Source organism: Drosophila innubila, chromosome X, assembly GCF_004354385.1.
Source record: "Drosophila innubila isolate TH190305 chromosome X, UK_Dinn_1.0, whole genome shotgun sequence".
Classification (NCBI taxonomy): Eukaryota; Metazoa; Arthropoda; class Insecta; order Diptera; family Drosophilidae; genus Drosophila; species Drosophila innubila.
Window position 1 is genome coordinate 32,795,289 of NC_047626.1, and position 72,089 is coordinate 32,867,377.

Genomic DNA, 72,089 nt, shown 5'->3' on the forward strand with positions numbered 1-72,089 from the left:
TCCCCTTCTGCACGTAGAAAAATCAACGATTTAGATTTTAATTTTTAACTATCCAATAACCAGCAACCACACGAACAGGTTCAAATTTAAATTTGAATTAACTGCCTGGCGCGAAAAAGATTAACCGTCGCCTCGACAAAGCTCGTTGCTATGGCACTTGCGTCGATCGAGATGCAGCTCTGCTATGCGGGTAGATCAGCTGACTGGTAGATGGTATTTACCAACACTGGCAGCATGAAATGCACAATTGTGCACAACAACTGCAGGGAAAGTGCGAAAAGGGCCGGAGAAAGCCAGGAACACCGTCTAGGGAAAGTCCAAGCGAGAGCGGGAAAACTACACTCACCAGATGTGAGTCCCTCCCCCACCAACGACTCGAAGCCCGCCCTGGGTGACGAGAATTGCGGAAATATCCAGCTGCTGCGTCCGCAAGGCACACCAAAAGGCGCGGATGAGCACTACCAATCCTCGAGAGCGACCAGCTACACTTTTCTATCAGCTTTTCAGGTCAGTTCACAGGTTGAAACCGCCGAAAAACAGATGAAAGTTCGGAAACCACGACAAACACGACCAGCGCAATTGCTGTTCAAACTCATTCCTCTTATGCATATATGTGTGTGAATGTGAGTGTACGTATGTATGTGTGTGTATGTATATGTTTGTGTCTGTGTGTGTGTGAAATTTAACCACGAATTTGACCCCCTTCCAGTGCGAATTTCGCAAAAAGCGTCTTATTGCACAATAAGATTTTCTCAGCTATGTTGTGCCCAAATTTCATCCTCCTGCGCCTTACCGCTTGGGCTTCATCAATCAGTCAGTCAGTCAGGACAAACAGTTTTATATATAGATATAACTTAGAAACTAGTAATGTCGGAAGCACACCGACATTCGTAAGCAGAATAAGGGAAGAAGTCTTAGACACCACCATGATCAGTAAGAGTCTCAAGCTGCACCTAAGAAACTGGCATGTCTCTTCGGATGAGTCTATGTCTGATCATAGAATCATTCTATTTTAGCTGCAAGTCAATATAGATAGCAGCCTACTAGCCCGTAATCCCAAGAAAACAAACTGGGAGAAGTACAAAAAGACCCTGCAACTGAATTTATCCAAAGAAAGAAGGGGCACACCCCGATCGCCACTGGAACTAGAGGGAGTTGTAGCCAACTTAAACAGTAGCGTAAGAAATGCTTCCGAAAAAAAGCTGTCCTTTTGGAAGGAAGCGGAGAGAAACAGATGCCCCATGGGGAAGCGACAGCCTCGAAAGGGCATTTTCGAAACGTTTACCGGAAGCGAACCTAGCTTTGAAAAGAAGGGATGGCACCTTCACGAACAGTAGCATAGCAAGACTAGAGCTTTTATTTGAGACGCACTTCCCACGGAGCATCCCCTTACATGAAGTTTCCGTCGAAATAAGGAACATCATCAGGACAACGTACACCGACTGGGAAATTGCCAAGTCAACGGTCACGACTGAACGGCTACAATGGGCAATTGGAGCTTTCTAACCATTTAAGTCCCCAGACCTAGATATGATATCACCATCCTTTCAACAGCAAGGGCAGGATATACTCCTCCCTTGATTAGCAGCCTCGCACTCGGTTACATACCAAGTGCATGGCTTAAAGCGAGGGTGGTCTTCATCCCTAATTTAGGGAAAAAAGATATCACCAGCCCCAAGTCCTTCGGACCCATCAATATAATATCGTTTTTGTTGAAAACGTGGAATGAGAAACACTCTTCTAATGCAAGCTTCGCTGCAATCAACACAGCACACATACGGACAGGTCGATCTACAGATACGGCACTATATCAACTACACCGCACTTAAAGCACAGCAGTTGACAATAAGGAGGTGACAGTATGCGCCTTCCTGGACATCGAAGGTGCCTTCGACAACACGTCCCATTACGCTGTCCAGCCCTGACCAGGAGAGGCCTAGACACAACCACAATAGATGGATTTCCACACGGCTTGCGTCTAGACAAGCCATGGCAACAGTTCCAGACAGTACTGTTACAGTCACAACCACAAAAGGATGTCTGGACCGTGCTGAAGTTAGCTGTAGGATTATTTTTGTTTACAATTCTAGGAAAAATCGAAAAAAATTTATTTTCATTTTATTTACATAGCTGCATTAATTACGCGTCGTTTAAGATATGATTCATTAAAATCGATGGAAAGCCGGCTCAGTAATTAGCATATAAGCAGTGAAACAAGTTTTACGCAAAGGTTGATTTTCGACTGTGTGGTCCCATGGAAGCTATATGTTATAGTGTTCCGATTCCAACCAATTTTGGACAGGTCGTTTAAGGCAATACGATGTTTATAATTTGTAAGTTTGGTACAGATAATTTAAAATATAAAAAAGTTTTTTTTATCGACCGTTCGTATTGATCGCTCCTATGGCAGCTATATGATATAGTCATCCGATTTCTACCAAATATGGTTAGGATGTAATGGGCAATTGAGATATCTCTAAAAACAAAATTTGGACAGGTTGTATAGGACGATACGAAATTCATAATTTGTAAGTTTGGCAAAGATAACATAAAAAATAAAAAAGTTTTTTGTATTAAAGGTTGCTTATCGACCGTTCGAATCGATCGTTCCCATGGCAGCTATATGATATAATTCTCCCAAAAAAGTTTTTCATACCAAAACTTGATCTTTTACCGATCGGTCCTATGATTTGAACCAACTTCGGTAGGGATGCATAAGATCAACTTAAATACATATTCTATCAGTTTAGTTAAGATATCTAAAAAAACAAAAATGTTTTTCATATTAAAACTTGATTTTAGACCGATCGGTCGTATGGCAGCTATATGATTTAGTGGACAGATTTGAACCAAAATTGGTGAAAATGTAAAGGACATTGTAGAACACAAAGTTTGTGAGTTTGGTTGAAATATCTTCAAAAATACAAAATTTTTTCATACTTAAGTTGGATTTTCGACTAATCGTTCCTATGGCAGCTATATTGAAAAGTCAACCGATTTTAATCAAATTCGGTAGGGATATATAAGACACTACTAGATACACAACCTGCTATATTGGATGATATATCTTCAAAAGTAGCAGAAGTTTTCAAACTAAAGGCTGATTCTGAACCGATCCCTCCTATGGCAGCTGTACCTTTAACCTTGTCGGGATGTTAGTCGCAACGTCGGAACTAGTATGTAAGCACGCTTGCCAATCCCTAAGTAAAAACACTCACGCGTTTGCTAAAGAACTGTGTCGTTTATTCGGTTTTTATGGGGTTTTATAGGTTATCTTATGTACTAAAGGATAGAGATCACTATTGTGTTATAATATTCTTTACTCTTTTCTTCTCATTGAGTAAATTAGTCTTATGTGACGGAGTTATTTCTTATCTATTATGTATTTAGTTTTGTTTATGTTGCCCTTGCCCATATATTTCTGAGCGCCAGGATCGCTGCCCATGTGGTAATCCAACGACTTGGTGACCTTTTCAAGTGGTTTGTCGCACATCTGGCAGCGCATTCCGAGGGTTGCTTAAAATTTTAAAATAACACCAAATTTATATTGTGTGAGATTGGTTAAGATATCTCAAAAATCACAAAAAAATGTCATACTAAAGATCATGCCGCTACACAAGGAAGTCATCAAAATTGACAAAAAACATCCGAAGATATAAAATAATATTATATCACCGTTTCTCTCAATCTCGAGTAATTATGACAGATGTAGGCGCACCTCTGCAAAAAAGTAATAAAAAAAAAACCAAATTTTCATAAAAAAAATTCCACCATAAAAAAAAATGTTTTTCGTCATATGGGGCCTCATATCTATAAAAAAAAAAGTAGGTTTGTAATATCCAAAAAGTTCAACATTTTTGACTTGTGTTACTGGTAAATTTATGTGTTTTCTTTAATACTAAAATATTGTTAGTTATTTGAATTTATTATATTTCCAGAACAAATGCATTGACACTTTGCATCTATTACCATGTTTATAAAGTAGCTTAAGCTGCTTTAAATGAAAGCGAGTTACCTTAAACCACCTTTATAAACACTTTTTTAATGCGCTTTAACGATAACAGTGATTTAGCGTAGCTTGCCTTTTAAACACGTCGCGACGCGTCGCTTTTTTTTCAAGCCGATGAACATATGAACACTTATGTACTATGTACTACAAAACCAGCTGTCTCTCATATACAACTATTAAAAGTCATAATATTTTGGGCACTCTCACTTTGAGAAAATCGTCAGATTTGGAAAAGGAAGAAAGCTGGGCTTGGCAGGAAAAAGCCAGATTTGACGGAGAAAGGCAAGATTTTCCGGTAAAAATGCTAGATTTTGCAGAAAAGTTTGGTTAAGATATTAAAAAATTCAAAAAAGTTTTTCATACGCTCTATTGCAGCTATATGATATAGTCATTTGATTTTGTCAAAATTTGGGGAGAATGCAACATATGGTAAAAATCTTTGAGTTTGGTAGAGAAAGCTTTAAAACTAACAAAGTTTTTCATACTAAGCTATTTTCTCAAAGTTTAAATTTTGACACCGAATTTAAACCCCCAGGAAATTCGAATTTCGCAAAGCGCCGTCTTACTGCATTACAAAATTGTCTCAGCTATGTTGTATGAACATTTCATCCTCACAGGTCTTATAGATCAGTCAGTCAGTAAATAAATGAGTTTATTGGTAAAGTTCTGACCTGCTCCGAAAATTTCCAAAAAAAAAAAAACCAAATAGAGCGCGATTATGAATTTAGCAGAATTTAGTTTGGGGACTCAACTAGCTTAATTGTAAAAACTCTTTAAAGTTTTCATACAAAATTGCCTATGTTCGTTGTTGCTTTGTCACTATTACAGCTCGTTTACCAACACTACTTCTGTGATATGATTTCGATTCGGAATTAATTGAATTGTATAATTTTTGAGTGTTTACCAACACTACTTCGTAGCTTCCCTGTGAATTTTTAACATTATTATGAAAATAATTAATAATAAATCCTGTGAAATTAAAACAATTTTATCAACATATAACATCGAACTGAACATCCTCAACAATAGTTGAGGATCTGATTCAGATTCAGATTTGATTTCGATTTGGTTTAGGCGTACCTTTAAACATTTTTTTAAAGTACTCAGGTAACATTTTACAGGTAAAATAAAGTTTTTTAGCTTACATTTTAGCAAATTTTGAAAAATTGAAACATAACATCTTTATTAAATTTCCATAGGTTATAGTCAATAAAATTCCGCGTTTTTTGTTATATCACACTTATCTGTAAAAATTCGTTTCGGCAAGATATTACCGATTAAGTGTATTTATATATAACCAGTGTTGCCAGAAAATTTTGTTTTGTGTTACAGAAAAATTCAGTACTGCCAGATAGTTAATTCGTTAATTAAGATAATTCGGGCTTAAGCTAGTTTAATTGACCTAAACTTGTTGTGTCTTTCTGCAACGCATATGAAATTTATTTATTCTTTTTATACCCTGAAAATGGGAAAAAGTTGTATAATGTGTTTGGCAGAATGTATGTAACAGGCAGAAGGAGGCGTGGCAGACCCCCCAAAGTATATATATTCTTGATCAGGATCAACAGCCGAGTCGATTGAGTCATGTCCGTCCGTCCGTCTGCTTGAACGCGTCGATTTCAGAGACCATAAGAGCTAGAGACTTCAAACTTGGTACGCAGGTTCCTGGATACCATAGGCAGATCAAGTTCTGTTTTTATTTTTGGATTGGACCACTTTATCATATAGCTGCCATAGGATCGATGAAGTTTTAGTATGAAAAAGTTTTGTTTGTTGAGATATCGGAACCAAACTGATAGAGTATGCAGCTGGGCTTGCACTGCGCAAAAAGAAATTATTATGTTCGTGGTAGCTCACCGTTTTTGCGCACAGTGCAGAATGACAATTTTCGTGTTTATTTTTTTTATAAATTTATATTATTATTCAAAATTTTTATATTAAACTTTATTTTTTTCGTCACAAAATTGGATATCAGAAGTTTTGGGGCTGGAATATGCTTTTATCACTAGACTTTTACCTCGTGTAGAGGTAGAGGTTTTTTTTGGAATTGGTACAAGCAGACCCATTCAGTTAGGGTTCCGGAATTCGAATAATTCGAGTCTGAATAAAAAAAAGTTAAATAAATATACGCCCGTAGTCAAAGTGTCATACATCTAGTTATAAATTCTAAAAAAAAAATATAAAAGCAAAAAAAAAACAATATAAAAAAAACAAAACAATTTTACAAACAAAACAAAATTAAATTTTTTTTTTTCTTTAATGCTTAGGGATTTCTTGGCAGATTTGCACGAGAAGTCCCTAATGTTCTATGTGAGGAAAACCCAAGGGAGGTTTCCTCTGTTATCGCTCCTAGGAACTCACAATGTTAAATTCCACAACGTTTGAGCAGTTTCATGAAATATTTTAATAACTTGTAAGCTTCGAAAGATATTCTGATATTGTTTTTTTTAGTATTATTATTATTTATTTTTGAAACCAATCGTTATGAATATTGAAACATTTCTGTTAAAAATAACAAAGCACTTTGGTTTTCCGCTGTTTTTTGGCACATTGTGTATTTAGTTAAATAATTTAAAATTTATTTCATCTTTAGTTTTTACACAGCTCGGGTGTAAGATAAAAAAAATTAAACTTCAACACCTGGAGCAGAATAGAAGAGGAACCATATCACCACATCATACCACCATATCACCAATCAACATAAATGCAGAAAATTTAAACATAATTTTATTTAGTAAAATGTTATTTTTCAAATATATTGTATTTTATATCCAATTTTGTGACGCACAAAATTCAGTTTAATCTAAAAATTTTAAATAAAAATATAAATTAATATAAAAAAGCGAAAATTGGCATCCTGCACTGTGAGCAAAAAGGGTGAGGTTCTTTGTACATAAAAATTACTTTTTGTGCAGTACCTACAGCCGAGCATACTCTATTGTCGGAGACTTCGTACTTACTATAAAAAAAAAGGTTTTTCATACTAAGACTTGGATTTCGCCTGATCGGTCCTATGACAGCTATATGATATAGTGGTTCGATTAGAACCAACTTTGGTCAGGATATATAAGTCTAACTTAAATGCATATTCTATTAGTTTGGTTACGATATCCAGTAAAACAAAAAAGTTTTATGAAATTGTACGTACTACAACATATTAAAATTTAACAGAAATCATTAGAGCCGTTGTGTCAGAAATCGCCAAAATCTAACGAAAAAAACTTTATTTCACCTGTAAAATGTTACCTTAGTACTTTAGACTTTATTTCTAAAGGTACGCATAAAAGCTCTCAATCACACCTTTCCAATGATATATAGAACATATCAGTAGCTTTTATGGTTGCTTTAGCGGGATAAAGCGTTTTCCCGCTAAACTAGTTGTTTTTTCAAAAAGTCGTAGAACAAACATTTCTAGATTTTCGAAAAGGAATAAATCCCCATCATTACATTTAAGCTTCTTTAGCGCTTGTAGCAAACAGACAAACAAACTGACTTTTCATTTCATTTTGAGAAGTCCACTAAAATTTTCAAATTTATTTATCTTTTGAACCAGTTATCGGATTTGGGTGAGAAGAATTGGTAAGAAGAATTTTTAAAACATAAAAAATTTTAGCAAAAATCCCCAACAGCCTCATTAGCTGCAATCATCTAAATTTTTCCCCTCCCACTTACACCCCCGTATCTCATGGCGCAGGTTGGTTAGAAAAAGTTTAGTACGCCATTTTGTAAGTTAGAAATAAACCTTTCGATCGGTATATAACTCGATCTGATCGGACAGTCGTAGCAAATTTTCCAACTTAGCTGTATATATTGTTAGTCGCCTTGCGCACCCTTCGTGATGCTTTCGTCACTAACGCGAACTGCCGTCCACAGATATAAAGCTTAAAATCACCTTTTTTTTGCTAAATGGCAGTTATATGAATCAGTGGCGTTTTCAACAACAAATAATAATAATACTAAAAAAAAAATATATCAGAATATCTTGCGCAGTTTACAAGTTATTAATTAATTTCATAAAACTGCTCAAAATCCCCATAGTGCTCTGTTGGCGCGCAAGCAGCGCGCGTGGAAAGTCATACAGAATGAGAATATTCATCTCTCTATGTAGCCAAACAGATAGAGATGTATTCGTGCGCTCAGATTCATCTCTATGTATTCGTGCATCTTACAATAAGGGTGTGCATATGTATGGGCTGCTGAGAGAATTGACAACATCGATTTGCTTATAAATTGCCTTCCTTTAAATTTTGTATGTAAACTCTTATATCCTGTACAAATAAATTTTGTAATAAATAAATTTTAAGCATAAATAAATATTTAAAATTATTAAAACAGCACATCGCATTTTTTTTATCATCTACATTTATAAATTTACTGGAGGGCTCCGCCACTTGCTCGCTTCGCTCGCGAAATTGAAATGTAAATAAGAGGAGCACTTCTAATATTTTTCTTGAATAAACTTAATTTACGCAAAAATAAATTACTGTTCTATTTCAATAATTCGGTCACTTATTAATTAGTACCACCTGAAATTTCTGACACTCAATTTTTATCTATAAAAAAATATTTTGTGTCCGGTCACCACACAAATTTATTGATTCTGAAATCCGATCATATTAACGCGTTTGTATGTAAGAAAAAGGTAAAAGTAGCGAAAATATGTGCAATAAAAGGCATTTAACCTGTAGTCTCTGTCATTCAAGAGCAAAGAGTCGTTATTTCTAAAATTGGGTTAATTCGACAGGCTTTTTAATCAGTTATGCCTTCTTTACTTCTGATGAAGATCAGTAATCAGTACCTGCTAAATGACATGATAGCTTCTTGTACAAATCAGACTACTACGTTTTTTCACCGTTCGTACAAAGCAATTATTATCAGTTATTTGAGAAGAATTTAACATTGTTTGTTGTTGGAAATTTCCTTCTGAATGTAATAAGTATCAACAAATTTATATATTACTATGGGGCTCCGCCCCCTGCTCGCTTCGCTCGCGGAATTGCTGTGTTGAAATGAGGAGCACTTCTTATATTTTTCTTGAATAAACTTCATTAACACAAAACTTTATTACTCTACTATTTCAATAATTTGGACAACGCTATAATTCGGACACTCAATTTTTATTTAACAAATATTCTGTAACCCGGGCACCACACACATTTGTTTATTTTGAAATTCAATCACATAAACGTGTTTGGAGGTAACAAAATAATATAAGTAACAAAAACATGTGCAAATAAAGGCATTTAAACTGCAGTTTCTTCCACTTAAGAACATAGGGTCGTTATTTCTAACATTGGGATTATTCGGCACGTTTTTTACCAGTTTATTATAATCTTTTACTTCTGATAGATCAATAATTAGTACCTGCTAAATGACATGACAAATCAGACTACTACGTTTTTCGCCTTTCGTACGATGCAATTATTATCAGTTATCAGTTATATGAATAAAATTTGAATTTTTTTGTCGTTGGAAATTTTATGCTGAATGCAATAAGTATCAAGAAATTTATATAATATAACATTTTTTTGTAAAAGAAACTAATAATTGTATGCACGCGGCTAGATTTGGAAGAAAACTTCAATATTTCGATAAAGTGAATCTGTGAATTCTGTTAAGAAATTACAAAAATAAAAAAAAGTTTTTCATATTAAAGGTTAATTTGAAACCGAAGTTCATATGGCTGCTATATTATATAGTCATCCGATTTAGACCAAATTGTAAAATATCCTAAAATTTAAAAATATGTTAATAAAATTAAATTAAAAAATAAAATAAAAATCCTGCCCGCGCCTTCCTGCATCTGGGTCTAACACACCATCCTCTGCACTACTTAGGTACTGAACTCGCCAGCTGACCAAACACTGCTATGTCTATGTTTTGTCAAATTGATTTTATAAAAAAATGCCATCATCAGAACACATTATAACACACCACCCTCTGCACCACTCTGCCACTGAATTCCTTGTTTGACCAAACTCTACTACATGTAAACTGAAAATACATGGGCAAAGTTGGACAAAGAGATTTTTATATATAGATAAATACTTTGAAACAGAAACGAATAATTATATTCACATTGCTAGCTGCCCCTGCAATTGGACTTTGGAAAAATCGCCAGATTTGACGGGAAAAAGCCGGATTTGGCAGGAAAATTACAGATTAAGCAGAAAAATAGGACACTTGGCGTGCAAAAGCGAATCCGTGAGTTTGGTTGGGATAACTTAAAAAACAGAAAAGTTTTTCATACTAAAGCTTAATATGATCCCGATTGTTCCAATGACAGCTGTTTTGACACAATTGTCAAATATCGTACAATTTATAAAAATGTTAAAAAAAAAATGAAATTAATATATAAAAATAAAATCTACGACACCATCCTCTTCACTACCTAAGTACTATGCCCGCTGCAAACAACAATAAAAATGCAGAATGTAGCAAAATGTTAGTTTTCATTATAAAATATACGAATAACAATAAATTTAAAACAAAAAAAATTAGTATGAGTCTAACAGACCATCCTCTGCACTACTTTGCCACTGAATACCGCGCTTGACCTAACTCTACTACATGTAAACTGAAAATACACGTGAACTTTGAATTCCATTTTGACGCACTTACAGACCGATTTTTGTAAAAAAAAAAAAAAAACAGCCTTATGTCCCGATGAAATTGTAATAACTTTGTTGTCCCAAAATTTCAAATTTGCATCTTGAGCGGTTTGGTCTGTACAAAAATACATGAGTGAGTGAATGAATGAATGAATGTACTGGATGAAGAATTTTATATATATAGATATTATATTTATTATATTTGCTGTGTCTTCGCTGCAATAACATGTTGAAATTCATATGCTGTCGTTATTTCCAAGCTACGTGTTCATTTTTCGATCCTCGTCTGTCGGTTTGTTTTTAATGTCAAAAAAACATACCTGTAAATAGAAAACATAAAGAATGTTAGAGATTAAGAATATTAGAGATATAGTGATGAGAATTATACTTACCTGATGATGAAAATGTCCGAGTAATTACTGCTGTAGGGAGAGGGAGAAGCACAATAGCCAACTCAAGTTGAAGAAGGGTCCATTCGGTGGCCAATATGAGCCGGAGTTGAGGTGACCGTCTCAGGCAGGGCGGGTTCGCCTGGATCCGGAACCGGGATCCTGTTTAGACGAGAGGTGGATCAGTGTTAGTTTTTGTGAATGTTTGTTTATTTACCTACCGTTTTGTCGTTAATTGCAGGCTTTGTCGTTTATGTTGTGGATTTAGTTCCGTTCGCCACAGCTGTTTGTGTATCGATGCTGTAATCGATTGTTCGGACTGCGGGCCAGGGATGGGACTCTACCCTGAGAGCCGAAGAGATAGCCGGCGCGGCTTCATGAAAAAAAAAGCAGTTCGTAAAGGTAGGTACTCACTAAAGTTTGTAAGGAGCGAAAAAAAAAGTGATATACTTGGACGCGTAGCGTCGCAAACTAGTGTGACCAACGCAACACCAACTAGTCGGCCAGTGCTACAGTCGAGCATACTCGACTGTCGGAGACCCCGTACTTACTATCCAAAAGCAGCCACTTCTAAAAATTAAATAATATATAAGATAAAATTAAATTCTTATATATAAGCCTACATAAACGTAAATCCTTAACAGAGATTTAATTACAAGTACATGTTCAACATGCAAAATGTTGTAATAAATAAACTAACCAACACTTAATTCATTTAGTTACATAATTGAAGTTCAAAATTTAATTAAATAATATATTTGAATCAAAAAAAGTTAACAGATAAATTTATTAGAAACATAAATTTGCATAGTAAATTTATAAAACATGAAGTTTACATAGAATTTTAACATAATATTTATATAAATGTCAATATAAAATAATTTAAATAAAATAATTAAACATGTATTCAATATAATATTTCAATATAACATTCATAAATAATAATTTAAAAAAAATTTTGAAATTAAATAACAATTTAAAAAAAAATTAAAAATAGCTAAAAAAATCAGCTCAAAAAAAGTTGTTTCCGACGGGAATCGAACCCGCAACAAAGCTCCAAAAAATTTTAAATGACAGAGGCTTAACATATTGAGCCACACTTGCACATATTCGTTTAGCCTCCCAAATTGCCAAATTATTTATTTTATAACTCAATAACAAAATTAAAAAATGTTATTTTAGCCTTTAATAATAAAAATAAATTTATACATAAACACTGAATTTTAAATGAAAAAGAATAAAAGTTTAATGACTTTCGCCCATGGCAGGATCGCACCCACGAACATTGTTTGACTTCCCGCCTTTTAGCACACTACGCCACAGAAGCACATGACATGATCGGTCGCCAATTTGTTATATAATAAGTTAACTCAATTTTCATGTTATCATATTATTCAAGATTTAATTACTTGCCAACACTCCCTTATCAAATCGAACAGTAAAATTTATTATTTTAGTACCTTGACTTTTTACTGTCTGATCGAAGTGAAATTTTCAGCAAAAATCTAGGATACTTTTCTCTTTGTCTATGCAAAATCTTAAGTCTCTAGCTATTAAATTGCTTTTATAATTTGGATATGAAATTTTCTATGTAGATTTGTAGGCGATTAAGTGGGCGTGGCCAAATTTTGTAGCATACTTAATCTGCCTGCAATATAGAGGAACCTACATACCAAGTTTGGTGTCTCTAGCTTTTAATTTGTATATGAAATTTTCTATGTCGATTTTTGGGCGGTAAAGGGGGCGTGGCCGAATTCTAAAACAAACTTGATCTGCTTGCAGTATAAAGGAGCCTACATTCCAAGTTTGGTGTCTCTAGCTCATATAGTCTCTGAGATCTAGGTGTTCATACAAACGTCAGGACGTCGGGACAGACGGACATTGCCATATCGACTCGGCAATTGATGCTGATCAAGAATATATATACTTTATAGGTTCTGCCTCGCCTCCTTCTGCCGGTTATGCACATGTTTTTAAAACAAACTTAATGGACCCCTGTACTTATTTTAAGTACGGGGTCTAAAAATTAGGGAAACAAATCAATTAGATTACTTTTATTGCGCTACAATTTAAATAAACAATTTTATAACGTTAAACTAAATGACCTCGAATGGCTCATTGAAGAGATCCGAATCACAACAGGAATATCGCTTTAACTATAACTTGAAGGATTTCGTGATGCTTAGGTAATATCAGTCGGGCGCCCATGGGGTTCCGCGACTTAACTTATATATACTTTGAGGGGTCTGCCACGCCCCCTTCTGCCTGTTACATACATTCTGCCAAACATATTATACCCTATTTTGCACATTTTCAATGGGCTTAGTGTATAGAAGCCCCAAACAGAGACCGATTTATCATGAATTTAGCCAAAAACAAGGAGGCTCCGCCCCTTGCTCGCCTCGCTCGCCAACCTCGGGCTCGCTTCGCTCGCGGTGCTACAATCGAGCATACTCGACTGTCGGAGACCCAGTACTTACTATGGAAAAAGCAAGTACTGCTAAGAATTCAAAAACATTTTGCTCACTTGACGCTGAGCGTTGTATTACATTTTCGACTACTTGTTTCAACGACAACTATATGATATGGTGAACCGGTCATGATATCTTATAAATCAATAAAGTTTTTCATACTTTGACTTGATTTTCGTCCGATTGCTTCTATGACAGCTATATTATATAAGGGTCCGTTTTGAACCAACTTCGGTAAGGAAGACTAGGTTATGATATCTCACAAAACAAAAAAGTTTTTCATACTAAGACTTGATTTTCGCACTTTCGGTCCTATGTGAGCTATATGATATGGGGGTCCAATTTTCACCAGCTTCGGTCATGAATTAAAAGAATAACCCAGATACATTTTCGAGATTTGTTAAGAACATACTATAGCGACTTGGCTATTGATGCTGATCAAGAATATATGTACTTTATAGGGTCTGCCACGCCTCCTTCTGCCTGTTGCGCACATATTCGTTAAAACAAACCCAATAAGCCCCTGTACTTTTTTTAAGTACGGGGTCTAAAAATTTGATTAGGGACTCAACTAGTTTTCTTTTCAAAAATGTTTGAAGTTTCCATAGAAAATGACCTATTTTTGTTGCTGCTTTTTGCAATTTGTCACAACTATGGACCGTTTACCAACACTAGTTTTGTTTGACTTGTCCATTTTATGGCCAGTTTATAAAGTTCATAATGGATTTGTGAGTTTTATTTTTAAAAAATCTTAATCGAAAAATAATATAATGAAAAAAGATAATAATTTTGAATATTTGGACAAGCTCCTATTCCAAAAAAAGTTCGAAGACCTCTGGAGAAGCATTTATAAGATTTTTATGGTCATGAAGTGTTTGTGCAACCGTGAATATATTGCGCCGCAAAAACGAATAAAAAAAAAAAATCGCGAGATTTTTAAAATTTTATATTAAACTTTATTTGTTCGTCACAAAATTGGGTATCAGAAATTTTTGGGCTGGAACATGCTTTCGTCACTAGACTAGACTAGAGGTTTTTTTTGTGTATATCTTTTGACATTGTAACTTTATCAATAATGCAGACAGATTGTAAAATACGCAAGTTTATTTGTTAAATTTCTTTTACATTTAAAAAAAAAATTTTTTTTAGTAATAAAGAGAAAAGAACAAATAAATTTAATGAGCGTTGCAGAAAGTCACAACTAATTTAATTAATTTAACCTAGCTTAACCGCGAATTTAAAAAAAATCAAAACTAACCTGTCTGGCAGCCCTTGCTATTTCTGCAACCCAAAACCAAATTTTCTGGCAACACTGGCTATTTTTGCCGCTCAAAGGCTGTATGCTACATAGGCTTGCTGCTATGTCACGTTATGGCTGTTGTCAAATTTCAACTCTACGTAATATGCATATATAAACTAATTTGCTAATATTTTGAGAATGTGAATCTTTACAGATATCTGTGATATTTCAAAAAACGCGGAATTTGACTATAATACATTAAAATTTGATAAACATGTTGAACTTCATTTTTTTTTAAATCGCCAAAATGTGAGACATAAAACCTTTTTTCACCTGTAAAATTTTACCTGAGCTTTTACTTTAGAAAAAAAAGTTCAAGGGTACACCTCAAAGCCCCCAAGGGCTTTACAAGGATATCTAGAACATATCTGTGGCTTATATCATTTGGAAACTGTTATGGATTTAATTTTAGCGGGATTTAGTGTTTTTCCGCTAAAATAACGTTTTTTTCAAAAAGTCGTAAAACAAACATTTCTAGATTTTCAAAGAGGGATAAATCCCCATCATCCAAACCAGAGGTGGGCATTTTGAAATGATTTATGACTTCAGCAGCGTCTTGTACACTGTGTGAAAAAGTAAAGTTGGTTTTGTTGCGTTTTGATTTTTACCACATAATAAGCTTTCGACTTGCAAATAAAATTAATTAGAACTTCTATTGGTGTATAATTGTTTTGGTTTGTCAGAACCAACAACAACCACACAGATTTTTCGTCGCGCCGCAGAGAGTCATAAATGTGTTCATTTTTCTTTAATTTATGACTTCAGAAGTTGTGTTTGTTGTAGATGTTGTTGTAGTGCTCCCGATTGCAAATTTCGTGCCCACCGCTGATCCAAACTAAGCTTTTTTTTTAACGATTAGATGCAAACAAACAAACTGACTTTTTATTTCATTTTGAGAAGTCCACTAAAAATTTACAATTTAATTATCTTTTGAACTAGTGATCGGATTTGGGTGATCAAGGCACCAATCGACGTGTACTTTTGATAAGAACTTAAAAAAAAAAATTCCAAAACGCGCCAACGGCCCCATTACCTGCAATCATTGAAAAGTGAGAAGTTGCAGAAAGCAACAACAAAAATAGGCAATTTTGTATGGAAGCTTCAAAAATTAAAAAAAAAACTAGTTGAGTCCCCAACCCAATTTTTTGGGCTAAATTCATGATAAATCGGTCTCTGTTTGGGGTTTTTTATTTTTGATTTTGAGTTGGGCCAGACCATGATACAATTATGTATACTCGTATTAGGTAGCGACAGCACAGAGAGCGCTCTCATTTTTGCTATCATATATTGTTTAGTATGTAAGCAGACAAGCAGGCCTTGAAAGGTTTTGTCTCGCTCTCACGCACACAATTTCCTACTATCGTATTTTCAAGGGCGTAGGCAGCTTTGAGCGAAGGAGGGGCCAAAAAAATTTTTTTCTAATATCATCACAAACCCTGCCTAAAACCTCTAGAGATTTTTAAACAAATTGTTTAAAAATTTACGAGTTAGATGTGTTATATTAGGTATGTTTTTTATAATTAATAAATTTATTCAAAATACATTTCATTCAATTTTAATAAATACCTTAATACCTTAACCTCTCCAAAATACATTTGTTATTTGAAAGCATTGCTTGCATACTTTCAGAAACACCACCTTTTGGGTTACTTTTATAGATTTTTACTCACACATTCCAATGAGCAATATAGCTTCGTAGTTCAATTAGTCTTTGTAGTCATTTTAGACTTTATATAAGTTAAAATTACTTCAAAAACTAGCCTTTCTTGCGCACTCAGCATACAAGATCCTTAAAAAAAAGAATTTATAGTAGAGTGGGTCATTTTTTTTTTGCGCCAAAACAACGAATTCTAAGAAGGTTTGCCCAATAAACCATCGGTCTAAAATCAAAATAGAGCTTATGAAATAAAATTAATTTTTCTTACTCCATACAAATTGACCGACTCTATTATCCAAGACAGTTTTACAAATTTTGTACGACCTAAAAGCACAAAATTGGCTTTGTCGAGGCCCTAGAAATGAACAATGATTGCTGTTAAATGTAAAAATTATAAAATTAAATTACGTTATTTTTTAATTTTAGCAAAAGGGCATTAAATATATTTTAAATTAATATATTTGTACCAAATATACCAACAATGAAGATAACTCATCTTTGTGAACCCGCAAATTGGAGTGAAAAATTAGAGCTCGACACTTCATGTAATTTCAAGAATAGTACCACTGTTGGAATTTATACTTGACAACTTTCAAGGTAGGGGCACTTGCCCCCCCCTCCCCTTCCACCCCCTGCCTACGCCCTTGAGTATTTTGCTTTCGCTCTCATACATCTGCTGCTGTCGCTACTTTATACAATTGTATCATGGCCCAGACTAATAGACTTTTATCAAACAAGCTGTATGAGTGACATAGTCAGTCGAATAAACACAACGAAGAAAACACTCCAGCCCGTCTTATCTTTGATAAGGTAGGCGTTAGAACACGAAGGAGAGAAAGACCCTGGATACGTTGACAGGACCAAGAGACTGAAACCCTGTTAACCCTAGGTGTCACCAACTTGCGGTGACAAGAACGCTTGGAGGCAAATTGTGCATCAAGCTTTGCCCCAGTGGAGGGTTCAGGCCATATAATAAATTGCCAACACTTATGACATTGACTATTTATACTTTATGGGGAGTGCAACACCTATTTCTGTCTGATACGGTCCATTTTTTTAAATTTAAAAGTTTGGACACACAAAAGACCCCAAAGACGGCAACACATTCATTCTTAATGAAATACAAATACATTTACTTTTACTTCACAATTTTTTCTTTTATTTCATTTTGTGGAAAGCTCCTCAATTTTTTATGTGCTCTGCTCACATGCTGATATCAAACGGTTATCTAGCTACAGATACTTTTATAAAATAATTTCATTTTTGTTCATTCTTACAACGTTTGAAAGACATGAATGCAAAAAATAATATTTTAATTTAATGTACAATTGGAAGGTTTGGTCACGTTCTTGAATCTTCAACAAACGAAGACAATTAGGTGGCGCGGCACGAAGTTGGGCCCATTATGGAGTTTGTTTGTAGAAATACAAAAAAAAGAGAAATAGAATTTAATAAAAAAAAAAGAGAAATAGAATTTAATATAAAAAAAAAGAGAAATAGAATTTAATACAAAAAAGAATGCATTCGCTAACGAAATTCAGAAATTTAAACTTTGAACTGCACGGCCCACATCTGCTGGTGTACTGGTTAGCTTAACACTAACAATCTCTACATAGTCAATTGGATATAACCAAAAAAAAAAAAATATATAGTATTATTAATTAGATAATTAGACTGCGACGACGCATATTGGATGTTGTTGTATGGATTTGCGTATTTGTGTGTGAGTGGATGGTTAAGTGCAGATTTGCAGTGGTGCAGATTAGCAGATTTGCAGATTGCGCAGTCTTCAGTCATCACCCGCGGAACGCTTCACCTTGCGTTGCTTGGGACTGTTAAGGCTAGAGGTCGGACTGGCCTGTTTCCCCGGCTTGGGGGATGTTTTTGGCGTTTTTGACTTGGGTGGCGATTTCTCTGTGAAGGGGAAACAAATAATACGATATGTAATATAAAATATGAGTGCAAATGTAGAAGATTCGAATCACTTACGCAATGCACGCAAAGTCTCCTTAGGTACCCAGTCGTAATCGATGTTGCTATCGTTGGCAGTGCCTGTCTCGATAACCTTCTTGGCGGCAGCACGCTTACGCTTGCCAGAGCTACCCAACAGATACTGCTGTCCAATGACCAGCAGCAGGACAACAATGCCAGCAAGCATCACATACAGGAAGAAAGTCTCGCCATCCAAGCCCTCGTCGACCTCAGAGATCAGCACCGTCTCGTTGAATACAGCCTCGTTGTATTGGATGCCGTTGGCGTCACGGTACGCCAACGCAATGTTCAGTCCAAATGGACGGCCTGCAAACTGATCGGAGGGCAGGAACGTATACGATACAGTTGACTCAAAGCCCGGCTTCACTTCGCGGTTGTAAGCAACAGCCGAGAAGTTCTGGATAAAGTAATTGAAGTCCATGGGATAGCGGAAGGATGCCTCAACGGTCTCGATGACAAACTCCTCCTGGCCCTTGTTGGTGAAGCCAATGAGGAACTCAACTGGCTTGCCTCCGGGCAGATCCAGTTGTTGACCAGGCGTGTGCAGTGGTTTCGTAAACAATAAATAGGTATCAGCATGGGGGGAAGTGCTGCTGCTACCGCTGTCCGAGTCCTCATCCGCCTCAGCATCCTCGCCCGTCACAGCGCCCTCTTCGCTGTCCACTTCAACTAGATCATCTTCGACGGCTTCGGCAGCATTCGCACCCAGTTTGTTAGCTGCAATACCGAACGATTGCAATGCATGAGTAAGAGCAAGACAGAGATACATGGCCCAACTGCCAACGCAACACTTTTCTTTTAAGCATTAGACGTTAAACGTTAAACTCAAACCAAACTTAAATTATCAAACTGTAGATTATGATAGACTATTCAGTTATAATCAGTCTCAAAAAAGTTGATCCAATTCATTCATTATTGCTGCTTACAAGTCGTGACCATTGCCACGTAGTCGCCGCCAAATCTCAATAGAAACAAATCAATCGACGGGGTTTTTCGATTTTGTCTTGTCAGTTGCAATACTTACGGGCTGTGAAAGTGCAAATAATTGTTGGTAGCACGAGTAACATCAAGAACATAAGGTTTTTCATCTTGTTATTTGTTGAGTTTTTCACTTGTGTATCGAGAAAGCGGCAAATAAAGCAAATACGCACCGACAGACAACTGACACGTACGAAAGAAACTAAAAGACTGAGGACCAGCAACAATGCGTGCAGCCGAAGTAACACGAACACTAACGACTTTCACTTGTCAAAGAGCTACGTGGTGCAGCGTCAACTGACAGTCCAGAGTTGTCACGATGTTTCAAAAAAAATAAAAAACAAACAACATGTTTGTCACAGCAACCGATTACCGTTGATGTCTAAATTAAGCACTACTTAAAAAAAATTAAAGGCTTTTATGTAAACCCTTTTTTTTTAATTTAAATGTTTTTATATATTTTTAAAAAATTTTTTTATTGTGTTCGGCAACATTATGCTGTCTTAGTGTTGCCAGTTTCCGTAATCTGTCAAAGTGGTTGGCATTATAGGGGTATTCCTGAAACAGACTATGAATAGATTTTTATTCCATTAACCCAAAATATATTCAGTTGCAAGAACAACCTTAAACATTTTGATTTTGAATAAGAAAAAGTCACGAAATCACAAAATGACAAAAGAAAGTGAGAAAACTATTTAATATTAGTATGCTTGCAAAAAGAAAAACTAGAATGTTACTATTTATTTATAATGCTTAACCCGAATCGCCCTGAGCTTCTTCATAAAACTTTCAGGACTGATAAATTTGAGGTCGCTGAATCTGAAAAAGACATTCGTCCTTGTCAGGATAATCGACAGGTCCCTTTTTTAGGCTGTTACCATATGGTAACGCTGGGAATAACAGGGTACAGGAAGATTTGTGAAAAAGTATAATAAACACAGCTTTACCCAACAACAGCTTTATCCTTGATATATGTATATGACCAAATTTAATTGAAATCGGTGCAGTATATCATATATATAACATAGCTGTCATAGGAACAATCGGGGTCAAATTCACCTTTAGTATGTAAGACTTTTTTGTTTTCTGAGATATCTCAACCAAACTCACAGAATATGCATTTGGTTTTGTACATCCTGACCAAATTTGGTTAGAATCGGCTTACTATATCCATATAGCTGTCATAGGAACACTCATATTTTACGAACAAAACAGTACCGAACGCGATTAAAATAAATGGAAAAAACCTGTACCCTGCGTTACCATATGGTAACACAAAAAAAAAAAAGCGTAAATTTACCGAAAAAAAAGTGGTTTTTTTTCGAATTCATTTTTTAAAATAAAAAAGAGCACTCTTTTACCTTTTAAATGATGTGTGAATTGCATATTGTTCACTACTAAAATCAGTTAAAAGATTTAAATTTACTTGCGACGAATTGCCAAATGCCGTTTTTTGCACTGCAGAATATAAAGCGCATTTTTCGATGAGCTAGCTTCAAGAGATTGTTTCAATCAACTTTTTATCAGTAAGAGACAACAAATTACTCGTAGAATATCATATTAAATATAATCTAATGTTAATATCTTGTCTAAAAAAAAATGTTTAGCAAATGCCTATTGCTTGTTACCATATGGTGACGCTGGGAATATTCGGGTTAAGCTGCAATTCAAACATTTCAGCTCTTTTTATCGTTGTCTTTCTTAACCTACTTTCGTGTTTCAGCTAGTTGCAAAATGCAACTGGTCTCCATTTGACTAAAAAGTAAAAAACAAAAAAAACCTCCAACTGCGGCAACTAATTTTATCGAAATTATAAGCTACCCACAATCTGTCTCGGATTAGATTTTCTAAAAATTTTCAATGTGTCCAGCTTTTCATTATTTATTCTGGTAATTTCACGATCCTACTCCCATATAAATTATGACTCTTAATTAGTTTATACGTTGACTTAAGCAGCTTTAAGTGAAAGAAAAAGATTTAATTAATTTATTTAATTAATATATAACTTATGCGCGTTTAAAGTTAAATTTAATTTTATACCAGACGCAAAAGTTTTTCGGTATATTTGTTTATGTCTAATAATCTGATCGATAATAAGTTGTTTATCACTAGTTTACTCGATCTGACAAGACTTGTAATTAATATTATGAATATCTTTTCTTAAATTTATCGCAATTTTGATTTCACGAATGTGATGAGTACATGAAATGGTTCGTATGAACGTAGTGTCAGCCTTCAACACTATTTTTTCAATGCAACCCTGAGCATTAGCGCAGCTACCTTAACGTCATTGTACATTCAATCAGCCGACTTCCTTTTCGCTTGCGTCTGTCAATTGAAGCGCATCTAGCACGTGAATTCTCTTTGTGAAAACACAAAAATAATGGACAAACCAGTTGTTTGGGCTCGCGTTATGAAAGTTCTTGGCCGCACCGGCTCCCAGGGCCAGTGTACCCAGGTCAAGGTCGAGTTCCTCGGCGAACAGAACCGTCAAATCATCCGCAACGTCAAGGGACCCGTGCGTGAGGGCGACATTCTAACTCTGCTCGAGTCCGAACGTGAAGCCAGAAGACTACGCTGAGGAGTGATACTCGCTTGAAATTTGTTTATTATGTAAGTACATGCGTCTGCTCCAATTAAAGCTGTTTAATTCTGACTCAAATATCACCCTTTTCTTTACATGTATTCAGATGTGGATTCGCTCCCAAAAAATGGCTACTGTAAACAAAATAAATCCAGAATGGCACATCACCATATTGAAATGTGTTTTTAAATAAATTTCAAGTATTTCAGTGCTAGCATACACAAGGTTCTTTTTTTTATTTTTTTTATTGTGAGATTGTGAATATGTTCGACCAAGTGCAAGGTGTATTTTTCTTAGTTGACGTCTTACACGCAGTTGCTCTCGCTGAGGTATCTATTTTGACAGTTCGTTCCAGCGTCTCACTCTGAGAGCTATCAACGAAGACGTCACCTAACGTAAACACACCTTGGCAGACAGTACCTGGAATGTGGTGGTAGGAAATCCACTGAAAAGTGCACACTTTTTGGCAAATAAAATGTTGAAGTATATTTTAAATGATGTACTTATTTACAATATTATTGATCGGGCAAGGCCCATACAAAAGTTGGACTCGTATTGCTTAACTAGCTGCAGCACTTCTCTAAACTGCTTTACTGTTGAGCTCTGCACCAAAGAAGGCGCCAATGAACGTGCATGCAATTCCAAGTATTTGGTCTGCGTCTGCAGGACGTCCAGTGTTTGGAATAACCACGCATGCCAGTCGGCATATGATTCCAGCTGAAATGGCTCCCCTTCCAGAGCCAAGAACTCCCGTTCAAAGTCTGCAACATGGTCGGCAATCTCAGCTAGTTTCGCATGCAGGTTTTGTCTGCAATTATGGACGGAAGTTTTCTGTATATTTTTATAAGGCACTGTTTGGCCAAAACTCACATGAAATGGTTGATTGGCTGGAAAGCGGCATGACAAGCTGAGAGCAGAGCGACGGCGGCTGTTCTGTCGACGCTGTAGAAATTTTCCGATAAATATTGAGCTGAGGACCATAGAATATTCTTTACCTAGCTACTAAACGTTGACGTTGACTCAATTCCCATAGTTGATTTGTCAGCGTAATTAGCTGTGGGGTTTGGGCTCCTAACATGCTTAGATAGTTACGAACAAGAGTTGTAGCGACCTGTAAACAGTCGCTTAACGTCTTCTTATAGTATTCGTATCTGTCGGGTTCTAATTTCATGTCGGTTTAAATTTAAAACGAGATTTTTTTACTTGTGTATGGCAAATAGAGATGTGGAAATGTCATTGATATATCGATCGACTTTTTGGGCGATATTTTTCTGATCAACATCGATATAATTTTGCGATATATGCAGCCGATGTTTTTGCCGATATTTTATGAGCTATATATTATCGAATTTGTCATACAGGCAAACAACGAATAAATATTTTCAAGACGATAGATAGATATTCTGTCGCAAATGCTTTTGTCATTTTTTTGCTATACAATTAAAATGTGTAACCGAAATTGGCTCTTAAAAGCAATGGGACCTAGGAGATTAGAATAATTTGTCAATATGTTACTTTAAATATCGATTAATCTATCATATATCGAATTTAATACTATTAACAGTGGGATTCCTGAAACAGATTCGTGTTTGATTTCAATTTGGTTTTAGCAAATCTGAATCAGTTTTAGGAACAACCCTTTTTGCTCACTGATTTGATCACTGCGGACGGCAGTTCGCGTTAGTGACGAAAGCAGCACGAAGGGTGCGAAAGGCGACTAACTATATATACAGCTAAGTTGGAAAATTTGCTACGACTGTCCGATCAGATCGAATTATATACCGATCGAAAGGTTTAGTCTTAACTTACAAAATGGCATACTAAAACTTTTTCTAACCAGCTTGGGTCATGAGATACGGGGGTGTAAGTGGGAGGGGAAAAATTTAAATGATTGCAGCTAATGGGGCTGTTGGGGCCTTTTGGTAAAATTGTGTGTCGATTAATACCTCAATCACCCAAATCCGATAACTGGTTCAAAAGATAAATTAATATGAAAATTTTAGTGGACTTCTCAAAATGAAATGAAAAGTCAGTTTGTTTGTCTGTTTGTCTGTTTGCATCAAAGCGCTAAAGAAGCTTAAATGTAATGATGGGGATTTATTCCTTTTCGAAAATCTAGAAATGTTTGTTCTACGACTTTTTGAAAAAACCGCTAGTTTAGCGGGAAAACGCTAAATCCCGCTAAAATTGAAACCTTAACAGTTTCCAAATCATAAAAGCTACAGATATGTTCTATATATCATTGGAAAGGTGTGCTTGAGGGCTTTTTCTAAAGTACTCAGGTAACATTTACCAGGTGAAATAAAGTTTTTCAGCTTACATTTTGGCGATTTTTGACAAAACGGCTCTAACGATTTCTGTTACATTTTAATATGTTAAAATACGTACAATTTGGTATATGAAACATAAATTTTGGCTGTTAAGTGAATAAATACATTTTTCTATGTATTTTTTATCCCACAAAAAAAACCTCTACACGAGGTAAAAGTCTAGTGACGAAAGCAATTTCTAGCCCCAAAATTTCTGATATCCAATTTTGTGACGAACAAAATTCAGTTTAATCTAAAAATTTTAAATAAAAATATAAAATAATTTTAAAAAAAGCGAAAATTGGCATTCGGCACTGCGCAAAAATTAATTTTTATGTACAAAGAAGCTCACCCTTTTTACTCACAGTGATTTCGAGAATTTTATGAAATGGCGGCAAAACACAAATTTACAAATGAAAGTGTGAAATCTTTTTTTGTAAGACTTTTTATTAATAGTTTGATTGCAGAACAGTATAATTAGAATATTAATATTTGTTTATAATGCGTAAGCTGCAATTTTACGCATTATCAGCTCCATTTCGTCTTTTAACCTATGTTTGTGCCTTAACTTCAATTCTCACGGCCCTTTTCTTAGCTGTCATATCCATCTGGGACATCCATAGTATTTATTGTGCATTAAAAATATAGTTATTTAATTATAAAGCGATTCGCCATATTAAAATCGCAACAAAATGTAAACAAACACCAAGTGTGGCCATATAATGTTATCGAAATGCACGGTCTCACATATTATCGAAATGAAATCAAAACGAAATCAGCCTCAGACCTGATTTCGTGAAATTTCTTAGGGCTGCCACACTTTCTGTATAATTTTAAATTTTTTAAATTTGCCTGGCAACCCTTCACATTTTTTATGGAGCAGCTCTGAACAGCTGATCGGCGAAATCAAATCTGTAACGAAACCAAATCCGAATCTGTTTCAGGAATCCCACCAATATGTCACGTTAAAATAGCTATACGGTAGGGCTGTTGATATTTTTAGATATATCAATATCAAAAATATTTATTTTAATTAAACACTTACAAATTTACATAAATATTTATGCGTTCTGTGAGATCCATGTTTTATTTTATGAATAGAAGTTTATCTTCGTAACTTACTCTTAAGGTAACTCCCCATTCTGCCTCCGTCCTCCACGACTTCCACCAATACCACCAACCAGAAGCGGTATATTTTAACAAAATTATTTTAATAATGTCGAAAAATAAAAAAAATGCCCTTTGTATGCAAAAACATCGACAGTAGTCCACCACATATCGACGTTTCCGATATTTTGCAAACATCGATGTTTCACTCGATGTTTTTCCACCTCTACTACTATATCATCATTCTACTACTCATCCCTAATCTCGATTTTCAAATTCTTGTAATGAACGCGCTACATTGAAAAGTTTTACGTACGGAAAGGACACAATCAAAAGATCAATCAATCAATCAAAAGAGTTGTTGGAGTACTACATCGCACGAAATTGAAACGATAACCCACCAATGGACAATAAGAAACTTTGATGTGTTATTTGATCTGGAAGCTTATGAAGGCTTAAATTCACCACAATGTTACGAACTGCTTTCTTCTCGGTGGGCCGCGCCGGCTGGCTCATCTCAGGGTAGAGTCCCATTCCTGGCCCGCAGTCCGAACAATCGATTACAGCATCGATACACAAACAGCTGTGCCGAACGGAACTACACAGCACTAACAACAAAAGACGACAGAAATTCACAACATAAACAAAAAAAACCTGCAATGAACTACAAAACGGTAAGTAAACAAACAAAGGTAAATATCTATAATACGGTTTTTATCTCGAAAAAAAAAACAAGTGGAAAAGGTTATAGTCGAGATCCCGACTATAGGATACCCGTATTTTTTAAGAATTTTTTTTTAAGAAAAAAGGATTTTGTTATTATTAATTTTTGTTATTTTATATTGCCTGAATCCAGTTGAGAATTCTTAGGCACAAGAATGACAGAAAAGTTTGCTTGGCATATTGTGTTGCTGTTGTTACTTAGTTGTCGATTCAAAAAATTTTAAATTAGCAACTTCTTCAGGTTTATAATTTTGCTAAATGTCAATCCCCTTGGTTAGCGACCTCTCTATATGGTAACCGGTGACTTGACACGCTTAACAACATACTACACTTGCATAAATGCAAGTAGTATGCTCAATACGATTCGATAGATGCCCGTTCCATCATCATTGAAGATTCATCGGTACCATTTGGGTTGAGTCGAGTAGCGATTCAAGCCGAATGTCATATTTGCGTCGTCAGAACCAGTTGAGAATTATTTGATGCATTTTGGTTAAGTCTAATAATATTAAAACTATTGCATACTCTAAGGAGCTAATTTTGCTTCAAGAGCTTCGGCATGTTAATACTGCTGTTCTACTTGTCCGATCTTGCTGCGATTCTATAGGATAATAGATAATAGCAACTCTAATACCCACAAAAACGTATTATCTTAAATACTGTGGGTGTGGTGTTTTTTCGCGATTTGCGAGGGCGGAGGGGGGCGTGATAAAAATGTAAGACAAACTTGACCTGCGTGGTGTGTAGAGAAATCTGCGAGCCAAATTTGGTTATTCTATCTCTTTTAGATTTTGAGATCCTTTTGTTTACTTGTCCGATCTTGATGCAATTCGGTGGGATAATAGATAATACTAATAGATAACGTTTATTTTCACAAAAAACGTATTATCATAAAAACTGTGGGTGTGGTGGTTTTTCGCGATTTTCGGGGGCGGAGGGGGGCGTGACTTAAATTTGAAACAAACTTGATCTGCGTAAGGTATATAGAAATCTGTCTGTCAAATTTGGTTACGCTATCTCTTATAGTCTCTGAGATCCCTTTGCTCAAACAGACGAGCAAAAGGTTTTTCGCTATTTGCGGGGGCGGAGGGGGGCGTAGCTTCAATTTGAAACAAACTTGATCTGCGTGGGGTATATAGAAGTCTGTGAGTGAAAGTTTGGTATATCTATCTCTTATAGTCTCTGAGATCCTTTTGTTCATACGGACGGACGGACGGACAGACGGACAGACGGACAGACACACATGGCTATATCGACTCGGCTATTGATGCTGATCAAGAATATATATACTTTATAGGGTCGGAGATGCCTCCTTCTCCCTGTTACATACATTCCAACGAATACCAATATACCCTTTTACTTATTTTTTAAGTAACGGGTATAAAAAATCAAATAGGGGGTGATTTATGATAAATTTATCAGTAAAAATTAGATTGGTGACTCACTTGATTTATTTTTAAAAAATCTTTGAAATTTTCATACAAAATTAAATTTTGCATGGTTGTATTGTGCAATTGGTCACTATTTTGTCCGTTTAGCAACACTACTTTTGTAAGCACTTTGTTCAAGCGATCGGAGCGGATCGTTCAAACTGACCGTTTGATTCGAATGGTCAGTTCGAATCAAATCGTCCGCGACCATGCTGATCGTTTGTGAGCGTTCGTTTCGATCGAATCACGAGTCATGATTGAACTTACTGGTTGATTTGATTGTTACAAAAATGAATTATTATTTATTATGTTTTTATGTTTAACTTAATTTGTTCTTATAAATTTTGATTTCCTTTATAATTTTTTTCAATAATGATAAACAAGTTAAAAAAAATAATAAAAAGTGCGAGAACTACAAAAATAAGAAGAAACAAAATGTCTAGTTTTTCGCGACTGCGACTGCCGGCGACTTCCAAAAGTCGCACTTGCTGCTGTCAGCTACTTATGCTTACGATCAAAAGCAACTGCAACGAAAATCAAAAGCAACCAACAGTCGAGATCATCGATTTTCGCGACTGCGACGACTTCTGAAAGTCGACAGTTGCTGCTGCTTCAACTTACGCTCACGATCGAAAGCAACAGCAAAGCGGAAAGCAAAAAAACGGTAATCGGCGACTGTTGATGCTGTTTGATTTTGGTCGCTTTTTCATTTTTGCTTTTGCTTCGACTGCGACTTCTGTTTATTTCGGAAGCAGTTTTTTAAACACTGGAAATATATTTCTCCTTCTGGTCGAAATTAAAGGGTCGCCACCCCACCGTACATAAATAAACTATCGATAACAATATATTTAAATAAATAACAAAAAATATCGACTAAGCCGATAATAACAATTAACACAACAAAAGAATCATCGAGCTGGCACAAACGGTTAAACATGAACATAACAACAATTTCCAAACAGCGGAAGTGATCTGCAATTTGGATTAAAGCTATGTAATTCAGAGAACTACATCTATGTTAAATTATTGAACTTAGCGAAAAACTTAAAATATAAATGCAGTATGGAGATTTGGTTGCAAACTCGTTCAGAAGATAACAAATATTCCTGTTTCACATTACCTGATGACACTAAATTATATTTGAAAATCATTAAATCAATGTCCAAAAAACAAGATATATTAAACTGTCTGATAACTGTAATAAAAGACAAATTCGAACAACAAGGTAATTTTAGAAATAATGAATTTTCTCAAGTAGCTAAAGATCTCGGCGTTTTACTTGAAACAAAGGAATTTTTTGATGTGTCAATTATCACAGCCGACAACCAAGTGATACCAGCTCATAGGAACATAATATCAGGTAAATACCCAATGCAAAAAATCAAATAAAATTTAAATATACTTTATATTGTCATTTTAGCACGCAGCAAAGTCTTTGTGGCAACTTTCAAGGAAAATACAGCGAAATTTGTTGCCATTAGCGATTTCTCTGACGATGTTGTCATGGAGCTGCTAAGATTTCTTTACACCGGGGAAGCCTTTTACATAAATGAGATGGCTGCTTATCTGATGGCATTAGCCGATAAGTAAGAGTTCGATAGTCTGAAGAAGATGTGTGTTGAATCTATGGTCGAGCATTTATCCATCGAAAATGCACCCTTAGTGCTATGGGCAGCCAATCTACATAACGTGAAGGATTTTAAATCTGAGGCAATTCAATTTATTCAAAATAATATTCACATAATAAATGAGACGGAAAACTGGAGGGATCTAGTTGCGAAGATAGACAGCTGATATTAGACAGTTTTATCTATCAAAAGTTTCTTTAATTTAAACTAAATGATAAATTGAGTGAGGAAGGTAAAGAAGACAAAGTAATTAAAGAAGATAATCTCATTCAGAGATTTCTAATCAGATATGAGACACATACTGCACATATGATTCAGAATACAACAATAATATTGTTATAAACATGTAATCTACAATATTTAAGTAATAATTTTGATATGTATATACATTTAGTTATTTTTCTGTTCTAATTTGTATATATAAGTTGAAAAAATTTGATTTGTATTAAAATATAAATTTTTATTTCTCTGTTCTAATTTGTAAATTAACACAAAGTGAAATTTAAGAAAAAAAATGTAATTTTCATAATCTGTTTTGAAAAAGTTAAAAATTATTGCTTTCATTGTAATTAATTGATAAATTAATATATATAAGTTGAAATGTCATTTAATTTGGATGCATAACATGAGTATTACCAAATGAATTACACACCAAGGACATGAATTCGTACTTGGAGCATCTGAAATATAAAATAAAAATCAACACAAATATTTCCAGACACAAGTAATAACATCAAATCTGAATCTGTTTAAGGAATCCCATTAATGTTCTTAATATTTCGAACAATTGCAAAAAAAATAGATAGAGAAGAAATCACTGCGGACGGCAGTTCGCGCTCGCGACGAAAGCATCACGAAGGGTGCAAAAGGCGACTACCAATATGTATGGTATATTCGGCACTGCGCAAAAAGTAATTTTTGTTCGTCACAAAATTGGATATCAGAAATTTTGGGGCTAGAAATTGTTTCGTCACTAGACTTTTACCTCGTTTTAATTTCGAGAATTTCAAATATGGCGGGTATACACAAATTGACAGAAGAAAGTGTTTGGAAACTGTTTTTCTTAGACTATAAAATAATAATTTGCTTGCAAAACAGTATAATTAGAATTATAATATTTGTTTATAATGCCTAAGCTGCAATTCATACATTATCAGCGCCTCTTTATCTTCGACTTTTAAACCTATTTTCGTTCTCTAGGGTAGGTACTCACTTAAGTTTGTGAGGAGCGAAAAAAAGTGATATACTTTTACGCCTAGCGTCGCAAACTTGTGTGACCAACGCAACACCGAAAAGTAACCAATTGTTTAGTGATCACATTGGGGCGTCAGCTGTGGTTTGTTTACATTTTAAAATGCGCCAAACTTGGAAAATAAATAACAAGAATAGTTATTAAGATATGGAGAAGGGATTGTTGGCAGCTAAGCTGAAGGAAAAAGAGAAGGAGGAACGCAGGCTACGCGCATATTGGGTCAATCTATAAAAATTGCATCGAAATGCTTTTTTCATCCAACTCATATAGGAGGTGTACTTCTTCTTTTATCCACTTTATCTTATCGTCTGATTTCAAGAAGTCCAAGCGTCTTCTTTTCACTTTAAATTTTGCCATTTTTAATTCTATGTATTATCTCCTGTGTGCACAACAAACACTTGACATTTCACTTATGACTGTCCTAATATTGAACAACACATATAAATGGTCAGTCGACTGAGAAATATCAGCTCTTGCCGATAGTGTTGACAAGCGCCGCACCTTATCTGGCAACTCTATTTTCATGCTTTTTGTAAGTACCGCACCAGCGGAACTGAAGCGAGATAATTTATCTTGCGTTCCGCCACTGTTTTTTTATATGGAGTTTGGCTTAGCGAACGGAATTTTTTCGATGTGAATACCTACCCTAAGCTTGAATTCCCATAGCCCTTTCTTATCTGTCATATCCATCTGGGACATCTATAGTACTTATTCTGCATCTATAGTACTTATTCTGCATCTGCCTCAGATCAGACTTCGTGAAAACTTTTATTTTGACTGGAGCATATTGTTTGGAGAAGCTGTGAACAGGTGATCGGCGAAACCAAATCTTTAACGAATTTAAATCTGGATATGTTTTAGGAACTCCCCCAATAAAATTCGAATCAATTAATCATATTCGAATATTTCGTTCGGTTCCGAATCACTGAGCTAAATGAACTTCACTCAGTTCATTTAGTTAGCTCATTCACTTTACAGATTAGTTCAATTGAACTTACCGAACGATTTGATACAACTCTTCAAGCGTAATTATTGCAAATAGTTGTTTCAGTTGTTGTAAACGATTAAAGTTAGTTGATTTAAGAATTATACGAATAATATAATGACCACAGCAGCGCGACCAACATTTGATCCAGCTCGTGGCGGCTCTGGACGAGGAGAAAAGGACTTGAGCGCTCTGAGCAAACAATACTCAAGTCGCGATTTGCCTGGACACACCAAATTGAAATACAGGTAAATACGAGTGCATGTGTTATTTTGTATTTATCTAAAGTATAAAATGTAACTTGCAGAGAAATTGGCCAAGGCACTAGCGAGGAGGTTCGCAACCGCGACTTCCGCAAGGAGCTTGAGGAGCGCGAGCGTGACGCACGTTCCGGCACCAGTTCTGGCAAGGCACTGCCCTCCATCGTACGCAAGGCGATTGAGGCGAACAATGGCAGTGTCAACAAGCGGGCTAAACTGGAGAGTCACTCACAGCAGCAGTTCCATCAGCATCAACAGCAGCAACATCAGCAGCAGCAACATGTTGCTGCCAATTTGGATGCAGATGAGCCTATTGACAACGACAGTTCGGACTCGGACAGCGATTCGGAGGATGACGATGCTTCGCTCCTCGCCGAACTGCAGAAAATCAAACAGGAACGCTTGCAAGAGACCGCTCGCCGTGAGACGGAGAAGAAACGAGAGGACGAACGCATTCGCATGGAGAATATTTTGTCCGGCAATCCATTAATCAACTACGAGCCCGGCACAGCCGCTTCGGCAATTGGACGCACTTCGGCGAATGCTGGAGATCTGAAAGTTAAACGGCGCTGGGATGACGATGTTGTGTTTAAGAACTGTGCACGTTCAGCCCCCGAGAAGAAGACCCACTTTGTAAATGACGCACTGCGTTCAGATTTTCACAAGAAATTTATGGATAAGTATATTAAGTAGACCTAGATCAATCAATCACATCCAAAATGTTTGTATTAGTTTTTGGCAGATATTCATTCTTTTTTTTTTCTTTTATTTTGTTTTTCAAACAATAAATAATGCATCTTGAATAACCATTGCTAACATTGACTGTCAAGCTGTTTGTTTAACCCAATGCCTCCAGAGTGCGAAGGGCATGCAACCTTAACCAAAGTGTGAAACCGCAAAAACATCAGTAGCAGCAGAAGCAGCATTAAAATACCAAACCCTAAAACCTAAAGAAGTTGCCAAGTGGAACAAGGGGGCATATTGAGTACGTGTGCACGCAACATTATGATCATGATGATGATCGGTAGGGTCAGGGCAATTGTCGCTACTGATGAGGCACGAAGCAAAATCAATTTGGCAAGAAGGAGTAGGCAGAAAGCGCATAATAACTTGGTCAATTACGTGCCAGCAGCAGCAGCAACAACAGTGGGTACGATCGTTAATGATGATCCTCTGCAAGACCTCATGCAAATTATCAACTGCGGCCAGATAAAAATACAAAATACAAAATATCTACACATCTTAATGCTCCACATGCGCACTGCGAGCTGAACTTCGACTTGGACAATAAGCACACGTCCTCAGATCGTCAGGCCATCTCCTTGCCCTTTCCTTGCCCCCTGATCGATACTCGATCTTGATACTCAATACCCAGTGGCAGTGGCTCCCAAACAACGAAACATTTTTACGCTAATTTGATCAAAATCAAACAAAATTAACCCAGCCAATTTTACAATGATATTATCAGCAGTTGTCCGTTCATTTGCAAAAAAAAAATATTAAAAGTCGAGTGGGAAGTTCTGACTAATTTAGAAAGAATCTACCTTTTCTCTTTCACATAAGAAATAGTTTATGTACGATTTTAAAATTAGTACATAAATAATTTAAAAAAAAATGTTGCAATTGCGCATCCGATCCTTTATTACCAAAAAAAGGTTTTTACGCAATTCCAAATGCCAAAACATTTTTTTTTAAATTGTTTATGTACAAAATTTAAAATAGTTCGTTACGAAATTGGATATCAGAAATTTTGGGGCGCGGAAAGTTTTTCGTCACTAGACTTTTACCTCGTAGAGGTTTTTTTTTGCATGGATGGAAAATAATGATTATTTTGATTTCTTTAATTAAAAAAATTATCACTTTTAGTAACTTTAAAATAGCGTGAAATATACCAAAATTTCTCTTTATGGTTTCTGGTTTATGCTTTTTATTATTATTTTACTCATAAAATAATTTTTTGAGCAAAAAACTAAAACTCATGAAATAATCATTAGTTTTGAGCAAAAAAAAAATAAAACTTATTAAATAATGATCATTTCTTGAGTTTCATTGAGCAAATACAATAAATAAAACTCAAAAAATTTAATTTAAATTTGTAACTTATTTTTATCAACTTTCTAAATTTTTTTTAAATTTTTAAAATGTTTTTAACATGTATTAACATTTTTTTTAAACAATTATTAACATTTTTTTAAAGTACCAAATTTTCAAAATTAAAAAAAAATTCAATGGTAATGCTAATTAACATTCGATTTCATTAGCAATATTCAATGCCAAAAACATAAATAATTCATTGTTTTTAATGCACTACTAATTAAAAATTTGTAGCTTGCACTACTTTTTAAATGCTAGTGAAATAAAATTTAATTAGCACTACTTTTTTCAATGCCAATGAAATGGCAGTTTTATTAAAGAAATGGTTAATTTGTCAGAGACGGGCAAGCAATATATATAAATTTTTTCCATAAAAAGTCAAAATAATCATTTTCTTTATCAAAAATAAAACATGATCATTATTTTATGAGTTTTATTTTTTTTGCTCAACAATAATAATTATTTTTAAGTTTTATTTTTTTGTTCAATAGTATTCATAAGTAAAATAATAAAGATCAAAAATAATGATTATGCTCTAATTTTTACAATAAAACATAATGATTACAGTCCCAGTTTTCTTGTTTTATCTTCCGAAAATTTTTAGAGTTCTTTATGTAGACATTTAAAAAAATTTTAATTTTTGTTTCCTGGATGTGTGTGAATATTTATTTTACATTTTGTGGAACGAGTAACATTTATATATGTAAGTATAATGAGATGTTGGGTATTATAGCATGTTTTTTTTGGGGTGTGTTTGTGTAAGTACGTAATACGTACTACGCATGTATGTGTATGAGAATTGGAAGCGTTGAATTGAAACTTTTTTTACTGTTGTTAACATAATGATGATTATTTATGTTAAGCTTTTTGCAGCGGCAAGTTCTGCAGATTGTTATCAATGGCGTCGTATCAATCAGGGGTGCCACAGAAACCGAAACGAACCGAAAAGCTCCCAAAAATGTATAAAGTTTTGGGCGATTTTCGGTTGGTTTCGTTTTCTGTGGCACCCCTGAATATACATTTTATTCCATTCATTTTTAATTCATTAGTAGTTTAAATTTAATCGCTCTCAAAGTAATTGTTTAAGGATTAGGTGTGTTGGGTGCGAACAGAATTAAAAAGATTTTTAGCTTCTAAATTGATGTTATATTGCTAATTTGAATATATAATATATATAATAAAAAAAATTTGTGGGGGCCCTTCGCAAAGACCTGGCTACGCCCTTGACTGTTATTATAGGGCATGATCATGCACAGTGGCAAACCCCAGTCCAGTCCAGACCCAGTGATGTTTGGTCTTCTTGGCAAAAGCGGAAAACAACCAGAATAATTCATTTCCTGTTTTGCATTACGCAGACCATTATTTGTGCATCAGTCGGAGGCAATCTGAAGTGATCGTTTTGGCAGGCCAAGCTGAACGAACCTATCAATTTGTAAGTTTTGCCATTCTACCATTTTTTATATGTAGCTTGACTTAGTAATTTTGTAGGAAATGTTTAAAAATTACTTGACTATGTAGTACATAGTATGTACTATAGAACGTCAGATAGTTTCAATATACATACATGCCACTACTAAAGAAAATTCATTAGTTCGTCATCGAAAATATATACACATATGTATAATAGCGTGAAGTGAAAATTACTTCTTTTTTTTCGAAAACGCTGTATCATTAATGGATGTTACGATATACAAGCAATATCTGTAAAAAAAAATCAATTTTTTTGGAGGTCGTCCTAAGCATGATGAAATTATAATTTCATCATGATCCTGAGGTGGCGCATCGACGCACAGTGGGGCCATTTCTCATTTTGCGTTGCAAAAATCATATCTATTTTTTTCTCGCCCAATCGGTCATATGACAGCTATATGATAGAGTGGTCCGATTTGAACCAACTTTGGTAAGGATGTATAAGATGAGAGAGAGTTCTTTGTTTGAGCGAATCAGACGTGTTTTATTTGGCTCGTAAATTTTTATCTGTTTCTTTGAATTATAACACACCACTTTTATATTTTTAGATCTAAAATTGTGCATAAGTGAACAAGCTATCGACTTGCTGTGTAAGTTGTCATCATTTGTGCATTGTGGTCCTAATATATTGCATTTTATTTTTGCTAAACTTAGTTTTGCAGTTTCCTTTAAATAATTATATTCTTGTGCGTGTGTTTGTTTGTGTATTTCGGCTTTTGCTTTACACCTCGCTCACACAAGTTTGTTGTTATTGTAAGCACAGCGATTGTTTTTGTTTGTGTTTACATCTTATCTTTAGTTTTGGCTCTTCGCATATCTTAATACATTTGTTTGTGTGTGTGTTCGCTGTTGCATTTCGTTTTTGTTTAGCAGCGCGCTCTCATAAGCAAATTGTTTTTGTGTTTTGCTCTCTTGTTTAGAGCTTTATTTGAGTGCCACCCGCTCTATTTACGTGCGCAAATCTGGCTTTTCTGCCACTTTATTTATCTGTTTAACCCCTGTTGGAAATATGTCGTGCTGCAAGAAAAACTGCACTATCAAGTGTGCTGATGATTCTGAGCAACCGAGATTTATTTATTGTTGGTTGTGTGAAAATATCATGCATGCAAAGTGTACTGGTCTTACAGGTCGAGAGAGTGATAAGATCATTACCGTTTCTAAAAAGAAATGTGGTGCAGTAAAATGGTCGGTCCAGTATGCATCGACATACAAATTGAGTTCTCAAAAATGTATAATTCTGTGAGAAACCAATTCTCAAAACTTAATAAAATGGCCAAGCTTCTCTTGAGTGATTTTGACTCTAGTCGGGAGTTTCTTAGCCAATATAAATTTAACTTACCACCTGATTCTCAATTTTTATCAGTTCCCCCTAATATACCAGTAACTCAGCCTCCCGTGACTCCATTGGCATCTCGTCACTATCAAGACGCTTCGCCAACTTTGTCTTTATCGGCCTCTCCGGGTATTATAAACCTATTCAATTCTCCTACACCTTCTACAGGAGATTCTATCACTCAGACAACTAAATCAGCCCAAGTCATCGAGTCTTCGGTGCGGGCTGGATCTGGTCGTAAGTGTAGACCTCCTCGTACTGCAGAACTGATAACGTAATTGCCCCGTCATCTGAGATCCCCATTTTAAATGTTGTTGCTCCTCGTAAGCAAGTATTTGTGTCTAGGTTATCCTCGGACACTACTTGTGGAAATGTGGAGGCATACATTTCTAGCAAAGTCTCTGCTAACGACTCAATCACTAAATTTAAATTTGCTACGGCCCGTAAAATAGCATCTTTTAAAATTAGTGTCCCTCACGACTCATTTACTGTCATTTGTGATCCAAAATTTTGGCCACCACATATGATTGTTCATGAGTTTAAGCCCAAAAGGAGTAGTGAATCCTTGCCTGTTTCTCTTACAGACGGCAGTTCCAACGTACAGGAGCCCGCTATTACGGCTTCAAAAAACTAGACCTGTCTCCTTACTAAGCTTAAAAATCTATATTTGAGTAGTATGTCCTTTGATTCTGATATAACTGCTTTGTCAGAAACTTGGTTAAATCCTACAGTGTCTGATTCTGAAGTTATGTCAAATAATTATCTTTTATATAGAAATGATCGACCGACACGAAATGGTGGCGTACTTATTGCCACTAAATCGGAACTTCAGTCAGAACGCATTACTTTTAATGTGACTACTGATATTGAAATTGTTGCTGTCAAAGTAACTTTTTCAACTCGATCAATTTTTATCACCTGCTTTTATATCCCTCCAAAAGCTTCTCCTGCAGTTTACTTGCAACATTTCACATGTATTGAAGAAATTAATCTTCAAGTCAAAGACAACGACTTATTTATTGTGCTCAGTGATTTTTTATTTGCCTAAAATTTCTTGGTCATTTTTCAACAGCACAAATTACCTTGTTCCCTTAAACTAAGATAATTTTTTAGATAACTTGCTTTATCTCTCATTGTTTCAAATGAATTCAATAAGAAATCATAATGATCGAATTCTTGATCTGGTTTTTAATAATAATTTCGAAAATACTGCCGTCTCTAGGTCATCCCCATTAAGTATCACTGAAGATTTACATCATCCTACTACTCGTATATAACTTTCTATCTCAATCTCAAAACCTTTTAGTCCACCTCTATTATTTCAGCAGTCACCTCGTCGTAGTTTTTCCAAGGTAAATTATTCATTGCTTAATGAACTTATCCTTGCTACCGACTGGTGCTTTTTAGAGAAAGCAACTGACATCGATATTGCCCTTAGTTCTTTCTATGAGACCCGTAATGCACTCTTAGATGTGTGCATTCCAAATTATGTTCCACCGTCTGTTTCTATGAAGCCTCCTTGGTTTACACCTAGACTTTCTTATTTAAAGAATATTAAATCTAAATATTTTAAAAAATGTAAGAAGTCTGGTTTGAGTCTTGACTGGTCTAAGTACACAGTGGCCAAGTCGGACTTCGCCAATTTAAACTCGCTATGCTACGAGAATTATCTAACTCGATGCAAAAGACAGTTTTTTTATGGAATAGATAATGCCAGCAACGACTCTGCAGCCGCTGAACTATTTGCTAACTTTTTTCAATCCACCAATTCTCCAATCTCCACTTCCAACTTATCTCATCCTTATTCTATTTTTCAATCAAACACTATGTTTGCTCCCTCTATTTCTTATAACACTATAATCTCTTCTATTAGCTCTTTAAAATCTTCTTTCATTCCTGGGCCAGACAACATTCCTAGTTGTCTCCTTAAGGAATGTTGTTCTTCTTTGGCTGCTCCGTTGCATAAGCTTTTTAGTCTATCCCTTGAATTTTCAATCTTTCCATATCTTTGGAAAGAATCTTATATCATTCCCCTCCACAAAAAAGGTGGTAAGTCTGATATTTCGAACTACAGAGGCATTGCAAAGCTATCAGCCATTCCTAAATTATTTGAAAAAGTCCTTGATTCTTCTTTGCAGCATCTCTGTAAATCGATCATTTCCCCTGCACAACACGGCTCTATTAAGGGTCGGTCCACTACGACCAACTTGCTTGAATTTACCTCCCTGGTAAATGATGCATTTTCAAAAAAAAGCAAGCTGATGTCATATACACTGACTTCAGAAAAGCCTTTGACTCTGTGAGCCATGACCACTTACTTTACAAACTTAATTGCATAGGTTTCCCTCCCGCCTTTATACGTTGGGTTTCCACCTACTTAAAAGGTAGGACCCAAAAAGTGCTTCTTAGGTCAACCATTTCGAGTTCGGTTCACGTTACTTCTGGTGTACCTTAAGGTAGTCACTTGGGGCCTTTATTTTTTACTCTGTTCATTAACGATCTACCCACTATTCTGTCCCATTCATATATTTGAATGTATGCGGCTGATGTAAAGCTTATCTTTTCTTACACTGATCCCCTTCTTCATAATCGTCTGCAAGACGATTTGAACGCTATGCAACTATGGTGCTCGGCCAATAAGTTGTATCTCAAATGTTCAAAGTGTATGTTCATGACATTTAGTCGTACTAGGCCCTATTTAGGTTCTTATACTATTGACAATACTCCTTTGCAACGTATAAAATCTGTAAAGGATCTTGGAGTTTTATTTGATTGCAAATTATGCTTCAATTTGCACATCCCCACAATAGTTAATAACGCCAAAGGAGTACTTGGTTTTATTAAACGTTGGTCGAAAGAATTTAACGATACTTTCACCGCTAAACGTGGTTTTAACTGGGATCCCAACCTTCGTTTACCACCGTACTCCCATAGGCTTCGTCTTCTCAATCTTTCGTCTTTAATTAATCGTAGGTAAATTCTTGGTGTTGTTTTTCTTTACAAATTGATTATTGGCGAGATTGATTCTAGTTCCCTTCTGGCCCACCTAACCTTTTCGGTCCCCTGCAGATCTACTAAGAATTACAAGCCTTTATTTTTTATCTACATGCACTACTGATTACGCTTCACACAGTTCGTTTCGTGTTTTATGCACCAACTATAATAGCCTCTTTCACGTTTTCTCCTCAGAACTCTCTCTCCCTTCCCTAAAATCCGCACTTTTCCAACACCTATAGTTAAATCCCTGACCTGACTAATACCAATAACTTGATATGTTACTTAATAATAGTCTAACATTCATTCTATTATTATTAACAACACTAATCTTTATTGATCTGATTGGGTTTTTCTGGGTTTTCCCCAATCCCTGCAACAAATGTTGGAACATTTATAATTTTTGCTTACCCCAGATCTAACTTTAATTTTTTTCTTTTTTTCATATTTAATTTTATTTGTATTTGTAACCTCTTATTTAATTTTTTTTTGCAAGCTCTGCTATAAATATATAAATATTTTTTGGCTTATTATAGGCTTATTTCTAACAAAGAATAAAAAATTAAATATTTTACTTTTTCACTTTTAATAATATCCGGTTACTTATTTTTAGTGATGTAAATCCAAATTTTGGATTGAGTTTTGTATCGAAATAGAAAAGCGCCAAAGATAAGTATCGAGTTGTCAATATATCGGAAAACTGTAGATCGAGTTAAAAAAAAACGAGCTTTCACAAAATAATTTTTTTAATTTGAAAACGTAATTGTTACCACAATACACATGTTCTTTTATTACAAATCTTATTTTTCTTGTATCATTTTCATGCTTTATTCAAACCTTAGCAACTCGATAGATCGTCAAAAAAATCATTGAGTTAAAGAACTCGATAATCGCTTCCGCGAAAATCGAGTTGTTGATATTTCGATATATTTTTACATCACGTCTTTTTTCATTCAAATATGCCATTTTATTCCTTAAAACTCTACTAGCAACTGTGTAATTGACAGAAGTTTTACAACTGTGCAATTAGCAAATAATAGCGACGCGCCAGCGGAAATGGACGTCGCGGTTGCAAGTGACAAATAGCCTCGGTCAAAAGGCCAGCACACGGCTGACCACCAGCCAGAGACCACGAACATATTTGCCGGTTTTATGAAACAGCCCAAAGGCAGCCAATTGACCCACACCCACATCTGAAATGATAAGAATATATGTACAACACGACTGTGACTCAAACAAACAGTCAGATTGACCTTTAAATGATCACTTTATGTAATAGAGGAATCGCTCCATTTGTTAATTTAAATTTTGTTCCTAAATGATCTTGTCCATTAAATCACGATAATATGAAGATCTATGAATACTCTTCTCTAATATGTAAGTACGAGTACTTCAAACTAAGATCATATAAAAAAATTGCACTTCTGCTTATCCGTTTTTTTTTCGTAAGTCATGATTCCTTAAGGTTAGGGTAAAAATTCAATATTGTAATCATTTATAAAAGCTTTTTTAAAAAACTTCTTATATCCATTATATATATAAATTTCAATATTCTTGACAAAAGTCTTTAGCGTATTTAAAATTATTAAAGTTTTTCAATCTTAATTACTTTATAATGTAACATTGGGTTTGATAGCTAATCTTTAAAATACAAATAGAAAGTTTAATTTTGATAATACTAAAATCTGAGCTGAATCCTACCAAATCCCGAATTTCTGCATATTACACTGTAATGCACTTTTTTTTAAGTTGCTTATATCCAGTCTGAAGCACTATTTTTATTCCTTCAGCTATCTACAATTTTATAAAAAAAAAGCAGACGGGTGGTTAAAGAGATGTTACTCTTTCCTGAGAGTTTGGTTAAGATATCTTGAGAAAGTTTAATGATAGCTTATATGTTTTAAATTTCGGGTTTTGCTTTTAGATGACGGTATTTTATTATCATGAGTCGATGTTTTTTTTAACATTGAGTGTTCCTTACACAAAAATAAATAAAAAGTCAAGCAATTGATCTTTTCTGTTTGCCTGTTTCCTTGAAATTTGGCTTCCAAAACGGAGAGTATGGATTAATATAATTCCACTAGGCAACAAATTTGAACTTTTTTAGATATCGGGCCCCAAACGACGAAAAACATTTTGTTTTTCTATGGTGAGATTTTTTTTTTAGAATTTTTTAAAGCTTAGCTTTTTTTTTTAATACTTTTTTTCAGAGGTGCACCCACATTTGTCATCATTACTCGAGAATGGCAAAACCGATTTCAAAAAGTTTTACTTTTATAATAAATTAATACAAAGTTTTATTTAAACCAGTAGTTTAAGAGATATCAATTCTTGAATTAAGAAAATTATGAATTTTTTTTTAGCTTCTTTCTTAGCTTTTTTTATTTTAAAATTGGAGGTAAAGTCGAAAAAATTTTTTTAAATTTTATTTTCTATTTAAGATATGATCGTTTAAGATATGATTCATTAAAATTTATGGAGAGACCGCGTTAAAATATTATTTTGTGACCAGGCATGTTTTTAACCTTTAGTATAAAAATTTTTTGTGATTTTTGACATATCCTAACCAAACTTACAGAAGTTGAATTTGTTATAGTATTACTAACCCATCGTTATTAGCATATAAACAATGAAACATGTTTTCGCAAAAGTTGATTTTCGACTGATCGGACCCATGGCTGCTATATGTTATAGTGGTCCGATGCCAACCAAATTTGAACAGGTTGTATAAGACGATGCGGGATTTTTAATTTGTAAGTTTGGTACAGATAATTTAAAAATTAAAAAGTTTTTCGTATTAAAGGTAGGTACTCACTGAAGTTTGCGAAAAAAGTTATATACTTGGACGCCTAGCGTCGCAAACTTGTGTGACCAACGCAACACCAAAAAGTAACCAAATGTTGAGTGGTCATGTTGGGGCGTCAGCTGTGGTTTACTTACATTTTAAAATGCGCCAAACTTGAAAAATAAATAATAAGAATAGTTTTTAAAATATGGAGAAGGGATTGTTGGCATATTGCCCTAAGCTGAAGGAAAAAGAGAAGGAGAAACGCAGGCTACGCGCATATTGGGTCAATCTATAAAAATTGCATCGAAATGCTTTTTTCATCCAACTCATATAGGATGGTGTACTTCTTCACTTCTTTTATCCACTTTATCTTATCGTCTGATTTAAAGAAGTCCAAGCGTCTTCTTTTCACTTTAAATATAGCCATTTTTAATGTATTATCTCTTTTGTGCACAACAAACAGCTGACATTTTTTAATGGCTGTCCTTATATTGAACAACACATATAAATGGTCAGTCGACTGAGAAATATGCTCTTGCCTTTGGTGTTGACAAGCGCCGCACATTATCTGGCAACTCTTATTTCATGCTTTTTGTGAGTACCAAAACCAAATTTTATAAAATTCTAAAAAAAAAACTCTGCCATACAAAAATAAAAATGTTTTTCGTCAAATCCCCCAAATCTATAAAAAACAGGTGGAAAAGGCTATAGACGAGATCCCGACCATAGAATACCCGTTACTTATTTCAATATTTATAAAAGTACTTTAAAGAAATTACTACCTAACGAAAACTATTGCATACTTTTGGGTGTTTGTATTGAAATAATAACAATATTAATAACTTTGGTTACCTTATACTCCCGTTCTACTTGTCCGATCTTGCTGTCGTTAAGTAAGATTATCACTGCGGACGGCAGTTCGCGTTAGTGACGAAAGCATCACGAAGGGTGCGAAAGGCGACTAACAATATATACAGCAAAGTTGGAAAATTTGCTACGACGGTCCGATCAGATCGAGTTATATACCGATCGAAAGGTTTAGTCTTAACTTACAAAATGGCATACTAAAACTTTTTCTAACCAACCTGGGTCATGAGGTACGGGGGTGAAAGTGAAAATGGAAAAACTTAGATGATTGCAGCTAATGAGGCCGTTGGGGCTTTTTGGTAAAATTTTTTATTAAAAAAAAATTATAAACAAAAAAAAATTTTTTTAAATTTTACTTAAAAATACGCGTCGATTGATACCTCAATCACCCAAATCCGATAACTGGTTCAAAAGATAAATAAATTTGATAATTTTAGTGGACCTTTCAAAATGAAATGAAAAGTTAGTTTCTTTGTTTGTCTGTTTGTATCAAAGCGCTAAAGAAGCTTAAATGTAATGATGAGGATTTATTCCTTCGCTTTTTTTTTTATTAATTTATATTTTTATTTAAAATTTTTAGATTAAACTGAATTTTGTTCGTCACAAAATTGGATATCAGAAATTTTGGGGCTAGAAATTGCTTTCGTCACTAGACTTTTACCTCGTGTAGAGGTTTTTTTTTGTGGGATAGATAATATTAGTAGATAATGTTATTTACCATAAAAACTGTATTATTTTAAAAACTGTGGGTGTGGTGGTTTTTTGCGATTTTCAGGGGCGGAGGGGACGTGGCTTAGATTTGAAACAAACTTGATCTGCGTGGGGTATAAGAAATCTGTGTGCCAAATTTGGTTCTACCACTTATAGTCTCTGAGATCCTTTTGTTCATACAGACAAATAGTCGGACATGGCTATATCGACTCGGCTATTGATGCTGATCAAGAATATATATACTTTATAGAATCGGAGATGCCTCCTTCTCCCTGTTACACACATTCCAACGAACACTATACTTTTACTTATTTTTTAAGTAACGGGTATAAAAAGTGGGTTTCGTTCGTTCAATAGCCAATTAGTTCAAATTTGTTGCCTAGTGTTATTAATTAGCCCACCTTCGAAGTGGACTTAAAGAAAAAACTTTAAATGCGACTGTAACCGTAAAATTAAATTATTATTGCATTATTTTTTGCAAATTTTCGGGCTCTCATGAAGTAAGGGTCTACAGATGAGCAAAGCGTAAAAAGGGGAAAAAAGGGTCTTTAATAATTAGATTTTTTTATTTTTTTTATTTTAAAATTAAATTTGAGAAATTTGTTTTAATGTAGGGATTCGTTTGCACTATCTACGGTATATTAGGCTCTATTCATAGCTTACTGGCAGCCTTGAGAATATCCCTTCAGCTCACAGGGATCAATCTATTAACAGGGGGTCAGGGATAATTTTTGTGCAAGTCTCTTAGCCTTTTTTATATAGCTTATGGCGTTTGGACCAAAATTTTAATAAGACTTTCCTGATATAAACTAGAGACCCTATATTCGCCCAGAACTTTGGTTTCTGAAAAACCAGACCGAAATAAAAACAAATCGAGTGGTCATTGCTTGAGCATTTCCCTTATTGACAGAACACACAATTGAGTGTGTTTTTTCTCAACCTTTTTGGGATCTGTCCGAATGAAACACGGTTTTTTCAGACAGTATGAATATGTCGACCTTTTTTTGCAAGCTCTGCTATAAATATATAAATATTTTTTGGCTTATTATAGGCTTATTACTAACAAAGAATAAAAAATTAAATTTTTTTACTTTTTCACTTTTAATAATTTTATAGCTATATCCGGTTACTTTTTTTTAGTGATGTAAATCCAAATTTTAGATTGAGTTTTGTATCGAAATAGAAAATCGCCAAAAATAAGTATCGAGTTGTCGATGTATCGGAAAACTGTAGATCGAGTTGAAAAAAACGAGTTTCCACAAAATAATTTTTTTAATTTGAAAACGCAACTGTTACCATAATACACACGTTCTTTTATTACAAATCTTATTTTTCTTGTATCGTTGCTCTATTCAAGCCTTAGCAACTCGATAGATCGTCAAAAAAATCATTGAGTTAAAGAACCCGATAATCGCTTCCGCGAAAATCGAGTTGTTGATATTTCGATATATTTTTACATCACGTCTTTTTTCATTCAAATATGCTATTTTACTCCTTGAAACTCTACTAGCAACAGTGTAATTGACAGAAGTTTTACAACTGTGCAATTAGCAAAAAATAGCGACGCGCCAGCGGAAATGGACGTCGCGGTTGCAAGTGACAAATAGCCTCGGTCAAAAGGCCAGCACACGGCCGACCACCAGCCAGAGACCACGAACATATTTGCTGGTTTTATGAAACAGCCCAAAGGCAGCCAATTGACCCACACCCACGTCTGAAATGATAAGAATATATGTACAACACGACTGTGACTCAAACAAACAGTCAGATTGACCTTTAAATGATCACTTTATGTAATAGAGGAATCGCTCCATTTGTTAATTTAAATTTTGTTCCTAAATGATCTTGTCCATTAAATCACGATAATATGAAGATCTATGAATACTCTTCTCTGATATGTATGTACTTCAAACTAAGATCATATAAAAAAATTGCACTTCTGCTTATCCGACTCTTTTTCGTAAGTCATGTAAGTTAGGGTAAAAATTCAATATTGTAATCATTTATAAAAGCTTTTTTATAAAAAATTCTTATGTCCATTATATATATAAATTTTAATATTCTTGACAAAAGTTCTTAGCGTATTTAAAATTATTAAAGTTTTTCAATCTTAATTACTTTATAATGTAACATTGGGTTTGATAGTGCATGGCATACGTCGCGACTTATCGGCGTCGAAAGAAGGATGGGTGAAATTGAGACGCAAAATGTATGGAGTGTCTTGGGTATTTAGGTTTATTTTGTGCAATCCTTCGCTTGTGTTGATTTTTTTTAGTACCTGCTGCTGCAATAGCGAAATTATCGAATTAATTAAATTTTTACCGCATTCTCTAAGCTGAAAACATAATACAAAATAATATTTAACCCGAGAAGTTCTAATTTATTTATTCATTTAATAACATATAACAAACAAACAAACATTAATCAGGAACCATGATGTGTACAAAACACCCGGGTGATACTTACAGTTTTGCCTACTTTTACTTACTGCGCATTGCCGTTATTTCACTTGCGCTCATTCTAACTTTCGTTTTTAGTATAAGTGCGACCGGCTCACGTTGCCTAAAAATACCAGGGTGCATGCACAGAAAATAAACCGGACATTGTATGAGCGAGTGCGTGATATTGCCGGCACTCGCAGCACACACTAAACTTTTGTTGAGTGTGTGTCTTTGGTTTGCTTATACCAAAATTACAACGCCGCATCATTGTCGAAGGTGCGAAAAAATGATTCAGAGCGTTAACACTGAAGTCACATCTTCGAAATCAGCTGTTCGGCCTGTCAATGTAAACAAACTCGCGAGTCAAGAAGAAGAAAATAGAATTATTTCTATTGCAATTAACAAAATTATGAGTGAATATACATATGTTAAAGTGCCGAACGGTGCATTCGGTAATTATTTTGCGTGTACCAAAATGTTTCTTGAGTTCGTGCTTGAGTTTATTCATTTTTTTTTTTATTCTTCTTTACGCGGTATAATTTCAATTGCTTACGATTATCGATGACAAAATCAGCTATTTGCTACCGATACCCCGAAAAAATACAACATTTCGATAAAATACTATGCGGCCGCTTCTTCTATCCATAGGTCTCTTATAGAAAATAATTCCGCACCTTCTTTTTAACGGCTTAAAGTCAATGATGCGCCCAGTGTAAAGACAGTATTAGCCGGTGGTGAGCGGCACCGGGACACACATTTCATTGAGTGTGAGTAGGGTGGCAAAGAGTGACACTCTTGCAGTTCTCTGGTACCAAACTCATTTTTTTTCGACCCATATGGGGACCCATATAAAAAAAACAACAACAAAATGTGAACAACATCCTTAACACATTGTTAAAACTTTGATTTTTTATATATCTATGTAAATTACGCGTTGTTTAAGATATCTATTCTAGGGGGCTCGGCGCCAAGCTCGCTTCGCTCGCTGCATTGAAGAGTGAAAAGAGGAACACTTCTAATATTTTCCTTGAATAAAATTCTTACACGCAAAAATAAATTACTGCACAATTTCAATAATTCGGACACTTATTAGTTTGGACAACCCGATAATTTGGACGCTCGATTTATTTCTATGAAATAATCTGTAACCCGGGCACCACACAAATTTGTTGTTTCTGAGATCCAATCACTTGTTTTTATGTAAGAAAAGTATTAAAGCAGCAATACTATGTGCAAAGGGAAACATTTCAACTGCAGTAAACGCAAATTATATAGTCTTGACGTATTTTTATTATTTTTAGAGCTGTGGGTCGTTATATTAAACAGATTTGGCGGGAATGTCGCTAGATTTGGCAAAGGAATAAATCTAGACTCATCCGGAAAAAGCCAGATTAGACGGGAGAAAGGCTAGATTTGGCGGAAAAATAACAGATTTATCAAAAAAACATAATCTGTGGGTTTGGCTGAGATAGCTCAAAACCAAAAAAGTTTTTCATACTAAAGATTAACTTGCACCCGATTGTCCCTATGGCAGCTTTATGATATAGTTACCCGAGTTCGACCAAATTTGGTCAAAGTGTAACAGTCAGTTCCAAACACATAACCTGTGAGTTTGGTCAAAGTATCTTAAGAAACAAAAAAGTTTTTCATACTAAAGGTTAATTTGAACCCGATTGTTCCTAGGAGCTATACGATATAGTCATCCGATGTTGACCAAATTTTGTTGCGGTGGAACATACGGGAAAAAAGACAATATCTGTGAGTTTGGTTGGGATAGCTAAAAAAACAAAAAGTTTTTCATACTAAAGGTTAATTTGCATCCGATTGTTCCTATGACACCTATATGATATTGTAATCAAATTTTAAACAAATTTGATACACATTTTGTGAGTTTGGTTGACATACCTTAACCCTTAACCGTAATGTAACAGGCAAAATCAAAATAGACATTCAATCAAGTTGATATTTATTTTATAAGTATATAGGTTATATAAGCTTAAGTTTTAAATTTCATAATTTTCCGTTGATTGGAACGGCCGCCAGGTGAGAAATACTGAAGACCGTCTGAAGACGATCATGTCGGTTTGAGCGGAAAAAAATTTGAACGTTCGCTTGCATCGCAACTGAATTTTGCTAATGACTTTTGGCGATAACTTGTGGTAGTTTTTGTTTCTAAAGTTTTTTTTTGAGTTGGTAATCACTAATATAACTGTTAATATGCAATTTACTTTAATGTAAGTGACTATTACAAAATATGTCATTTTATCAGCAATTTTAAACGAACAATTACTTGGATTGACGTTACTATGTAATATGTGAAATATCCTTTTCTCAGGTATTTATCTTAAAATATATTTATATTTGTAATGGTAGTCCCAAAAAGAATTTTGGGAGACTTATTTGTATAAATTGAGCATTCAGTTATACCAAAATACTGACTATATGCATCTTTTTCCTTTTTATCCAACTAAACTGGAAAATGATTTGCACTGTTGTTGACCGAATTTGTCAGGGTGGAACATGTGGAAAAATAGACAATATCTGTGAGTTTGGTTGAGATAGTTAAAAAAAAACAAAAAAGTTTTTTATGCTTAAGTTTAATTTGCATCCGATTGTTCCTATGGCAGCAGTGTTGCCAGAATATTGTGGGCTAAAATTGCTAATAAAAAATTTTTTAAAAATAGCTAAAAAAAAAAAAATAAACAATCCTATAAAAAAATTCATAATTTTTTGAACAGCTTTAGGTCCAAGGATAAATTACGTAAATTGAACAAAAAAGTTTTTTAACTTATTTTATTTCAACAGCAATGATGTGTGTTGATGACATCCTCGACAATGTATTTAAATATTTCGAGCCCTGAAATCTGAAATCCGACATCTTTGTGCACAAAAAGGACCTCTGCCCAAAACTTTGTGCTGACGAAATAGTTCTCCGATTCGACAATATGGATTTTCTCATATAATTTCATTCAAAATATTAGCTTTTGTAATTATTCAATTTCTAAATCTAGAAATCATTTTCTAAAATTGCTAGATTTATAGCTAATATCAATTCAACAATTTTTCCAGCTCTTGCAATTAAAAAAGTGCTAAATCTAACAATAAAATTGCCAAAATGGCAACACTGTATGGCAGCTATATGATATAGTTACCCGATGTTGACCAAACTTGGTCAGGGTGTAACAGGCAGTCCGAAATGTATATTCTGGGACTTTGGTTGAAATAGCTCAAAAACTAACTACATTTTTCATACTAAGCAATGTTCTTAAAGTGTGAATCGTGGTCAAGAATTTGACCCCCTTGCAATTCCAATTTCGCAAAGCGCGGTCTTTTTGCACGATAAAATTGTCTCAGATATATTGTGTGAAAGTTTCAGCCTCCTAGGTCTTATGGTTTGGGCTGTGCAATGATCAATAAGTCAGTCAGTTAGTCATTCAGTCAGTCAGTCAGCACAAAGAATTTTATATATACAGATATAAGGAGGGCAGGGTATCTCAAATTCAGTGACAGTTTTTGCAGCGACTTCAAAATAACAGTACGAGTCAAGTTAGCCAGAGTGACACACCTACGTATTCACATATATGGGGAGGGGGGTCAGCACATTTTGCTTTAAAATTGTATATGTAAATTGCAAATGTTATTGGGCTGTTGCTTTTTTGCCGCTGCTGCTTTACGATTGCGTCGAGTCGGAGCCTGTGCCAAAGAGTGAGCGAAGGGTTGGTGGGTGGGTGCTGGAGGGTGTTTGAGGATAAACTGACAGCTTGGCTACTGGTGCAACTGATGCTGCATAATTTAGTTGACCAATTTTCCCTGAAAATCGTTTGCCACTGAGTGCAACCGGAAACGCATGCACCAAAGGCCGAACAGCATTTCTGTTCGCTCCGCTGTCCCTCTTCGCTTTTACGTATTTCGTTTTTGCATCCTCCTGTTGTCTGCCATTGTTGATGTTTTTGGTTTCTGTTTTGTTGTTGCTACCGTTGTTGTTGTTGTTTTTCGGGTCACCTGCACTTGACATATTTACTCGTTATGGTCATTTGTAAATACTTGTCTGCTAGCAGGATGGATAGGACCAAATGGACGGACGGACAAGACTGCAACGCGAGTCAACGCACTATATATTTCATTTACTTCTGCAGTCCAGCCTGTTTTTGTTGACTAATTGACTAAACTCATAAAGTCTGAATTGCTAGCCTTCTCAATGTATTCTGATCAGCTTAGTGTTTTTTAGATTTAAGCAAAGCGCGCAACTGGTTACCATTCCACAATTCTGGCACAGCTTAACTTTACTTTTCTGTTTAAATATAATAATATTATACAATGTCTTAATGTGTTGATTATAAATACTGGGATAGTTCAATGACATATTATTGAATTTAATTTAGATCTAGATATTTTCGTTACCAACAACATAAATGTATTGTAACATTGTACTGAAATTCTCAATGTTTATGTTAATTTAAAAAATGTGGCTTTTGATATTAGTTTAATTTAAATATAATATTTATTACCTAAAAAAAATTTGTATATACATGTGTTAAAAAAATTTCGTTTTGCAAATAATTTTGTTGTTTTAAAAAGAATTGGCTCGTTTTCATGAAATTGGATCTTTTGAACATTTTTTTTGCTCATTTATATTTTATTAAGTGGCAGTCGTGTCAGTTACTCCTCTTCTCCTACCAACCTCGTGCTATCGTTCTTAATAGGATAATCGATTAATATCGATTACCACTGCGCGTTTGTCGCTGATTTTGATTTCCCACATACAGAGGTGGTCAAAAGTATTTACACAAAACTAAAGTAAAATATAATTGCTATTTAAAGTTACTTCATATACATTTTGACTGCAAAAATTTTTTTCAAAAATATCTTCGCATATACGTTTTGGTTTTATTTTTTGAATCTTGCTAAATGGTACCTTTCTTTTTTGCACATTTTCCTGCTTTTCATACAAAATTTTTCTGAAATCATCCCATATAAAAAATCATAAAATATATAAGAGAACTTTTTTTGTGAAAAAATTTTTTTGCTGTCACTATTAAAGTTGTTTGGCGAAACTCAAGAATTGCTGAGAATTATTGTTTGTTGCATTTATCACCCTTTTTAAGATAGTCGATGTGTATTACACCATGCCCATCCCAAAATACACTGTCAAAAACCTTACTAGCCCATCGACTTGCCTTCACACGCTTTTAACGGCTTTTACCGGCATCTCGCCACTCAGCTAATGACCGATTGGACTCCGGAATGAAGTGATGGATCCAAGTCTCATCCATGGTGATATATCGACGCAAAAATTCGCTTGGATTGCGGTTAATGATTTATTTAAATAATAACCCTCACCACATAAATAAAAAAATGTTTTTCGTCGTATGGGGCCCCAAATCTATCCAAAAAAGTGAGTTTCGTTCGCCTTATATTCAAAAAGTTAAAGTTTGTTGCCTAGTGTAATTGTCCGATTTTAACCAAACAAATACTGTCATGATTGATTGGTTAATAAAAAAAAAAAATAAGAAAATTGCTGATATCTTATTTTTATTAAATATTGTAAATACGAGTATGTAATAATAATGGATGGTCTGTTAGACTCACGCGGAAGGCTTCACGGGTTCAAGACCGGCCGGCTCAGCCCAGGTGAATATTACTTTTTTTTTTAAATTTATTGTTATTCGTATTACAAATAGTATAAATCAAAAAAGTAGAGTTTAAATATTCCTTTTTTTTTTTAATTAATTGTTATTCGTATTTTTTTAAGTCTAAAGTAATATTTTGCTACATTCTGCATTTTTATTGTTGTTTGCAGCGGGCTTAGCACTTAGGCAGTGAAGAGGATGGTGTCGTAGACTCACGGTAACGGGGTCGCGAGTTCGAACCCAGACCGAGAAAGATTTTATTTTTATTTATTAATTTCATTTTATTAACATTTTTATAAATTTTACGATTTTAAACAATTTGGTCAATATAGCTGTCATAGGAACAATCGGGATCATATTAAGCTTTAGTATGGAAAACTGTTCTGTTTTTTAAGTTATCTCAACCAAACTCACAGATTCGCTTTTGCACGCCAAGTCTCAAATTTTTCTGCCAAATCTGAAATTTTCCCGCCCAATCTGGCAGCGTGAATAAAATCATTCTTTTCTCTTTCAAAAAATGTTATATTATATAAATATGTTGCTACTTATTACATTCAGCAGGAAATTTTCAACAATTAAATATTTTAAATTCTTCTAAAGTAACTGATGATAATTGCTTCGTACGAACGGTGAAAAACGTAGTAGTCTGATTTGTAAAAGAAGGTATCATGTCATTTAGCAGGTACTGATTACTGATCCATCAGCAGTATAGAAAAAAAAAACCTGCCGAATAAACCCAATTTTGAAAAAGCGACCCTTTGCGCTTAAACGACAGAAATTGCAGTTGATATGCCTTCATTTGCAATTGTTATACTATTATACGTTGATTCTATTGTTACATACAAACACGTTATTATGATCAGATTTCAGAATCAATAATTTTGTGTGGTGCCCGTGTTACAGAATATTTTATAGATAAACATTTAAAGTCCGAAATACCAGGTTGTCCTAATTAACAAGTATTCCAATTATTAAAGTAGAACAGTAATTTATATTTGCGTAAAAGAAGTTTATTCAAGAAAAATATGAGACGTGCTCCTCTTTATCACGTTTCAATTTCTCGAGCGAAGAGAGCCGGGGTTGGCGATCAAAGCGAGCTGGAGGCGGAGCCCCATATTAAAATATAAATTATTAAAAAAAAAAAACAACACGAAATTTGGCATTCTGCACTGTGCGCAAAAAGGGTGAGCGTCTTTGTACAGATGGCAGATGGTAAAATATATAAATTTATCAAAAATAAAATTTTTCTTTAATAATAAAGAGAAAAGAACACATAAATTTCATATGCGTTGGAGAAAGGCACAACTAGTTTAATTCATTTAAATTGTCAACAAATAAAACTAAACTGTCTGACAATACTGGCTAATTCTGAAATGCAAAACAAGACTTTCTGGCAGCACTAGTTATTTTTGACGCGCAAAAGCTGCCTGCTACATAGGTTTGCTGATATGACACTTAATTGCTGCTGTCATCTTTGAACTCTAAATAATATGTATTTGTAAACTTATTTGTTAATATCTTGAGTTAATATCAAATTACGCGGAATTTTATTGACTATAAATAACATATTGAAGTTTGATAAAGATATGAGATGTCAATTTTTCAGAAATCGCCAAAATGTAAGCAACAAAACCTTATTTTACCTGAGTACTTTAGAAAAAAAGTTTTAAGGTGCAACGATATATTGAACATACATGTAGCTTCTATGGTTTGAAGTTGAACTGTTGAGGTTTGAAAACAAACATTTTTAGATTTTTGAAAAGGAATAAATCCCCATCATTAAATTTAAGCTCCTTTAGCGCTTTGATACAAACAGACAAGCTGACTTTTCATTTCATTTTGAGAAGTCCACTAAAAATTTCAAATTTGATTATCTTTGAACTAGTTGACGGATTTTGGTGATCAATCGACCCCTATTTTTAACAAGAATTCTCAAAAAAAAATTAATTTTACCAAAAGGCCCCAACGGCCCCATTAGCTGCAGTCATTTAAATATTGCCCCTTTCACTTACACACCCTTATCTCATGAACCAGGTTGGTTAGCAACAGTTTTAGTACGCCATTGTATATAGCTCGATCTGATCAGACAGTCATTATAAATTTTCCATATTAGCTGTATATATTGCTAGTCGCCTTTCGCACCCTTCGTGCTGCTTTCGTCACTAGCGCGGACTGTCGTCCGCAGTGATTTGAAAAAGTTTCTCGGTATAGAATTTGTGTAATTCCATATATATTTTAATTCTGTTAGTTAGTTATTATCTATCAATAATAAGTGAGTTTCTGAAATGCCCGTCCCATTTGAAAAGAGTTCAATGTACCGTCAGGCAATGTAGTCGCATTTGGACGGTGGGCAACGTATACAGGGGGCTCCTTCTCCTCATCCCCGGTCAGCTTATAAATAAATGCACAATTATTTATTTTGTGGTTGTAAACGTGAAGTGAATCAAGCCGATATACCGATATAGAGTTTTCGTTGCGGTATATAGCACTTTTATCGGAGAACATGCTCAAATCATTTTATATAAGCCCGCATATGCCGCTTTACTTTAAGTTGGTGTTGGTAATGATGACGGAGAGAAGTGTATGAGATGGAAGAGGTGGGAGAGTGCAGGCAGCTACGAATCGCCAACTAATTCAAAGGTCACGGCAATTTGATTAAAAACTAATTTGTACACGCACTAGACGCATATTTCCGACAAGTTACCGTTGAAAGACAGCTGCACCGGCTAAATTCGATACTAATGCTTATCCAGACAGACTTGAGGTTTAATAACAGGTGGAGTTGCGTGGAGATGCGATGCAGGCCTTCGTCATCAGCATTTGTGTCCGGTGATGTCCAAACTGCATATATTTTGTGTGTGCTCTGCACAGGTTCAAGGTTCAAAAACTAAAAGCTCATTTGCAGTTACTTCCGCTGCTAAATGAAAATGCATTTCCTGGTTGGAAAAGCGTTTAAGCCGTTTCAATTATGGAATGAGAACTAACATTGCCGCCTCTGCATCATTTCTTCCTTCCAACTTCCCATTGATTTGCATACGCATCAAGTCTGTGTAATTTTTATGTAAAATACAGCGACATTTTCAAATGATTTACTGTCATTAGAAGATAGAGGATACAGTAGGAATTTAAAGTCGGACTTCTGTTGCTACAGATCCCTGTTATAACTACTTCCTTTCTACAGTCGCATTTTCGGCATCGTCATCGGCACAAGTCACCAAATGTTACACTAGTAGCCGATTCCAATGCATCGTTAGCACACGCACTGCAATTCGGCACCATCGTATCCTGACTGAGGTTGAGACGGAGTTGTAGACTGTTGAAAGAAACACAGGCACAGACACAGGCACAGGCACGGCCCGCAAAATGCGTTCCGTTCGCATCTGCTCGCCGGGTCTATGCTGAAAGTCAACTGGAACAAGTGAGAAAGCTCTCGAGAGTGACTACATAATACCCTGCGCTCAGGTGCTTAACAGGGTCACTGATTTTATGGCCCGGTGTTGATGTTCTTAAATACGGTATAAAAGGCTAGTAAATTAGTTCCTTGCAGGGAATTAAACCTCGGTTTGGGTACGTCCTGAAACTATTTTTTTTTGTAAAAAAATCTATATCGAGTTTGTCCTTAAGGTTCCGGTATAAGAACCGGTATAACAATACAATTAATACAATTGTTGAAAAACATTAATATATAAACAGAGGATAGAAAAGAAAAAAGAATGCATTTAATCAAGATAAAGAAAAATCTAACATACATTTTAAGTCGTTTTTAAATTCGTTGAAATAAGCCCCCAAAATAAGAACAGTTCCTTCAGAACTGCCGTGTGTATTATCAGATCATGATAAAATTTAATGGTTTTATTAAGTGCACTATAAGCTAAAGCTTAAAGCAGGGACTGTAAATAATTATAATGATTGTTTTTTTTTTTAAATAATTGTTTTAGTTCTTTGGAAAAGTCACTCTCATATATCACATTCAAAAAATATACCAAAAGTCATATATGTATAAGGATAATCAATGTACATTCACAATGATGTAAACTTTAAAGTTTTTACTGATTTACTAACAAAATAATAATTTATATTTGAGCAAAGGAAAAGCTCATTAAATATATATAAAATGTATAAAATATATATCAAATGTATAAAATATATATAAGCTCATAAGATACGAGTTGACTGTTATTTGCAGCCAAAGATGTTTAGTACAATTCGAAATAAAATGATAAAGATTGTTTGTTTAAATTCAAAGTGAACGCTTTAGCTGTGTTACTCTCAACAGTATAAAGGGTGCTGGGTGGCCAGAACAATCAGAAATGGGAGCATGTGGCGCCTGTTGCACAACGGGACGGAGGCCAAGCCTTGAGGCCTGTGGCATAAGGGCATTTAGAGTGAGAAATTGACCATTAAAACGGACAGCTACACATGTTGACAAATGCAGCGCATATAGGGGTGTGTGGGTGTGTGTATGTCTGGTTGTTAATTTGTACTGGACCGAACACTGGCCACAAGTCTACTGCGATGTGTGACTTTGGTTCTTTGTCATTAGAATACATACGAGTACTTGTACTATGTATGACCCTTGCTTTACATTCTTAGACGACTGTGTACCCCATATGTCCACACATTTATTTTGTTCTTTGCTGTTGCGTCTCTATTGAGGACACAAGCGACAGTGGACAGTGGGAATCGACCAGAGGGCAAAGGTCCCTGGACCGCTGACTTCTCCTTCTATGCTCGGTATCAAGTGTAGCAATTCTCATTGCGATAATCAAATTGTAGGTTTCTTGCATGTGTCTGCCATGGGTTAGACTGACTATAGCCATCTAAGTAGACGATGGGTGCACTCCACTTCCGGTGAGTCGCAATTTGACTGCACTGCATCGACTTGTTGGCAATGGCAATTCTCCAATGGGTAACAGTACTATTTCAAAATGCATCTATTATGTGCGCCAATAAATAGAGGTAGTTAAGAACCTTGCGGTTTTCAGCATGCTTTTCAATTTGAAAAATGTTTACGGACATATGGTTAGTTGGCAAAGTGAGACCCTCTCTTATCATAATATACGAGGCTATACTATTCGAGCGCCGTTTAAGTTTTCTGAGCGACAAACCTGACCAACCTGTCTGTTTAGCGTAAAATCTAAAAGCCACAGCTTTGAACTTGACTTTGACTTGTTTCCGATTTTAATTGTCAACATTTGGCACTTGTTATTTTTTTTTTATTTGTAACAAAAACGTCATCGAAAAGTCCCCGCATGATTGCCAACGGGTTTTAAATGCAGGCAATGTGATAAATGTTTCCAACATGTCAACATAGTCATACATAACACATATTTTATTAGGGATTTTAAATATTTATTTATTGACTATTTTTTTATTGCTACCGCTACAAGACGAAGCATTAAAATTAAGGCGCTAGTCGTTTTTTTTTATAGTTTAAACTCATAATTAAGATTTTAAATTATATACGAAATGAGAGAAAATTTAATAAAATTGAGCATTGGTATAATCTATATACATAAGTCTTATTTATAATTTTTATTGGTGGTTTTGTGTAAATTTGTATTTTATGTTTATTTTACATTTTTACTCATTTATTTATATGATTTTATTTATTTTTAAATTTTTTTTATTGCTCGCTTGAAAATTATTAATTTACATTGTAGTTGCCGTGGTGGATCCATCTGTGGCTGTCATTTCAGTTCAAAAGCATGTTTACCGGACATAAAAATCAAATCGTCATCGCCAATGTTACGCAAATTCTTTGGAGCTTTCTCTCAATAGGAATCGACATCGCTTGGTATCGACCTAAGGTTCTTGGCAGCTGTTTAGTTTGGTTTACGTGCGGCTCTCGACTAGGTAAAAATACGGATACTTACGTCAACCCACAACCCGTCCAAGTGTGGTAGGTCAAAGGGGGTGGTAGGTCGGGTGCATTACCCCCTTATAACATAGCTAAAAATTTGTAGGCTCTAATTAAAACTCTGGGCGTAAATGCATTTCAAATTATTGCAACTTTGTTATATTTGATACAAAAAATAAATTCAATTAATATTTTAATTATGCCTATTTATCCAATTTACAAATTAATTTAATAAAATAATTATGACATTTAAAAACAACCATTCATTACTGTAAAATATTTATTTAGCAATCATGTGTGTTGGGTGCTCACTGAAGGAGAGTTTTCGAATTGATGAACATTTATATTAGGGGTGCTCAAAGATGCCTTATGGATGTGCACGCACCAATACAAATAAAAGAAATCACACGCACATTTGTAAAGAAAAGTTTTTTTTGTTTCAATGTGTGCACTGAAAACATTAGTAACATGTTTCTTCATGTGAAAAATATGAAATTACAAATGAAAAAATGCGAATAAAATACATCGTTTTTCAGTGTACCTAATAATGTGCTTCTTGTGCACACTTCCATATGATATGTGCAAAGCAAAAACAAATGTGCGTCGTGTGCATAAGTGCTGAGCACCCCTGATTTATATGAATACGAGATTGTATTGCCATATACTATGCAAAAATGGGAAATCTTTTGGTCCCACCTTTGTACAAAGCTGTCTAAGCTCTTGTTTCCGTCTCTTTACCCATAATTACGTAAAAGTTGGCATCGTCTTTAATCGTCAGCGTCAGTTTGTTTCGTGTTGGTGATTCACTACACCCCTCTACTTCCTATTGTATTTACTTACTAACACGTTGATGTTGACCACCTCGCCTTGATGTCAATACCCGTTTTATAAAAAAGCAAATACATTTAGTGAATCAATTTGTTTGAAAGAGGTAATACCAGTAAATTTAACTGTGTCATTACAAATTTTAGAAAAAACTGGACCAATATAGAATATATTAGATCGAATAATAATTAATAATTTTATATGATATATTCGAACATAAAAAAAATAACCTACATGAGGTAAAAGTCTAGTAACGAAAGCATAGTCTAGCCCCAAAATTTCTGATATCCAAGTTTGTGACGAACAAAATTAAGTTTCATATAAAAATTTTAAATAAAAATAAAAATTAATAATATAAGAATAAATATCAAATTTAACCAAAAGGCCCCAACGGCTCCATTAGCTGCGATCATTTAAAGTTTGCCCCTCCCACTTACCTCCCCCCCCACCCCCCTTATCTCATGAACCAGGTGAGTTAGCAAAAGTTTAAATATGGCATTTGGTTAGTTAGGACTTAACTTTACGATCGGTATATAAGTCGAACTGATCGGACAGTCGCAGCAAAATTTCCATATCAGCTTAATATATTGCTAGGCGCCTTTCGCGCCCTTTGTGCTGCTTTCGTCACTAGCGCGAACTGCAGTCTTATTATGTTTTTGTGAAAAATTTGTCACATTGAATTTTATTTTCGAAAACGCTGGAACATCAATGGACGATACTATATAAAAGCAATATCTGTAAAAAAAAATCACTTTTTTTTTTTAGGAATAAGTCAAAAAATCCGACATAACTGCGATTTAACCACAATAAATAATAATTTTAAAATTATTTATTATTTTTCTTAGTTAGCCCAAACTTTTTGCTTTCTAAAACCATATCAACTGTTGAGTTCGGTGGAAAAACATCGAACTTACAGATCTTTAAGAATACCAAAATTTTTAATAATTCGTTAGATTTAAGGCGGACACGTTCTTTTGAAATGTTCGCAATGTACCAAGAAGGCAAATGTTTGAATGAATTTATTACGTTGATTATTTAATTAATATGATTGTGAGAAGGTTGTGAAATGGCCTGGAATTGTGGAAATTCAATTGAAGAGTGTAGGTACTTACCTAAACTACTTGAAATAAATGTTATATTTCTTTAATCGTTTTGCGACTTTTAGGGTCTACCAGGCTTTGGGCTTTTTGCTGAGGCTCGTATGAAAAAAGTCTTTTTACGATTATGGGACCCGGAGCCCGTGTATTTTGAGTGGCCCCAGGGACACGAAGACCGAAATATGAATTTTTTATCAGCATTAACAGTTGAGTTTGTTTAGACTTGTCCGAAAGTTAGTCAACAAAAAAAACTTTGACACAAAGACACTTACTTTGACGAACAGGCTCAAATAGAAAAAAAAACACTCACCATTTTGTAGCGACGATTTAATAAGCACTTGTAATTTTCATTTTTCGATCAGCAAACAAAACAAACAACAGCAAGAGTATGGAAGAATTTGTTTCATCGGTTTTCTATTTGAACAGATTTTTTTATAAAATTTATTCCGCTCATTTGATATTAAATAAGCGGCTGGAAACAAAATTACAACACGAACAACATTACAATGGGTATGTGGCATGTATGCCCAACAACAATTGCATCAAACGAGACATTATTATAAACACTCCTATCATATAAGCACTCCTTTCACGAATTTAGGTGGCAAAAATCTGTAACTTAGATATGGGTCTGAAATTTGAAATATTTGAATTTGAACCACAAAACAGAGAAAAGGTGTAAAATAACGGTAAAAATGTAAAAAATTAAAATTAAAAAAAAATTTTTTTATTTGTTTTTATTTTTAGAAAATTACTAGAATTAATTCTTTATCAAGCCACATCAATATTTTTGGCAAACGGAAAAATGCGAAAATAAATTTTATCAAATAATTTTGCCAAATGAGCCATAGTGCACTGGTGCTTAAATAATCCAAAATATAATATGTATAAAACCGACAATAACATCAACAGAGGCAACAACAACGTTGTCAACTAATCACTCAAAACCACCTTTTAAAGAGCCAACGAGCTGCAACCGCTAATCATACGCACAAAAATGCCACCATTTCCCTCATTCCTCCTTGATGGCGCTCATTAATTGCACTTTCACCCAAAAACTAGCAATGGGAAAAAATTGTAACCCTCACGGCCCAGAATGCAAGCAGTTCAAAAAGTAGGTGATTAGTTTATATTTAAAGAATTAGCTTATCCCTTCATATGGTCAAGATGCATATCTCGCAACACCCGATTATACTCATATATCTCGGAGCTTGGAATAAAACTGAACATTGTCTTGATTTAATGTGTTTCTGTAATTTGTGAAATTGTTCAGACCTTAAAGTTTTGTGTTGCAAACTTTCACTATCAATTTTTTGTAGTTATTTATCAACAATTAAGAGCTTTAAGAGGAAATTATAATACTTTGTTTTTTACTATTATTTAGTCAATATGATAAAAACTAGTCAGAAAGACTACAGTCGAGATCCCGACCATAGAATACCCGTTACTTTTTAAATATATATTGAAGTACTTCACAAAAATTATTACCTTATAAAAACTACTGCATACTATTGAATTTCCATAATTTTTAATAACTTTGGCCAGCTATTACTGCCGTTTTACTTGTCCGATCTTGCTGCGGTTAAATGAGATAATGGATAACAATATTTTATAGATATTAGGCGTAATTACCATAAAAAAACGTATTATCTTTAAAACTGTGGGTGTGTTGGCATTTCGCGATTTGCAAGGGCGAAAAGGGAGTGACAGAAATTTGAAACAAATTTGATTTGCGTGGGACTTATAGAAGTTTGTGAGCTTGGTATCTCTATCTCTTATAGTCTCTGAGATCCTTTTGTTCATACAGACAGACAGACAGACGGACAGACACACATGGCTATATCGACTCGGCCATTGATGCTGATCAAGAATATATATGCTTTATAGTGTCGGAGATGCCTCCTTCTCCCTGTTACATATGGTACAACGAACATAATAAACCCTTTTACTTATTTTTAAGGTAATGGGTATAAAAACACGGAACGAAATATTTGTACATGTAGTATTGCATATAGTTCAGAGTCTGTGTCAGCCGAGTTCGTTGAACTGTAGGCTATCTTATTAGTTTTTACTGATGATGGTGACTGCTGCAATTAAAACTTTTTGCCGCCTTCCGCTTGTCTGAGTTTGCTACGCGTCAGACACATGCCAACACATTAGCTGTATCCTAACACACTCCTGCCCTTCCCATATCGATATATCTAATTGTCGTTTGAGCAGGCTCGAATCTTGTTGTCGGCTAATTTGACGTTTTTTGCACATAAAATTTGTTTAAAAATTTACATACAAAACCGAAGCCGTTATTCGCCAGGTGTTTCAGTGCCGTCAATGGTCAAATGGTTGTGTGCGTGCCGTCTTCTCTGACAGCTAAATTGATGCAGCGCAAGAAAAAAAAAAAAATGTTAAAAACAATGCAATGGATGATACCGAATCAGCTGCTTTGTAGCAAGCCGATCCAATTCGCAACTGACTAATTGATCAATGTACATTACTCATACGCTGCGTATTCATCCCTGACCATGCGTCGATCAACCGTTTTCCGTTGACTTAATCTTGGTGTTGATAAACTTTATTACAGATTTGCGTAAAGACTCTTAAATACAAACGCATTCAAGCATACGTCAGCAATGATGACTATGACAAAGTCAGCCGAATTGTGAGAAACCCACTCGGGGAAACTCGCGGGTTAGTGAGAAATATCAAATTAAAAATACATTTAATTTGCATTGGATAAGTATTTGATAAGTAAATATAAGCATTTATACTAGTAGCTTAATAAGCTCATATAATTCTTATAAACAATGCTTTGACTTTTCAATTTGAATTGTAATTACAGAAATATAAAACATCTCATCATTCCATTGACGGCCCATAGCGACCAATTGGCTTAAACCACTGTTTGGACAGGTCGAAGACTAATGTTTGACTAACCGGATAAAAACCCAGTAATTCAGTATGAATCATACAATACTGCGCTAAACTTGCTGAGAGAGAAGTTGCTGAATACGCGCTTCATAACACTAGGTAACAGACAGATTGTAATCTTTACCAAATCAAATTCATACACAGAGGGAAAAAATCAAGTATTTCGTACTAAAAACGCCACTTTTTGATCTTGATTTCTCACTAAGAATGAAAATACTAAAGTCAAGAATTTCGATCTCAATTCAAGTACGATATTTTAAGAACGAAATTTAAGTATTTTAAAACTTAAAATAACTTTTAATCGTACTTCATTGGAGTACAGTTTAAACTAGGGTTGTTGATATTATATCAAAACATCAATATATCAATATTTTTCCCAAAACTGATATATTTATATCGTAATATTTTTTTTGTCCAAATATCGAATATGCGATATTTTTTTGGGATATTTTATGATATTTTTGTGCTGGTCACTCTGTAGTCTGGGTAGAGAGCGAAAACGACCCCGAAAAAAGTGAGCATAAGTTATATCTCAGCTTGCTGGATGCTTCATGGGAAAGTGATCCCTTGCAGTTTTGGAGGCGTCCATGCCGAGACTTTATAAAATCACCTTAAGATACATCATCAGCCCTGGCAGCTCAGTGCCCTGGAGCGGCTGGCGTCCGCTAAAAAATGTGTCATCTGTGACTCTCGTTGCCGAATGACAGACCTCCACATAACGCAAAGCGTATTTTTAAAGTCCGTGAAATCAAAGTATTGGAACTAAAAGTTCGGTATTTTTTAATATTATATAATTAAATTCGCTTAGTTATATATCATATTTATATCGAATATTAAAAAAATTTAGTATCTCATTACATACTAATATCGAAGTAATAAACAATGTATCTTATTATATACGTATACCATGTTTATACAGTGCATGAAGTTGCTTTAATTGAAAGCGATTTACTTTAAACGGTCTTTGTAAAAACTTTTTTAAAGCTAGTTTAGCGGGAAAACGCTAAATCCCGCTAAAATTCAACAGTTTCCAAACCATAGAAGCTACAGATATGTTCTACATATCATTGGAAGGGTATGTTTGAGGGCTTTTATGCGTACCTTAAAACTTTTTTTCTTAAGTATTCAGGTAACGTTTTACAGGTGATATAATGTTTTAAGCTTACATTTTGGCGAGTTTTGACAAAACGGCTCTAACGATTTCTGTTAAATTGTTTTGTAAAACATACAATTTCGCGTTGGTATATGAAACATAAATTTTGGTTGAGGGGTTTGGAAGATATTACCTGTTAAGTGAAAAAATACATTTTTTTATCGGTCGAAAATCATGTTTTAGTACGAAAAACTTGTTGGTTTTATGAGATATCTCAACCAAACTGATACAATATGCATTTAACTTGGTTTTATATACCCTGACCAAAGTTGGTTTAAATCGGACTACTATATCATATAGCTGTCATATGACCGATCGGGTCAAAAATAGGTTTTAGTATGAAAAACTTGTTTGTTTAGTGAGATATTTTAACCAAATTGATAGCATATGCATTTAAGTCAGTTTTAAAAATCCTGACCGAAGTTATTTCTATCGGACCACTATATCATATAGCCAATCGGTCCAATATTAAGTCTTGGTATGAAAAAATTTTTTGTTTTGCAAGATATCGTAACCAAACTAATAGAATATGCATTTAAATTAGACTTATATATTCTGACCAAAGTTGGTTCTAATCGAACCACTATATCATATAGCTGTCATAGCACCGATCGGGCGAAATCCAAGTCTTAGTATGAAAAACCTTTTTTTTTTTATAGTAAGTACGGGATCTCCGATAGTAGAGTATGCTCGGCTGTAGTAACGCGAGCAAAGCGAGCAGGGGGCGGAGCCCCTAAGTTTTTCTTTATAATTAAAGAACAATTATTTTTTGAATATAAAATACGTTGAACAACTAAATTTATATATTTTAGTACTAAAATTTCTGATATCCAATTTTGTGACGAACAAAATTCAGTTTAATCTAAAAATTTTAAATAAAAATATAAATAAATAAAAAAAAAGCGAAAATTGGCATTCGGCACTGCGCAAAAAGTAATTTTTATGTACAAAGAAGCTCACCCTTTTTGCTCACAGTGCACAATGCCAATTTTCGCTTTTTTTTTTATTAATTTATATTTTTATTTAAAAGTTTTAGATTAAACTGAATTTTATTCGTCACAAAATTGGATATCAGAAATTTCGGGGCTAGAAATTGCTTTCGTCACTAGACTTTTACCTCGTGTAGAGGTTGTTTTTTGTGGGTTTAATTAATACACAATAATAACATAATAAAGTCGCACGTATAAACACTTAAAAAATGTGTTGTAAGAACTTACGGCTAAATTTAAGTTCAGGCTTAGCTTAAACATGGTAATACACTAAAATCAAAGTTATTAGCAATGTATCTTATTACATACTTAAATCAAAGAAATAAACAATGTTGTTATATATATAATCTATAAATCGTATCATTTCTTCTTGTTCGCAGCAACTTGGGCAGAGTATCACTTTTTGTAATAAAAAGGAAATAATAAAAATATCAAATATATTGATATTTTTAATCGATATATCAAATATCATTTTGATATTTTCTTTAAAACAAAATATATTATCGATACGATATTTAAAAAATATTCGACAACCCTAGTTTAAAGTTTAAACTTGATTCAAGTCCTTTTTTTTCTGAAACTGAGTAGCAAAATATTTTAAATTTAAATATAATAATTGATTTAAGTATACTGCAAACTTGAATCAAAATCGTGTACACTTGATTGATAAGTATGCATGAAATTTTCTTGAAATACGTATTACCTCACGCTACCTGAATAAATTATCTAAGCCATGAGCGTGGGTGTTATAAGCTTTCAGTTAGTGTGAAAGCAAGTGAAGACTAATAACAGAAAATATTCTGTCATAGCCTTAAGTTTTGAGTGTCCGACAAACTACTCCTCATTGCTGGCAAGCTAGAACCAGTTAAAAATTCTAAGCGAGAATATGTAAGAATTACTGAACTCAATTCAAGATTTTAATCTGCGTGTCGAGCCGGAGTCCCAATCTTATATTAATTTTTGAAAATTAATTTTCATTTCTAGTAATTTAAGAGTTTTGCTTGATTTAAGAATCTTTGGTCTTATTTAAAGAAGGTTTGTACTTGATTAAAGAATTTTTTAACTTATTTTCAGTATTTCGTACTTATATCAAGTATAAACTTTAAGGATTGAAAAGACTTAATTTGAGTTCATTCGAACTTAACCCTCTAGTGCCCAAATTTTCTTTTCCAAGAAAAAATTTTTTTTTGGATTCAGTATGTATCAAAAGTGAATGTTTGTTTTAGAAAAACTTTTACTTTTGCACGGATCGAGTTTTATAGGACTATATCCTTGGACCGCCTAGAGGCGGCTTTGGAAAGGTAGGCCAACAAAAAATTAGGTAATCAATTCTATTGTTTACACGTTTTATTATAAATAATATAAAGAAAGGCTCCAAAAACAAATAAAATAACAATTAAAACTAAAGTTACTTAAATTCACAAAGCTTCAAATATTTGTGTACAAAAAGTTTGTGATGAAAATCATAGAAACAGTCTTTTTTTCTGGGAAAAGCACAGGTTTGTATTACATTTACGGCAGACAATTTGAGTTTCGGAAGTACAACCAGGAAGCTTACAGGTTTTTTTGTCAGCGCGTGATAAAAAACATTGGAAAATGTTCCGTGGTATCATAACGTACATCATTAATCGGAAGGAAAGTTTTCTTCCCTGTGCATTTATTTTCCTTTCCATGAACCTCTCCGTCCGTATCACTGTCAAAATCAATTGAATTTAAAAATTTTTCAATCTCCACGTCGGAAAGAGCTGATAGCTTATTCACATGTCGTCGTTTCATGTCTACTGAAGCAATTATTTGTACTTAAATATGTCATTGGTTGTTCCACTTTCAAACTTACCTTTTAATTTTTTTTCCCTAATTGTCCCAAGACCGCCTCTAGAAGGGATACCTTATAAAAGCAATAGAAAGCTAGCGAAAACTTATTTTTAGTGTGGGTTTCGTATTTTGAGTCCTTGAGACTATCAGGAACACGGTACAATTTTTACTTCCAGCAGCAAACTTTTTATAATATTTTAAAAAAATATTTATATTTTGCACTTTTTACAAAATAATTATTTCGTCCGAGTTTTCTGCTTCAAATGACTACTGCAGCTTGCGAAAGCTCTAGTTTGTATTCCAAACGCAACGAACTTAATTTTTGGACTTTCCCGAATTAGAAAAAACCCAAGCCCGAGTCAAAAAGAATGAAAAGAATAAAATAACGGTGTTTTTAACCTTACTCGTCTAGGGGCGGTCTTGGGCACTAGAGGGTTAATGAAGTAATTTCCACTGTGTATGATACAAAAAACTACTTTAAAAATGTTTGCATGGTACAGCTTTTTTTAAATTATTTTTTTTATGTCAATAAATTTTTTTAAACGTTTTTTTTTTAATTCTACCAAAAAAACAATTCTTAATTGATATTTTTTTGTTTTTTGCAACCCCAAATGTTTCAGAAACAGTGAATTTCGTATTGGTTCTGAAACAAAAAGTGTTTATAGTGTTTCCTAGTGTAATCGTATGACTTCAAAAGAGCATAACGATGTGCTGGGAAAAGAGATGGGCACGAGCTTTGTTTTTGTCAGGGCCCATAGAGTCAACGAACAGACGGACATATGGTTATATCGGACTCGGCTGATGATGCTGAACAAGAATTTATATGAGCAACTCTCTTATGTCGAATGCGACATTAGTAAGCATCCAACGTGAACAAAAACATATGCCAAAACATTTTTTATTTTGACAAAACCATATAACTATTGATTTGCACAATAATTGATGTTAAGGTTAATTTTGGGCAATGCATTGCAATGGTTAGTTTTCAAGAAAACTACAAAATGGCAAGGCATTTGCGTGCGACAAAAACAGAAGTCGTTCTGGCGGCGAACAGTTGAAACACTGATTTCAGCGAAGCCTGAGGGAATATTTTAATGCAATTAATTGTAAAATGTTCTGCATTGATGTCTTTTATTTGATTCAATGATATTAAGTAGTTTATTAGACTTTGTAAAAAAAAAGTGGAGGGGTCTATTAAGTTTGTTTGAAAAAAAAGTTGCGTAGCAGGCAGAAGGAGGCGTGGCAGTTCCTATAAAGTATATATATTCTTTATCAGCATCAATAGCCGAGTCGATATATCACTGTCTATATGTGAACACCCAAATCTCGGAGACTATAAAAGCTAGAGATACCAAACTTGGTAATCTTTTTTGTTTTATGAGGTATCGTAACCAACATGATAGAATATGCATTTAAGTTCGTTTTATACATTCTGACCGAGGTTGGTTCAAATCGATCCACTATATCATATGGCTGCCATAGTACCGATCGGGCGAAAATCAAGTTTTAGCATGAAAAACTTTTTTGTTTCTTAAGATATCTCCACCAAACTCACAGAATATGCATTTGGGACTGCTTGTTATACACTGAACAAAGTTGGTAAAAATCGGATGACTATATTATATGGCTGCATATGAACAATCGGTTTCAAATTTCCCTTTAGTATAAACAACTTTTCTGTTTCTTAAGATATCTTAACCAAACTCACATTTTCTCGAATTTTCTTGAAAAATCTAGAACTTTTCCTGCCAATGCTTGCCTTTACCCGCCAAATCTGCCTTTTTTTTTAACCAATTATAGATTGATTTCTAATCCAAATCTGGCGATTTTTCCTAAGTCAAATTGCAGGGAAACATTTAAAACAGCGGGCAGCGTCAATATAATTATTATATGTTTTTTAACAAGTTTTAAGTGTACGCATAGAAATAAAATAGCCGTTATGATTTATTTTCGTTTAAAGCAAGGTTCACATTATGGCCGTACTTCACCAAAATAAGTAATATGTAGAAAATGTTAGCTAATTTATATATTTTTATTCAGTTTAATGTTGAAAATAACGTTCCTAAGTAATAATTAACTCGTTGATCCAATTCGACATACAGTCTACCAGACTTTTTATATCGCTTTGGGACAGATCATTCCCTGCCTTAATTACTACAAATACCAGCTCCTCGGGATTATCTTACTTGGTGTTTTTGCCATAAATCCTTTAGAACAGCAACGTCCATTAGTTATTCATTGGATTTCGGTCCTGGTATCATACGAACCACTCCAAAAAAACGAGTTTAAACCAAGAACGCGTCTCATAGCTGAAGGGCATTTATGAGGTGCTCTGTTTCATCCACGTACTTTCTAGAGTTTATTTGGGCGTTGGAAGCAACCAGCAAGCAGTAAACATTCCGACTGTGAGAACTCAGCTCAAACCATTAAAGATCCTCCTTCAAAATTCCACTTAGAAAAGTACAGGCGCTCATCACGTTAGGCAAAATCAACGAAATAGTTGGCATGTAAAAAATTTGTGAAGTGTTCACACATTTGCTTAAAACTTATTTTTGTAACAAAATGACAACTAAAAAAAGTGTATACTTTTGTCAATGGTTTGCTTTATGCATTGTCATCGATAATTTATGAATTCGGCAAACAATAAAATATTTTATGTTGGGAGTTTTGCTGCTGCATCAATATATGCACTTTATGCTATCGAGGAGGTTAAAGAAAATAAGCGGAAAGTAAAGAAAATTGAATATATTAAATAATTCCTGACACGGACAGTTGTGTTATAAGGTAAGGTCAGACAGGCAAAATATTTAACACAAAATCAAACGTCAGGTGGTTGTACAAAGTAAAAAATTTTGCCTTATGCTAGGTTCTCACTGCTTCATAATGTGACATCGTAATTTTGACAACTTGAGATACTTTGCGACAACTGTCAAAAGTGTTCACATTGGCGTCACAAATATTTTGCGTCACACTGTTGTGAGAAGCAAAATTTGAGCCATCAATGTGAACACTGCTAGCCATTGTGACAGAGCTTCGCAAAACGTCGCAAAACCCAACATTCTATCGCAATGTTCACCAAAAGTGAGCACTGAAAAAGCTCGTGAACAATAAACAAGTTCCACAAAATGAATAAAAACAAAGACATTTTTTGTTCTTTGATTTGTTTAATTGCCAATCCATTGCAATTGCATATGTTTGATGCAAATAAATTGTTATATGCAATATTAGAGAAAACGCAACCGTTTTAAGCCGTGGTCGCCGTGTCACCATTCAGTGCCATTCCGAAAGCATTCTAAAGCTCATTGAAGCCGTGGAGGAGTCGAAATGACTCTGGAATGTGACCAGCGCTAGTTACAAAAATCGGGATAAAAAGGAGGCTAGCTGGGACAGAATTGCTGTCTCGAAATGTATTCGTCAAAAGAGTCGAGAAAAACAAAAGCAATGGTTTCCCAATGTGAAGAAAAAACAAACTTGCTCGATGTGGCTGTCACAATAGGATTGCGTTCATTTGAGCTTCTTCAACTGAAACAGCTGTTCAAATAATTTTTAAAATTTTTTGTGACAGCCTCGGTCACAAAAAATTTGTGACAGCATGTGACATCGGTGTTCACGTTGAAGTGTCACAGTTTTGTGTCTAAAAATTGTTGTCACAAGGAATTTGATGTTCACATTGCCTTGTGACGTTGTGACACTGTTTTGTGAAGATTTGTGAGCCAGTGAGAACGCACCATAAGTTTTGGTCGCCGGTCATACGTTAGGCAAAATCATCGAAATAGTTGGCAATGCTGACTTAGTACAAAACAATTTGTGAAGTGTTCACACATTTGACACAAACTCAATTTTGTAGCAAAATGACAACTAAATAAAATGCCTACTTTTCTCAATGCTTTGCTTACTGCATTGTCATCATTGAAAGATGGAGTCGGAAAGCAATAAAAATAATTTAATTGTGAGTTTTGCTGCTGCATCAATTTATGCACTGAGTGTTGCGGAAGAGGTTGACAAAAAAGAAAGGAAAGTTCAAAAAAAAAAACCGAGGAGTGTGTGGGTAAAACGATGCGTGCAACGCCGGAACATCGAAGGATTTTGCGTTAAACTCTTAAATGAATTACGCCTGGAAAGTCCACTTTTATATAAAAAATGTTTGCGAATGACTGCAGCGGATCTTGATCAATTGGTAAGATCTTAATAGTTTGCAGTTATATATTTTTATTTTCAGTTAGCTCTAATTGGCCCAAGAATTACAAAAAAAGACACTCCAATGCGTTCGGCAAATACCAGGCTTATATTGACTCTGAGATTTGCAACAGGTGACAGATACAGGTCATTACAGTAAATTTTTGGAATCCCGCATAATACCATAAGCACCATTGTGCCAGAAGTATGCGGTGCGATATTTAATCAGTTAAAAGATAATTATATAAAGGTGTGTATTTAACAAATTAAATAGATTTCTTAAACATGCAACATATCGTGTTTTTTTTTTAAGCTTTCAACAACCGAGAACTAGTGACTGAAAATATCCGAAAATTTTGAAAAAAATTTAAATTACATAACTTAAATTAAAAAACATTAACAAAAATGTATAAAAATTAAATTAGAATAGGCCCACAGGCACAATAAAAATAACAAGATTAAAAAAATATTTATTTTAATTTAAAATTATTTAATTTTAATAATAAAATTAGTATTAAATCTGTTCAAACTTGTATTTTTATTAGATACAAATTTTATCGGAGTCTATTCATGGTCCTTAGCACCGCTTTCTATTTTCGAAATTTTAAAACGTTTGCACAGTTTGTACTAGAATTTTGTTTGTAAGTACTGATATTCAATTTTGTGACAAATAAAATTCAGATTAATATAAAAATTTTAAATAAAAATATAAATTAATAAAAAAAACCGCGAAAATTGGCATTATGTACTGTGCGCAAAAAGAGTCAGCTTCTTTGTACATAAAATTTACTTTTCGCGCAGTGCCGAATGCCAATTTTCGTTTTTTTTTTTATTAATTTACATTTTTATTTAAAATACTCAAATTTAATAAAAATCGTAAGGGACGTCTTGTCAGAAATCGCCAAAATGTAAGCTAAAAAACCTTATTTTACCTGTAAAGTTTTACCTGAGTACTTTAGAAAAAAGTTTAAGGGTACGCCTACAAGGTATATAGAATCTGATATCTGTAGCTTCTATGGTTTGGAAACTGTTGATTTGAAAGTGATTTCCCGCTAAACTAGCGTTTTCTTCAAAAAGTCGTGAAACAAACATTACTAGATTTTGGAAAAAAAATAAGTCCCCATCACTTCATCTAAGCTTTTTTTTTAGCGATTTGATGCAAACAGACAAGCAAACTGACTTTTCATTTAATTTTGAGAAGTCCAATAAAAATTTCAAATTTAATTATATTTTGAA

At 34.4% G+C, this 72,089-nt stretch overlaps 4 protein-coding genes and 1 long non-coding RNA gene across 6 annotated transcripts; 2 read left to right on the forward strand and 3 right to left on the reverse strand.

Annotated features, from left to right (window-relative positions):
* Window positions 1–10,790: 10,790 nt before the first annotated feature.
* On the reverse strand, window positions 10,791–11,318 carry LOC117794132. The gene is made up of 3 exons (XR_004618366.1): window positions 11,231–11,318; window positions 11,013–11,171; window positions 10,791–10,940 (listed from the first exon to the last, which is right to left on the reverse strand). It is a non-coding gene; the product is annotated as an uncharacterized LOC117794132 (long non-coding RNA).
* A 6,255-nt stretch (window positions 11,319–17,573) lies between these two features.
* LOC117794128 (translocon-associated protein subunit alpha) lies at window positions 17,574–19,652 on the reverse strand. The gene is made up of 3 exons (XM_034634614.1): window positions 19,454–19,652; window positions 18,427–19,146; window positions 17,574–18,351 (listed from the first exon to the last, which is right to left on the reverse strand). The coding sequence occupies exons 1-3, from the start codon at window positions 19,515–19,517 to the stop codon at window positions 18,227–18,229; spliced, it is 909 nt and encodes a 302-aa protein (XP_034490505.1). The 5' UTR covers window positions 19,518–19,652; the 3' UTR covers window positions 17,574–18,226.
* A 2,073-nt stretch (window positions 19,653–21,725) lies between these two features.
* LOC117794131 (40S ribosomal protein S28) lies at window positions 21,726–22,210 on the forward strand. Its single transcript, XM_034634620.1, has 2 exons — window positions 21,726–22,020; window positions 22,098–22,210. The coding sequence occupies exon 1, from the start codon at window positions 21,791–21,793 to the stop codon at window positions 21,986–21,988; it is 198 nt and encodes a 65-aa protein (XP_034490511.1). The 5' UTR covers window positions 21,726–21,790; the 3' UTR covers window positions 21,989–22,020; window positions 22,098–22,210.
* Window positions 22,211–22,451: 241 nt separating this feature from the next.
* On the reverse strand, window positions 22,452–23,225 carry LOC117794130. 2 transcript variants are annotated; one of them, XM_034634619.1, is made up of 3 exons: window positions 22,987–23,225; window positions 22,862–22,924; window positions 22,452–22,799 (listed from the first exon to the last, which is right to left on the reverse strand). In XM_034634619.1, exons 1-3 carry the CDS (start codon window positions 23,160–23,162, stop codon window positions 22,499–22,501), a joined length of 540 nt encoding a protein of 179 aa, XP_034490510.1. In that variant the 5' UTR covers window positions 23,163–23,225; the 3' UTR covers window positions 22,452–22,498. The 2 variants fall into 2 exon arrangements, with proteins under 2 accessions (XP_034490510.1, XP_034490509.1); XM_034634618.1 differs by having other exon boundaries at window positions 22,862–22,933; window positions 22,987–23,221.
* An 8,253-nt stretch (window positions 23,226–31,478) lies between these two features.
* Window positions 31,479–32,494, forward strand: LOC117794129 (protein CWC15 homolog). Its single transcript, XM_034634615.1, has 2 exons — window positions 31,479–31,673; window positions 31,733–32,494. Exons 1-2 carry the CDS (start codon window positions 31,543–31,545, stop codon window positions 32,376–32,378), a joined length of 777 nt encoding a protein of 258 aa, XP_034490506.1. The 5' UTR covers window positions 31,479–31,542; the 3' UTR covers window positions 32,379–32,494.
* The last annotated feature ends 39,595 nt before the right edge of the window (window positions 32,495–72,089 follow it).

Bases quoted from the DNA above. Each gene is read 5' to 3' on its own strand.
- LOC117794128 (XM_034634614.1), bottom strand. From the start codon at position 19,517: ATGAAAAACCTTATGTTCTTGATGTTACTCGTGCTACCAACAATTATT. The intron at 19,147-19,453 runs GTAAGTATTGCA...TCGGTATTGCAG, and splicing joins TATTTGCACTTTCACAGCCC to CTAACAAACTGGGTGCGAAT. The intron at 18,352-18,426 runs GTAAGTGATTCG...TCCCCTTCACAG, and splicing joins GGAGACTTTGCGTGCATTGC to AGAAATCGCCACCCAAGTCA.
- LOC117794131 (XM_034634620.1), top strand. From the start codon at position 21,791: ATGGACAAACCAGTTGTTTGGGCTCGCGTTATGAAAGTTCTTGGCCGC.
- LOC117794130 (XM_034634618.1), bottom strand. From the start codon at position 23,162: ATGAAATTAGAACCCGACAGATACGAATACTATAAGAAGACGTTAAGC. The intron at 22,934-22,986 runs GTAAAGAATATT...AAATTTCTACAG, and splicing joins CGTCAACGTTTAGTAGCTAG to CGTCGACAGAACAGCCGCCG. The intron at 22,800-22,861 runs GTGAGTTTTGGC...CCATAATTGCAG, and splicing joins CAGCCAATCAACCATTTCAT to ACAAAACCTGCATGCGAAAC.
- LOC117794129 (XM_034634615.1), top strand. From the start codon at position 31,543: ATGACCACAGCAGCGCGACCAACATTTGATCCAGCTCGTGGCGGCTCT. The intron at 31,674-31,732 runs GTAAATACGAGT...TGTAACTTGCAG, and splicing joins CACACCAAATTGAAATACAG to AGAAATTGGCCAAGGCACTA.